General features: G+C 45.4%; 2 protein-coding genes across 4 annotated transcripts; one reads left to right on the top strand and one right to left on the bottom strand.

The window, feature by feature from the left end:
- The first annotated feature begins 10,574 nt into the window (after positions 1-10,574).
- On the top strand, positions 10,575-41,143 carry CHFR (checkpoint with forkhead and ring finger domains). 2 transcript variants are annotated; one of them, XM_032229221.1, is made up of 18 exons: positions 10,575-10,768; positions 14,001-14,155; positions 15,092-15,191; positions 17,378-17,487; positions 19,616-19,675; positions 19,794-19,997; positions 20,784-20,993; positions 22,048-22,204; positions 24,416-24,570; positions 26,420-26,582; positions 28,792-28,934; positions 30,037-30,156; positions 31,812-31,895; positions 32,539-32,609; positions 33,193-33,280; positions 34,984-35,091; positions 36,410-36,482; positions 37,899-41,143. In XM_032229221.1, exons 2-18 carry the CDS (start codon positions 14,014-14,016, stop codon positions 37,939-37,941), a joined length of 2,031 nt encoding a protein of 676 aa, XP_032085112.1. In that variant the 5' UTR covers positions 10,575-10,768; positions 14,001-14,013; the 3' UTR covers positions 37,942-41,143. The 2 variants fall into 2 exon arrangements, with proteins under 2 accessions (XP_032085112.1, XP_032085113.1); XM_032229222.1 differs by lacking the exon at positions 10,575-10,768 and having other exon boundaries at positions 13,465-14,155.
- Positions 41,144-46,480: 5,337 nt separating this feature from the next.
- LOC116516420 lies at positions 46,481-62,179 on the bottom strand. Of its 2 annotated transcripts, XR_004256349.1 has the most exons (5): positions 61,151-62,179; positions 50,496-50,546; positions 49,954-50,397; positions 48,759-49,005; positions 46,481-47,805 (listed from the first exon to the last, which is right to left on the bottom strand). XR_004256349.1 is itself a non-coding variant. In XM_032228884.1 (2 exons), the coding sequence occupies exon 1, from the start codon at positions 62,010-62,012 to the stop codon at positions 61,386-61,388; it is 627 nt and encodes a 208-aa protein (XP_032084775.1). In that variant the 5' UTR covers positions 62,013-62,179; the 3' UTR covers positions 49,888-50,546; positions 61,151-61,385. The 2 variants fall into 2 exon arrangements, 1 of the variants encoding a protein (XP_032084775.1); XM_032228884.1 differs by lacking the exons at positions 46,481-47,805; positions 48,759-49,005 and having other exon boundaries at positions 49,888-50,546.
- Between the last annotated feature and the right edge of the window lie 8,806 nt (positions 62,180-70,985).

Genomic DNA, 70,985 nt, shown 5'->3' with positions numbered 1-70,985 from the left:
GGCTCTTGATGATACCTAAGTCAGTGCAGACTTTCTGCCTTGCTCTCCACCGCTGAATGGAAATTTAGCGGAGAGAAAAACATTATTATTTTTTTTGCTAGAGCTTTGCAATTCTCGGTTCACAAAACCTGGCTTTCGGTAGAGCGGGGTTGAATGCTTGATGGACACCTTCAGTGCCTGCTCTTTTCACAGCTTTGCTAAACCAGAGGCAGAAAATTGGCTGTTGGTGACAGGGGGAGAAAACCCCAGCTGGGTTCAAAACTGCAGCAGCAAAATGGCGCATATTACACCTCTTGGGTCATGAGCTGCTGTTCTGACCGAGGCTTCCCCAGAGCCTGAAGCAAACTCTTTGTCTGGACAAAAAAAACCCTTTTATTAATTTACTGTGAATTCTGCTCATTCACATCCAGCAAAGTCTTTCAAGGGAGGATTTCCAGTCACAGACCTTATCTGGCTTGGAGAGCTGCCAGGCCGAGATCTGCAAAACTTGGCCAGGAGTCTCGGAGAGTCATGAACCAATGAAGCGAACTAATTGTCTCCTGCAAACTCCACTCCCCTTTCACTCCTCTTTTATTCCCTCTGGGAGGGGCCATTCACCATCCACCTGTGGCCTTATTCCCAAGTCAACCCCTGTTCTTTAACTGTTCCCCTCGTCTGGCAACTCTGCACATGCGCACACTGGGAAGAGGTACCAGCTGTTTGTCTGCCTCACTGATCTCTGCCTCTGAAGGCAGCTGATAACTGGTATAGGGCTTTGGTCCCCTCTCTGCTTCTGACACAGAGCCCTCATCCAAGCCTTCCCCGGACTCCAGGACTGGCCCAGGTTCCTCCCCAACCTCCTCACTGTCCCAATCTGCTCCCAGCTCCGCTGGCCACTGGTGGGCCACAACAGCTGCATTAGTTAACAGTTTGCTTCTGAGCCCAGGTTAGGCCACCAAAGGAACCACCAAGATCAGGCTATTTTTCACTTTGCGCCAAGTGGGAGGTTAAGTCTTTGGGGACACTGAGTGAGCTCCTGTTACTTGTCCCAGCTTCTGCCATCCTAGCCATTCGAAAGCACGTGAAAAATGCAAGTAGAAAAATAGGAACCACCTTTGGTGGGAAGGGAACAGCATTTCGTGCGCCTTCGGCATTGAGTCATGCCGGCCACATGACCACGGAGACGTCTTCGGACAGCACTGGCTCTTTGGCTTTGAAATGGAGATGAGCATCGCCCCCTAGAGTCAGGAACAAATAGCATATATGTGCGAGGGGAACCTTTCCCTTTACCTAATGGGCTGAGGCCATTAGAAAGACCCACAAACACAGGGCAGGCCATTCTCCCCCTCCCCCCCAAAAAACCCGGTTCCTTCTAAAAAGGCTGTAATTGCCCACTTTCATCTTTTGCCAGCTGTAAATAAGAAATGTGGCAGGTCCCCTCCCTCTTGCTTTTCACCACCACATTATTAAAGACAATAAAGCAATTTCGAAGGTGTGGGTATTGGAGCAAAAAAAAGAGAGAGAGAGAGAGAGAGAGAGAGAAAACCATCCAGGAGATTGCTGCTGGCCCCAGAGACATTTTAATCGTGCTGGGTTTTTCTTGTTATTGAGGAAGGTTTTGTCTGTGTATGTGGTTTCCCCCACCACCACCTTCCCACAGTCATTCCCCATTATCTAATTTTGGAAAACATGTGCAGAAGGCTCCTTCTCAGCACGAGCGAGCCCCAGGCAAGTTAAATGACAGCAAACTTGAGACAACTCCTGAAAACAAGGTCTCCCTTCTGGGTGGACACAAAGCAAGAGGCCTGGGAATGGAAGCGGACAGAAGCGGGGGGGGGGGGTTCTTCTGAAGAAAAGTCTCTGAAAAGGGATTCTCTTTCAGATGCCATGTGGAGGGAGGAGGAAAGAGGGAGGGGGAGGAAGAGGAGGGGGAAAGAGGAGGAGGAAGAGGAGGGGGAGAGGGGGAAAAGAGGGGAGAAGGAGGAGAAAAGGAGGAGGAGGAAAAAGGGGAAGAAGAGAAGAAGGAAAAGGAGGAGGAAGAGGATGAAAAGAAGAAGAAAGAGGGGAGGAGAAAGGATGAGGAGGAAAAGAAGAGGAGGAGAGGGAGAAACAGGGGAGGAGGAAAAAGGGGGAGGAGGAAGAGAAGGAAAGAACGAGGAGGAAGAGGAGGAAAAGGAAAAGAGGAGGCAGAGGAGGGGAGGGGAGGAGGGGGAGGAGGAGGAAAAGAGGAGGCAGAGGAGGGGGAGGGGCAGGGGAGAAAAGGGAGGAGAAAGAGGGGAGAAGGAGGGGAAAAGGGAGGAGGAAGAGGAGAAGGAAAAGAAGAGGAGGAGAAAGGGAAGGAGAAGGAAAAGAAAAGGGAGAAAGGGAAGGAGGAGGGAGGGGAGGAAAAGGAGAAGGAAGAGAAGAGGAGGAGATGGAGAAAGGAGAGGAGGAGAAAGTTGATGAAAAGGAAAAGGAGAAGGAGAAAGAGGGGAGGAGGAGAAGGAGGGGAGAAGGAGGATAAAGGAGAGAAAGAGAAGGAAAAGAGGAGGAGGAGGAGAAGCAGGAAGACGAAGATGTTTTGATCTTGCTGTCATCTTAAAAAACAACAATGAAACCCTTGGGAACACTAGTCTATGATCACTATGGTGCCTGCCCACTTCTCAGGGGTCCTCTTGACCCAGAACCAGAGAGCCTGCTGGGAACAGGACCATGCCAATTCCACCCCCCCTGGCCTTGGGCAGTGCCAAAGGAGCCCTTCCTCTCGAAACGCCCTCCATCGCCTTCGAAGTGGCGGTGAAGAGAGGCCAAGTCCTTTTCCGAGACAGGAAAGTGACTTTGAGAGAGTCCGTCAGCCTGACTGCGAGCATCGCAGCCCTGAGATGCTTAAATTCATGCTGACAGCCGAGCTGCGTGCAGCCAGCGACTGTCTTTGCCTGCCAGGATGAATAACAGCGCATCTTCTTCTCCCTCGTGTCTCTCCCCTCCCCACCCCGGGTGTCCCCCTCCCCTCTGCCTGACATTCTCCATCACCTTCCTGTACCGTCACCAGAAATTATATTTGTTTTAGCACCTGCTGGGGTGTGAAAGCCACAGCTACTTAGCACCGTCAAAACACAAATGCACCGTCTTTCAAGAGCAGGGCTGAACCGCAAGGAATCCTGCAAGACACCGCTCAGAGGACTGTAATTAAAGCTCTCCTCTGGGTCAGGGCTTCCACCAGCCCACCCAGGTGCTACCCATCCTTCCAGACCTTTGCCCTTTTCAGGGCAAGGACAGACAATGGACCCTCCATCTCCAGAGGTTCAGGGAAGAGAAGGAGGAGATGATTCCTGGGCCCCGTTTCAAGACGACAAGTGTGAGCGGCTTGCAGTCACCAAGCAAAATTAGGTGCCAGGCCCATCATCATTTTCTCTCTTACCACTTGTCTTCCTTCAAGCTGGGGTGTGAATGGGGTCCCTTTCCTGGTTGGGAATATTCTGGCGGGTGATTCACACGCCGTGCAGACTCACCCAGCCTGAGTATGGTAGGTTGGGATTCTGGGAGGTGGAGTCCACAGATCTTAAATTTGCTGAGGTTGACAAACACTGCTCTAGACTGTGTGATTGATTGATCCTTCCTTTCCTCCCTTCCCTCCCTCCCTCCCTTCCTTTCCTCCCTTCCCTCCCTCCTTCTCTCCCTTCCTTCCTTCCTTCCATCCAAATCCCTTTTTCCTGCCTCCCTCCCTTTCTCCTTCCTTCCTTTTCTTCCTTCCTTCCACCCAAATCCCTTCTTCCCTTCCTCCGACCTTTTCTCCTTTCTTCCTTTTCTTCCTTCCTTCCCTCCCTCCCTCCATTCCTTCCTTCCACTCAAATCCATTTTTCCTTCTTCCCTCCCTTTCTGCTTCTTTCCTTTTCTTCCTTCCTTCTACTTGCCTTCCTTTGTCCTTCCCTCCTTCTTTTCTTCTCTCCATCCAATCCCCCTCCCTTCCTCCTCTTTCTCATTCCTTCCCTCTCTTTCTCATCCTTCTTTTTCTTCTCTCCTTCCTTCCCTCTTCCTTTCTTGCTTCACCCAACTCCCTTCAATACTCCAAATTTCATTATACCACTCATTTCTTTGAATATCCCAATTCCGTCCCCAATATTTAGCCATCACTAGTTTAGCTGCCATCATCAAATTTACAATCAATTCCTTTTTTGTTTCATTTATATCCTGTTTTTCCACCGGCAACAGTAATGCAATTCTTGGTGGCTGCGTTTCTGTTGACCTCTTTTATATACATAATTAACAGACATCTGAGCAATCTCAACTCTCTTAAATAGCTTTGTTTACTTCTAGATCTATAGTGTTTGCAACGCAGAGGGAAATTACCTAGCTTTTATGCTGGCACACCCAGACACATCTTATTTAAATAGGAAAAAGATGTGTATTGGTTATGTCCATGATGTAGAAAGAGAGCGTGGTTGGGTTGCAATGCCCCAAAATAATCAAGGTATCTTGGTTAGAGCTTTGTATCACACTAAGTTATGACCTGCCTTAACCTCTTGATGCGGGTGAAGAAGGAGAGTGCAAAAGTTGGCTTGAAACTCAACATTAAGAAAACTAAGATCAGGGCATCTGACCCTCTCAATTCCTGGCGAATAGATGGGGAAGAAATGGAGGTAGTGACAGATTTTACTTTCCTGTGTTCCAAGATCACCGCAGACGGGGACTGCAGCCAAGGAATTAAAAGAGGCTTGCTCCTGGGGGGAAAGTGATGGCAAATCTAGACAGCATACTAAAAAGCAGAGGCATCACCCTGCCAACACAAGTGTGTCTAGTCAAGGCTGTGGTTTTCCCAGTTGCAACGGATGGCTGTGAAAGTGGTACCATAAGGAAGGCTGAGCACCAAAGAATGGAGGCCTTTGAACTCTGGTGCTTGAGAAGACTCCTGAGAGTCCATTGGCCAGCAAGGCGATCCAACCGGTCAGTCCTAGAGGAGATCCAACCTGACTGCTCTTTAGAAGGCCAGATCCTGAAGAGGAAACTCAAGTACTTTGGCCACCTAATGAGAAGGAAGGACTCCCTGGAGAAGAGCCTCATGCTGGGAACGATGGAGGGCAAAAGAAGAAGGGATGGCAGAGAATGAGGTGGCTGGATGGAGTCACCAAAGCAGTTGGCGTGAGCTTCAGTGGATTCCAGAGGATGGGAGAGGACAGGAAGGCCTGGAGGAACATGGTCCATGGGGTTGCGATGGGTCGGACATGACATGATATCAACTAACAACCTTGGTTTATTGCATGAACCACAATTGGCTTTAAATCTTTAAATATCTTTGTGCCCTTGTATCTGTCTTGATTCCTGTCTGAAAACTGTTTTCTTGGCAACATTTCTGGAAAGGATTTGGCCTTCCTATCTTCTTCATAGAGTTGATAGAGAGGAACTGGCCCACCATCTTCCACCTGGTTTTTGGTCTAAGGCAGGACTAGAACTCCCAGACTCCTAGTTTCTAACCCAGAGAGCAAACCAGCATTCTGTGGCGACAGGCAGTCCTCGACTTACGACCGCAATTGAGCTCAACATTTCTGCTGCTAAGCGAGACCATTGTTAAGTGAGTTTTGCTCCCATTTTACGACCTTTCTTGTTGTTAGGCTAACCTCTGCAGTTGTCAAGACACACGGTTGTTAAGTGAATCTGGATTCCCCCGTTGACTTTGCTTGTCAGAAGGTCACAAAAGGGGACCCACATGGGACACCGCAGCCATCATAAATACGAATCAGTTGCCAAGTGTCTGAATTTCGATCACGTGATTCTGGGGATGCTGGAACAGTTGCGGGGAAAATGGTCGTAAGTCATTTTTTTCAGTGCAGCTGCAACTTCAAGCAGTCACTAAATGGATCATTGTAAGTTAAGGCTTTGGGTTGCTTTGTTACTACAGCAAGATCCTCAACATCAACATATGCTTACTGTGTTTCCCTGAAAATAAGACAAGGTCTTATTTTCTTTTGACCCCCGAAATAAGTGTTTGGCCTCATTTTTGGGGAGGTCTTATTATTTTTGAGGTGCAGGAGGCGGCGAGTGTGGTCACCTCATGGCTGCTGCTGTGTTGCAATATTTCCAGGGAGGGTTTATTTTTTGGGGGGGCTTATTTTAGTGCATGCGCTCAAAAGCCCAATTGGGCTTATTATCTTATTTTGGGGGGAACAGGGTAGGATCCCACCAACTCCTTTGTTCCCCTTTGTGCTCAGCCAAAGCAGAGCTATTAAGCCAGGTTGAAGGAATCCAGAGGTTGCAGCTACTTTCAGAAAAGTAGGGAGGGTGTTGAAATCTGTAGTTGTTACAGAGGTTGCAGATAATGAAGGCGGTTGAGCAATCCAGCCTGGGGCTTCCTTTCCCCCTCCCCTCTTCTCATTTTATCTGTAAAACTGCCAGAGGGCTTACAAAGAGTTTACAAGAAGAAGAAGGGGAGGGAAGGGCGAAGATAACAGAGCCAAGCCCGAAAGGGCTAAATTGAAATCTTTAGAAAGAAAGGAAGGATTTTCTGTTTTGTAAAACAGGACGGGTGAGAGTTTCCAAAGACCCACAGTGCCATCTAGTGGCCAAGGTGCTGCATTAAGCCTTATCTTAACTTGGTGCAGGCTGTGGATTTCGCACCAAGAGCCTTTACAAACAGAGTAAACGGCGCTTGTCGAAAGGTTTGCTGGGAAGACGTTTGTCGGTTGTCAGACACCTGGATTTTGATCACATGGCCATGGGGACGCTACAACAGTCATAAGTGCAAGGACGGGTTATAAATCATGTTTTTTTAGTGCTGTTGTAATTTCAAACAGTCAATAAGCACATTGTTATAAGACGAGGACTCTCTGTACTGCCTCTTGGGAGAATATAACATCCAGTATTGGTCAAACCAACTGGAGACACGAGTTGTAATTCACCTCTGGAAGACTGGCTGTTCCCCCCTTATGTATGGCCTTCCATACTTGGTTAAAAAGCTAATGCAGGTAAAAACCAGAATAACCTCTGACATGGGACTTTTAAGAAAAGGAAAGAAAACAACAAACCTAGATAAACTCTGTTTCGTGATGGGGACTGGAGACTAAAACATACGAAGAATGGTTGCAGGAACTGGACATGGCTAGTCTAGTGAAGAGAAGGACCAGGGGAGACAGGATAGCAGTCTTCCAATATTTGAGGAGCTGCCATAAAGAGGAGGGAGGGGGTCAAGCTATTTTCTAGGGCACCCAAAGGCCAGACAAGGAATAATGGTTGGAAACTAACCAAGGAGAGATTCAACCTGGAAATAAGGAGACATTTTCTGACAGTGAGAACAATCAACCGATGGGACAGAAGTTGCCTTTGGAAGTTGTGGGAGCTTCATTGCTGGAATCTTTCAAGAAGAGACTGGGCGGCCACCTGTCAAAAATGGTGTAGGGTCTCCTGCTTGGGCAGGGGGTGAGACTAGATGACCTACAAGACGCCTTCCAACTCTGTTATCTGTAAAGGAAAAATACGTAGCAAAGCAGAGTGTTCCCAAAGAGAGCCATTTCCCTTTTGTGGGTCTTGATCTCTTTATGCTGCTCTTCAGACAACCAATGCAGAAGAGAATGAGAAAAAACAGACAAACCAGGTTAAAAAGGGAAGAAGGCTGGCTGGGGGGGAGGGGGGGAATCTCCTGTTTTAACCGAAGCTGACTTTTTATCTCTCAGCCTCTTTCGACTGACACTACATTAGGGAAGCTGACATCCCAGATCCCTGGAGGTCCAAATCCAATTTGAAATCAAATGGAAAAGACCAGCCAAGGTTGGAAAAAGAACAAATTGATTCTGTCAGGAGAAAAATTAGCACCGAAACAGGTTTATCTCTTTTCTGGCCAGACCCTTAAAGTAACCAAGTGCCTGGAGGTTTTAATCAAAGGGAGGGAAGGGTCAGCCCTGACCTATTTTTCAAAAGAACACAGAGTTTCAAAGCCTGTGTTTGACCAGGCTGGAGGTCACAATCCACGGTGTGAAAAGTTGCCTGCTTCAAGAGAAGAGAGGTTAACTCTGAACTATATTTAGAAGAATGAGAGGCTGTCTCTTAATGCTGTGATTTGTATTCAGCAGACAGTTTTGGCTCTGATTAATAAGCCATCATTGGCAACCATCTTCTCCATCCATCAAAAACCTTCACACAGTTCAACCATTCATCAAAGCACCTCAACCAGCAATGTTGGACTCTGTCCCACAGCCATTCCTGGCTCTGGAAAGCCACGGATTAGGTATAATAAAAGGAGAAACTGTGATCTCTCCAGGATCATCCTGAATATATATTTTTAAAGGATAAGTTAACGGCTTGCCGGTCCCCCAAAATACAAGCCCTTGCTGAGTTTAGAATACCCGAAGGGTGGATGGAATTGGACTCAATCCCAATATAAAATCAGCAGCTTATGCTTTAGAATTTACTAGGATGTTATTTATTTTTCTTCCGTTTTATTTTTTTTAAACACAAATAATACAAACAGTACACATTCAACTAAATACAAAAAAGACAAAAGGGAAAAAACATATTACAGTGTACCCCCAACTCTGGAGATCTCCCCCCCTTTTTCTCCTCTTATATTTCTTAGATATACAATATATTCCAATTGTGCCCTTGTTCCCTTCAAAAAAAACATATATTCTTGAGTTGGTTTATTCCCTTTGCCTTCCACCAACACTGATTTTATAAATTTTATTTTTCTTCCTTAAGAAGCAGCTTAATAAAATTTGGAGAGGGGTCTGATTTTGGATTGTCCTTCAAGGTCTACATCCTGTATTTTCCAAAGAGAAATCTGCCCCATTTTATAATCTTAAAAATTGTGGATTATTTTTGTGTGTCATCAAGTTGTTGACTCTTAGCAACCAGATACATCCCCCCCCCCAATAATATCAACTTTTACGTTTTTGATTCCTGTGGTTTTCTTGGTTTGAAAAGGAGTTTATTTCTGCTACCTCTTGCAAAAGTTAGAATCGATGGCATGAGATCCTTGGTGCATTTTGGGTTGAGGTGCTTTTCTTGCAAACATCTCATGGCCCAACTAGGAGACATCATCAGTGCTAGAAGGGAGTGGGGTTTGCTCTCCGTTCCAGTGGCACCAGTGTGGGTGGGATGGTTTCTTGATGAGGGTGTTGTTTACTGAGACCCCCATGAACTCTCCTACCAACACTGATATGGGCAAGCCACTGGAACAGAACAAACCCTCCCACCCCCTTCTAACACTGATGATATCACCTAGTTGGGTCATGACACGTCAACCGTCAATTGCCTGGCTTCTGCAATGCATTCCTTTTTTGGCCCCCAATAATTAACTTGGCAATAGCCAACAGCTGTTTTCATTTCAAGTCCCTCCTTTTAATTTTCACAGCCAATGAGGGAGCAGGGAGAATGGGACTCTTTACTTTATACTTATATAAGAAGCCTGCCTTGCTAAACCTAGCCGGGATTAGTGAATGGTGGCTTCCTGTCTCTATGCTTGAGAGCTGGAAGCGTTGAGCTAAAGAGGCATATTGAATAGGTGAGTGCATGTGTGCCTAGAGCTGTATTTCATTTGATTATGTTGTTAGAAGATGCAATTATGGTACACACCTGATTTCTAATACTTGGGGATTGATATAGTTGTATTATCTAAATGCTATGTGATTATATTCTCAACTTGTAGTGTGCTGTATAAGATATGTATTTCATCCTTTCACCCATTTGAATATATAATACAATATATGGATGTTTGTATTTGCATTGTGTAATCATACTTTGTGTGTATTATATTACAATGGTTTATGAATTCATATATATGTATACATATATACATTATATATATATTTATTTATTTTAGTTTGTCAAATGTGTAAAAAATAACAGGTATAAGTATAAAAATAAATATGAACACAGTAAATCAGTACGAATAAATTGAGACAGCAGAACAGGGAACGTAGGCATTCTCTCTCTCTCTCTCTCCCTCCCCCTCCCTCTCATATAAATATAAGAAGTCTGTAAGGGGCTTGCATAAGCAATTGATTTACTGTGTTCATATTTATTTTTATACTTATACCTGTTATCTTTTACACGTTTGACAAACTAAATAAATAAACATATATAATGGAGAGATGTAATATATACTGTATATGTAATATTATATACATAAAATCCACACGTGTATAAGATATGAGATAGGAAGTTAGATAGATACTGTAGATAGAGATGGATAGATGGATAGATATAGAAGATACAGATACTGTAGATAGAGATGGATGGATGATAAGAAATATAGATATCTATATAGATATTTAACGTGTGTGTGTTTGTGTGTAGGTATATATGTAGGTATATATGTAGGTATATATGGGTGGGTATCTATATGGGTATATCTATGTCTATATAAAATATATAGATATAATTGCCTATATAGATGTGTATGTATAATCGAAAGGCAGACTAGAGTGGCGACTCCACCACCACGTGTCTTTGGCCAAAGAACGCCGCTCTAGCGTTCCCCTCTATGGCACTCGCAGGACGCTCTAGCCACCGCCGCCACCTCGCGCACGTCCGCCGCCGCTTCCTTTTCCCGCCCCCCCTCCAGCGGCGTCACGCAGCCCCGCCGACCAATGTGCGCCGAGTCCCCGCCCCTGGCCCCGCCCCTCCGGATCAGCTGAGGGCTGGCCGGGTCTGTTGACAGCGGCGGCGGAGCTTCCTCCCGGGCGGCCGGAGCGGGGCGTGAGCGGCGGGGCCCGGCGCGGCTCCTTCGGGCTGCTCTTCGGCCGCGCGTTCCAAGGCAGAGGACGCCGGAGGGAGGCTCGTACCGGGCGCCTCCCTCCTTCCCTGTGGGGGAGGACTACAGGTCCCAGCATCCACTGCCAGCAGGGAATTGCGGGGCAGGGAGGCCCGGCTGGGGGGGAGGGGAGGAGCAGAGCCCCCTGGAAGGTGCAGGGGGTGGGGAGACCAGCCCACTCAGAGGGGCCCCTGCCTGGAAAGAGGGAAGAGGAGCTGGGGTTGCAAAAGGCGGCTGGGAGGGCGTGCAACGCGTGCAAAGGGACGAGGGTGCAAATGTGCAAAGAGATATGGAAGAGCCAATGCAACTGAGGAATATGGAGACGGGGCTTCCTTGTCATTTCTTTTCCCAAGCATGTTTGTATGTGTGCATACGAGCATGCACACTTGTGCAAAGGGAGGGGGAGGAGTATGTAAGTGTGCAAAGGGATGTAGAAGAGCCAGTGCAGCTGAGGAATATGGGAACATGCTTCCTTAGCAAAGTCATTTCTTTTCCCAAGCATGTTTGTGTCTCTGCGTACATGCATGTGCATGCACACAGGTGCAAAGGGAGGCGGACAAGTATGCAAGTGGGCAAAGGGATGTGGAAGAGCCAGTGCAGCTGAGGAATTTGGGGAGGGGGCTTCCTTAGAGCCATTTCTTTTCCCAAGCATGTTTGTTTGTGCGTGCATGCACACACGTGTAAAGGAAAGAGGCAAGTGTGCAAAGGGATGTGGAAGAGCCAATGCAACTGAGGAATTTGGGGACGGTGCTTCCTTAGCAAAGTCATTTCTTTTCCCAAGCATGTTGGTTGGTTTGTTTGTGCGTCCATGCACACACGTGCAAAGGGAAGGAGACTAGTGTGCAACTGTGTAAAGGAATGTGGAAGAGCCAAGGGAACTGAGGAATATGGGGACGGGCTTCCTTAGTTGGATCTGTGCAGTCATTTCTTTTCCCAGACGAACATGGGTTGTGTAAGTGTCAGTGGTGGGTTTCAAATTTTTTTAGAACCTCTTCTGTAGGTGTGGCCTGCTTTGTGGGAGTGGCTTGATGGCCATGTTACAGAGTGGGAGTAGTTTGGCAGTCATGTGACTGAGTGGGCATGGCCAACTTGTAAAATGTGGTGAAACTCACTTAACAATGCTCATGCTTAGCAACCAAAACGTTGTCTCAGAAACTCTGGCATTTGAAGCACGCAAGTCTTAAAGCTATCAAGTTACAAGACCCTTGCACCCCTAACCCTTTAGGAAAAAAAACCCCAGGGGTGTTCAAACCTGACAGCTTTAAGACTTGTGGACTTCAACTCCCAGAATTCTTCCTCCAGTCATGTTGGCTCAGGAACTCTGGCATTGAAGTGTGCATGTCTTAAAGCTGTCAAGTTACAAGACCCTTGCACTCCTAACCCTTTAGGAAAAAAGCCCCCAGGGATGTGCAAACTTAACAGCTTTAAGACTTGTGGACTTCAGCTCCCAAAATTCCTCCTCTCGCTCTTCATCTTAATGATGTGCGCGGGGAGGGAGCTGGAACTGGTTCTAAACGGCACGGTAGATTTGTGGCACCTCTTCTATAGAAGAGGTTAGAACTGGCAGGAACCCACCCCTGGCGTGGGTGAGTGTTGTGTGCATGTATAAATATTTAAAAAGCTGGGCCCTCTTTCAGTGTTGCAGTGGAGAAAATGGACCGATAATTTTGGGCGTGTTTGCTACCTTGAGTGAACCACATATCTCTGTCTTTGCATAAAAGGCAGGATAAAAATGCAGTGTGAGATAATTTTATCCTATATTATAATATCACATAAGTGTAATTATGAGATACTATTGTGGAAAGTTATCGCCCAGCCCTCTCCCAGAAAAAATGAAATATCCTAGGAAATATTGAAATGGCAGAATATTATATTTCCCTGGATGTGAAAAAGAAAGAAACATGTTTTTAAAAGTCAGAGTAGCTCCCTGCAGCTTCCTGCCCATCCACCTTTGTCAACGGGCCATTAACATGCCCAAGCCTGTCCCTTTACATAATAAAGAGTTCTCCCCTTCAGCTCCAAGGTGATGGGGTGAAGGCATTAGCCTTTAGCCACTCGCCACATGGCATCTGAGAACTCAACCAAACCTGGATTCAAAATACAGCCTAGAGAGTTGCCCCTGCATGGCCCCATGGGAGTCTGACAACCAATCAGAATACAAGCTCAAGATCAAAGGCCAGAGAGAGCATAAAACCAGGGACTTTCAGCATCTCAGCTTTTTTCCTTCTCTTCTTCTCCATCAACATTGAAGCATCTGATCCCCCTTTTCTGTTCAGGACTCAAACCATGGGGTCCTGTCCACCATTAAACCATCTTTCCGAGCAGCCTCCATGTCTCCAGTGTCTTTTTCCCCACTTGGAGCCGAACCCAAAAGGACATTTCTTTCAACGCTACAATTCTTTTATGTTCGAAAGTGTGCAAGGTTAGGATCTGGTAAGATCCTCTGCAGGCCCCTCAAAACTCCCAAGACCACCCAAAGTGGTCTAAGAAGGGATATATGTGTAATGCATATATCTCAAATGTATATACAGTAATGGCCAAAATTGTGGAAACCTTTTGGGAAAAGTGCACAGTATTTTTGAGGTTTGATGGCTAGTAACACCACTTTTATTTTGGGAGAACCACCATAAAATTATATATCAGTGGAAAGATAATTTAATCAAGAATGTAATGCAATGTCTTTTATGGAGGATTTGCTATTAGAATATCAATTATAAAGAAGAAAAGTGAAAGACATAGAAAAAACGAGATATACAAAAATTATCACCATAGGAAAAACGAGATATACAAAAATTATCACCATGTCAGTTAATACTTAGTTAGGTAACCTTTAGCATGAACTATGGCCTTACAACGTCTTCCCATGGAGTTAGCCAAGTCTTTTAGTTCTGCAGCTGTTATAAAGTGAAACCAAGATTGAATGATTGCTTCTATTAACTGGCTTTTATTGCTAGCTATATTTGTCTGTATCTTTACATAGAATACAGATAATTGAACAAACCATGCTGCATTACATTCTTGATTGAATTATCTTTCCATAGATATCTAATTTTATGGTACTCCAATAAAAAGGGGTGTTATTAGCCATCAAACTTCAAAAATACACTTTTCCCAAAAGGTTTCCACAATTTTGGCCACTACTGTATGCCCCTCCCATATATATTCTTCTGGGCTTCTTGCAAAAACAGTTGAGCCCCCCCCCCTCCACCAAAAGCTCAACTTGTCAACCCCGTTTAGAGCTGTTGTTAACACACACACACACCCTGTCCTGCATCAATGTATTTCTCCCCTCCCTTCGCAGATGTGAAGTCCCAATGGAGCACATAGAACTCGGAGGGCAGATACAACCCATCGGAATGCCACAACCTTGGGGGAAACTGATCCGGTTGGGGGTGGAACAAGCGGAGCCCCACGTCTTGCTGCTGAAAAACGAGTGGACCATTGGCAGGAAAAAAGGTACGGGGTTCAAAACTCTAGTCTTGCATTCGTAAAAGTAACATACTGTGTTTTTCGGAGTATAAGACACACCTTTTCCCCCCTAAAAGAGGGTGAAAATTTGGGTGCGTCTTATACACTGAATGTAAGCCCACCCACCCACCGTCCCCCACCCTTTGGCCTCTGCCTCCCAGCAATTTTCCTCCTTGCAGCAAACGGGGAAAATGGGTTTTGTGGAGGCTGCAATAGGCCATAGCAATCCCTGCAGCCTGAAACAGCTGATGATGGGGAGGTTCACTTAAACTGAAAGTGAAATTTGTTGTTTGCTGCATAAGGCAAATTGCTGGGAGGCAGAGGCAGATTTTTTTTCTTGTGCTAATCAGGCTGTTTTGTGTTTGCTGCAAGGAGGTAAGTCAATAACTATAAATGCCTTTAGAATGTTCAAATTATTAGACTTATTTTTAAAGACTGCTTTATTATTGTTCTAGGCAGCTTAACAAAATGAAGAAGCTTTTTAGAATAAATGCTTGATCTAAAGAGGCCCGGTGCTATTGTATCTTCTTTGAAATAGCAGAGAATAACTATACTTCCAGAAAATCACACCAATTTTAACAGCATCTGTACAAGTATAATCTGAAATGTAACACTACAAACAGTGTATATAGTCTGTATATTGCTGTGTATATTGCTGTTTTCTGCAAGGAGGCAAATTGCTGAGAGGCAGAAGCAGATTTTTTCCCCTTGTTTTCCTCCCCAAAAGCTAGATGTGTCTTATACTTCGGAGCATCTTATGCTCCAAAAAATACGGTAACTGCCCTTCAGTTATGAAATTATGTGCAAAATTGGGGGTGTTGGGGAGAAACAGCAGGAGACTTTGTTTAAAGTTCAGGCGAAATTACCAAATTTAGCAATGCTTTTTTTCTCCCTTCTCTCTCTTTATCTCTCTCTCTGTCCAAGGTTGCGACTTATCGTTCCCTGGCAATAAATTGGTGTCTGGCTATCACTGTAAAATAACAGTGGATGAAAAATCCGGTCAGGTTTTGCTACAAGATACCAGGTCAGCGCTGTTCTTATCCTTCTGTGGTTTTGTGGGTGAAAACGAATATTTCTTGTGTGTCTCTTTTGTTGTTCTGAGCTAGGTTTCCCCAGCAGCATGAAGCCGAGTCCTTGTCCCAATAAACCCCTTTAATTTACAGTGAATTCCTCTCCAGCAAAGTCGTTCCTCTTCCAGTCTTTCAAGATAGTTCACAATTTCCGAGATCTTTCAGACACCACCGCAATTCTTGGCAAGAATGCAGGAATGAACTAATTGTCTCCTGCAAACTCCACTCCCCTTTCGCTCCTCTTTTATTTCCTCTGGGAGGGGCCATTCATCGTCCACCTGTGATCTTACTCCCTAGTCGACCTCTGTTCCTTAGCTGTTCCCTTCGTCTGGCAACTCTGCGCATGTGCACACTGGGAACAGGCTCCAGCTGTTCTTCTGCCCTGCTGATCTTCGACTCCGAAGGCAGCTGATAACTGGCATACAGCCCTATCCCCCTCTCTGCCTCCAACACAGAGCCCTCCTCAGAGCCTTCTCTAGTCTCCAGGACTGGCCCATGTTCCTCCCCAGCCTCCTCACTGTCCGAATCTGCTGCCAGCTCTGCTGCCCGCTGGTGGGCCACAACATTTGTAAGACTTGATTTTTCTTTGGAAATCAGCTGGCTGGATGAGCTTCCTTGTATTAATACAGGTAGTCCTCGACTTAACGGCCACGATTGAACCCAACATTTCTGCCGCTAAGTGAAACAAGTAGAGCTTTGCCCCATTTTAATGACCTCCCGCTACAGTGGTTAAGTGAGTCCCTACAGTTAGCAAGTGAATCTGTCTTCCCCATGGACTTGGCTTGTCAGAAGGTCGCAAAAGGGAATCAGGACGGACGGACGGACGGACGGACACACACACACACACACACACACACACTTTCAAGCCTGCAGCCAGTTCCTTTTGGGATCTGCCACACTAATATTCTGTTCTACTATGCTATTTAATTAGTGAAGAATCGGGAGTGGGGGTGTTGTATGGAGTTGGATGCTATGTAGCCATAACAAAATTATTTCTAGAAAGCCAAGGTCATCCTTTGTCTCTGCACCTGGCCGGAATTGGATGGATGGAACTGCCAGCATGGCAGTGGGAGATTGGACCATGTGATGGGCTTGTGGGTGTTGGGGAAAGATCTTGAACTTTCATCGGGGTGGGGAAAATCGGGAAGCTTTCAGATTCGGGGTTTCCCAGATGTGCCAGTGTGGCTCTCTTCATCAATTGGAACTTTGAGCAATACTTTGCCTTGGACTCTGATTTAACTTTGGATGTTATTTGTAACCCTGACACACAGAGGACACTGCCACCGTCATAAATATGAGTCTAATTTTCAATCTTTTGAATTTTGATCACATGATCTTAGGGTGTGAAAAACATCACATGACTGTCAAACATGGCATCTGTCAAAAATGTGAGCCAGTTGCCAAGCGTCTGAATTTTGTTTATGTGACCATGATCGTAAGGGTGAAAATTGGCCCCAAGTCACTTTTTCCCAGTGCCATCGTAACTTGAAATGGTCACTAAATGAACTGTAGTGGCATTAACCTAGGTCAGCAGTGGTAGAAAGGAGACGGGTGGGCATCTTATAATGATGATCATTATCCTCTTTACGACGGCTACGGTCATGATTGATCACTTAGAGCTTTTATGTACAGTGAGAGCTTATGCACCGAAGACCAATTCCTTGTGCGTCTCATCACACAAGGGCCAATCCAGAATCCTGTCTTGGGATTTATTTTACCAATGGTTAGATTAAAAAAAAAAATGGAAATGAAATATGACTGTGAATTTTACAACACAAGGACAATGGAATGACACAGAATACAATATAGAGATGTACTATTATAGGAAGGGTTTAGGAGGATGTAATGAATTGTTATAATGTAAATTAATTCAAAAATTAGAATATCTCGTATAAAATGAAGGAATAATAGTTATAGTCAAATAAAAGATTAATAATCTATGCATATATATTAGATTGATAATATGAGACTTTATATGAGACTATGGAAAGGATGCACAAAAGTTTTGTAGCCAACCGACACACTGGATGTAACTAGAAGATGATTTATGTTTTGTTTTGTAAGTTTATCTTTAAAAAAATTCTTTTAAAAAAAAGAATTCTGTCTTAATCCCACCTGTATTTCCTACCTCCCTCTGCAGCACTAACGGAACAGTGATCAATAAACAGAAGGTGGTGAAGAGACAGACCTGCCCTTTGCAAACCGGGGACGTGATCTATGTTGTTTACAGGAAATACGATCCAGAAAACAGTAAGTTTTATTTCATTCCCTTAAACGGCTTAATTAATACAACTAGTCTAATTTGGTATTTGGTATTTATTGTCACTTATAGGCCGCCCTTTTCCCTGAGGGGACTCAGGGCGGCTTACAACTCAAGGGAAGGGAGTGCAAAACAAGACGTAAAACAATATGTGAATACAAATACAAATAATAATAAAACACAACATTCATTCAACATTCGGGTGGGGTGTATAAAATCCTATCCCCAGGCCTGACGGGGTAGCCAGGTCTTAAGGGCTATGCGGAAGCTCTGGACTGTGGTGAGGGTGCGAATTTCTACGGGGAGGTCGTTCCAAAGGGTCGGAGCTGCTACTGAGAAGGCTCTCCTCCGCGTAGTCGCCAGTCGGCACTGACTGGCGGATGGAATTCGGAGGAGGCCCACTCTGTGCGATCTGATGGGACGAAGGGAGGTAATGAAGAGAAGGACCAGGGGAGACATGATAGCAGTCTTCCAATATTTGAGGGGCTGCCACAGAGAGGAGGGGCTCAAGCTATTCTCCAAAGCACCTGAAGGCCAGACCAGGAATAATGGATGGAAACTGACCAAGGAGAGATTCAACCTAGAAGTAAGGAGGGATTTTCTGACAGTGAGAACAATCAACCCATGGAACAGAAGTTGCCTTCAGAAGTTGTGGGAGCTTCATCCCTGGAGGCTTTCATGAAGAGACTGGACTGCCATTTGTCATAAATAGTATAAGGTCTCCTGCTTGGGTGGGGTGGGGGGGGGTTGGACTAGATCAGTGGTTCCCAAACTTGGCAACTTTAAGACTTGTGGACTTCAACTCCCAGAATTCTCCAGCTAGCTCTTCTGGCTGGAGAACTCTGGAAGTTGAAGTCCACAAGTCTTAAAGTTGCCAAGTTTGGGAACCACTGGACTAGATGACCTACAAGATCCCTTCCAACTCTCTTAATCTGAATCTATCTAAGATGATCAAAGGCCTGGAGACTAAAACATGATGAATGGTTGCAGGAACTGGACATGGCTAGGCTAGTGAAGAGAAGGACTAAGGAAGACACAGTAGCAGTCTTCCAATACTTGAGGGGCTGCCACAGAGGGGAGGGGGTCAAGCTATTTTCCAAGGCACCCGAAGGCCAGAAAAGGAATAATGGATAGAAACTGAACAAGGAGAGATTCAACCTGGAAATAAAGAGGAATTTTCTGACAGTGAGAGCAATCAACCCATGGAACAGAAGCTGTGGTAGCTTCATCACTTTCAAGGCTTTCAAGAAGAGACTGGACTGCCATCTGTCAAAAATGGTGTAGGGTCTCCTGCTTTGGGGGGGTTGGACTAGATGACCTACAAGGCCCCTTCCAACTCTGTTAATCTAATCTAACCATATGATTGTAGGAAATGTTAAGGCAGGACAGCTGTGATTGGGGATAGAAGAGCATTACTTGTAAATCAAACTAAAAGAAATGACCTTCCAGTTATCCAGACATCATACTCTCTACAACTGGGAGTTGTCTTTGAATGCGATGGAATGTGTGGGTGTAAGATTGATCCTTTCCTAATGGTACTAAGCTGTCAGAAATAGACCTCAAGGTCATCCTAAGAATCAGGTTAAACATTCACAGGAAGTTGATATTCACAGCTTAAGGGCTATAGCAAGGTTAAAGGTTCCCCTCGCACTTATGTGCTAGTCGTTCCCAACTCTGGGGGGCAGTGCTCATCTCCATTTCAAAGCCAAAGAGCCAGTGCTGTCCAAAGATGTCTCCGTGGTCATGAGGCCGGCATGACTCAATGCCAAAGGCACATGGAACGCTGTTACCTTCCCACCAAAGGTGGTCCCTATTTTTCTACTTGCATATTTTTAACGTGCTTTCGAACTTCTAGGTTGGCAGAAGCTGGGACAGGTAATGGGAGCTCCCTCTGTTATGCGGCGCTAGGGATTCGAACCGCCGAACTGCCGACCTTTCTGATCGACAGGCTCAGCGTCTTAGCCACTAAAGGCCCAGAGATGTTAGTGTTTCATTTCAGACAAATGATTGTCCAATCTCTTGTTTAAAAAAAAAAACCTCGTGATGGAGCAGCCACAACCTCTAAGGAGAGCCACCTCGCTTTGCTCTGTTGAGTTCAATCATCTTCTCTCCTTTCAGACGTGGCGTACCTGTACGAATCTTTGCACCCCGAAAAGGATGGAGCTAATGATCCAGGAGGTGAGTAGAGTAGCATGGAGGAATTGAAGCCCATGGACCTACTAAGGAGACATTTCAGCTCTTTGCGGCTCTCCTGGCCGTGTTGAGGTCACACTCTCCCCCTCTTCTCCATCTCTAGATGGCGCATGCCGCACAACCAAATATACCTCAAGCACCAGAGAAAGCAATGATGGGACCTCAACAACAGCATCGCCGCCGCCAGCTTCTCGGACGAGCTACGAGGAACCGCAGCCATCCACTTCGACGTCAAACCTCTTTCAAATCGTTGCTACCTCTCCCGCCGAGTCCACCTCCACTGAGAAGGCGAACCCTTCAATAGCTGGTAAAGGTTGAGCCTCTTTGGCCCAAGGTTGAGTCGTCCTTTGAAGGGTGACCAAGGTATTGCGGGAAGTGGAAGGGAATGAGCAGGGAAAGAATTGGCTCAGAAAGTCTGTGGAGATTCTCAGTCCTCCACATCATGGTTCTTTTTTTCAGGAGGCAACTGGGCTTTCTTGGAGGTTTTTTTGAAGGCATTTCACTTCTCATCCAAGAAGCTTCTTCAGCTCTGACTGGATGGTGGGGAATTGAAGGATTTATACTCCTTGCAGACAGCTGGTCGTTTGCATCCTTTTAGAGAGTCCTTGAGGCCACTTGGAGGTTTATCTGCGTCCTCAGGGTCACCTGAGTGGTGCAAATGGTTCCTGTAGTCTGCAATTTTTTCCTCTGGAAATCCATTCCTGTTCCCACACCATTCAAAGGGGGTTCCATCCTTCCATTCCCCACTCTCCTGTCAGAACTGAAGAAGCTTCCTGGATGAGAAGCAAAACGTCTTCAAAAGAAAAAAAGAACAAAGTCCAGTTGCCTCCTGAAAAAAGCACCTTTCGGATGGGCTGAGGAAGTAGAGAGAGGGAACTGTTCCTCCGGAGCAGGAGTTCTCCAAACTTGAGAACTTCAAGGCTTGTAGACTTCAACTCCCAGGATTCCTCAGCCAGCTGTGCTTGACTGGGGAATTCTGGGAGTTGAAGTCCACAAGCCTTAATGTGGCCAAGCTTGCGGAACCCTGCTCCTGAGTCATTTGGTTGCATCCAAAGATCCTTCACCGTGATCATCATTCTTTCCTTGATTACAGGATCCCAACATCATACCTTAATTTTTGCACCCGCTTTGCTCAAATTGGTACCATCTGGACCAGAGACATTGCTTCAACTCAGGCAGCCTGTTGTAAATTCAGAAACTTCTGGTGCTTCTATGAGGGATGCAGAGAAAACAGCCATGTTCCAGCTTTCCGGAAGGGAAGGAAAAGATTCACCCTACCCCGTTAGGAAGAAAATCAGAAGAGGTGGGTATATATGACAATGTATATTTTTGTGTTCTGCAGGGAGAGATTTGATACCTTCTTAGCAGAAGCTAAGATCACAATGTTCTGACCCAGCCTTGGCACAAGCAAGAAACAGACTCCTTGTCCCGAACACCTCCTCTTTATTTATCTCCTGTGAATTAATTGGCATTCACACACCAAAAAGTCCAGGCAGTAATCCCAATAACAAAGAGTTAACTGGAGTAACAGACCTTATCAGTTCCTTGAGATAATTGCCAGGCCAGGAGCTCCCAGCCCCGAAGCTATAAATTAAGTTCTGGCAAGCAGTCTTTGTGGCATGAAACACAATGAGCAAAATCTTCAGAAATATGAACTGTTGTCTCCTACGACAATCACTCCCCTTTCCTTCTATTTATTTCTCAGCCAGGAAAGGGCCATTCAGCGTCCATGTGTGCTTTGCTTCCCGGGTCGACTCCTTGTCCTCAGTTGTTCTCCGCTCCTAACAACTCTGCACATATGTGCATCTGGAACAGGCCTCAGCTGTTCTTCCTCCCCACTTATCTCAGCCTCCACAGACAGCTGCCTCCCTGGTGGCTGGGAAATGTCTGACAGCCCTGGCTCCATCTCTGCGTCCAACTCAGAGCATCCATCGGAGTCTTCCCCAGACTCCAGAACTGGCCCAAGTTCTTCCCCAACCTCCTCTTCGTCCAAGTCTATCACCAGCTCCGCTGGCAGCTGGTGGGCCACAACACACAGCCCTTAGAATATGGAACATAGAATCATAGGGATTTTGGAGGTCTTCCAGCCCAACCTCCTGCTCAAAGCAGTAGACCTTATACTATCTCAGTCAAATGGTCATCTACTCTATTTTGGACAACCTCCAGTGATGAGTACCCACACATCTGAAAGACAAGCTATTCCACTAATTAATCCAGGGTTGTGAACATTAAAGAGCTGCTCTTATTTCTGTGGCCAACAGTCAACCTCTTGATTGTTGAGCAACAATGTGTTGGGTTCCATGCTGTTTTTTCCTTTACATGCCTTCCCCAATGTGACATAAGAACCTCTCTTGCAGATGGTGAAGCCAGCTCTGCCCTTCAGGTGGTCACCCCAGACGGACATGAAATGAGACCTGACCCTGGAGATGTCAAATCGGCAACCATGAAGCCCGACAAAATGGGAGAAAGCCTGAGCTGCATCATCTGCCAGGAACTGCTTCATGACTGTGTCAGGTATAGGTGGATGATCATAGGTTGACTAAGAAAGAAAGGAGTAATCCAGATGAGCTGGAGAAAGGATGTCTGATGGAAAAAATGAAGTGAAGAAGGTTGGATGGAGGGTAAGGGCTGAACTAGCTCATTTGCTCCGCAGTAGATCTTCAAAGAGAAGTAGTCTTTGTCAGGAGGACAGTTGAAAGGTCATACATCACCTTTGTAGTCATTGAATGGGATTGAGAATAAAGTTGCCCTGTTGCCTCTATTTTGTCTTAAAGCCCAAGAGCCAAATGTTGACTCAGCTCAAGAACTGTTGATTCCTGAAGTATTGATTCAAGAAGCGTTGAGTTGATTCAACTCAAGCAGCGTTGAGTTGATACGACTCAAGCAGCGTTGAGTTGATATGACTCAAGCAGCGTTGAGTTGATACGACTCAAGCAGCGTTGAGTTGCATTGAGTTAATTCATCTCACGTGGCATTGGGTTGATTCATCTCAGCAGTCGTTGAATTGATTCAACTCAGCAGTCGTTGGGTTGATTCAACTCAAGACGCGTTGAGTTGATTCCATTCAAGAAGCGTTGAGCTGACTCAAGAAGGAGAACTCATGTTTCTTGAGAGGGACCAGTCAGGATTCTTGAGTCCCCTGGTGACCATAGAGCTTAGGAAGTCAAATGCTGCTTGCTGAGGTCTAAATCAAAACAATCTGGGACTTCTGAATGTTGCTGAACCACAACTCACAGAGTCTGGAAGAAGCAGGCCGAATGGAAAAGACTGCTAGGGGTAGTAGGCCAGGCATATTTTGAATGCCACATGTTCTCAACTTCTAATCAAGGCTTAAAATTTGCACACAGAGGTTGTTTTGACTCCTTTTCCTCCTTGAAAACTTTCATCCTATCAGCAGTTACCCCACTCTTTCTTCACTTGGGCTATATGTCCAGTTTAGGTTTTTGAACCTCCTGCTTTTAGCTCCCTTAGGTTCCTCACCTCATTTTCTGTAGGATCTTTTTTTCCCAAGCTCCACTTTTCCACCCAAATGTTCCAATGCTCTTTTGCTCTGTGGCTACTTCATAGCCCTTCTCCCTTGTTGCATCAGTTCCATGGAACCTTCTGAAACAGGCCTTCTGGCTCAGCCAATCAGTTTCCTATTTCAGTGTACAATGGAGTGGGCGTTCCTGGTGTACCACCAAGTTATATATCAGCCATGTCAGGAGAGAGCCAACGAGGTGTAGTGGTTAACGTGTTAGACCAAGATGCCTCCAGTTGAAATGGGTAGGGACAAGACGAGAAAGAAAGCTCCGGGCCTTCTCAACCATATTTGTATTTTGGTTGTGAGAATTAGAAGAGAGAAGAGAGAGAAGAAAGAGAAGGAGCTAGAAGGGTTAAATTAAATACACAGTCCATTATACATGGCCATGAGATGAACCTTGATTAACATGTGAGTCAGCAGTGAGTACCAACTTCCCAGATTTGTTTTATTTTAAAAAGATGTTGATTTTTGAATTTTGGAATACGGGTGATTTGCTTTAATGGTGTATGGGGATGACCTTGGGAGACAAAAGGAAGACTTCCACCCGAGGCAGCAAATTTTCTGTTCTGACCTAGGCTTCCCCAGCAGTACAAAGCTGAGTCCTCGTCCCGATAAACCCCTTTTATTTAATTTACAGTGAATTCCTCTCCAGCAAAGTCTTTTCTCTCCCACAGTCTTTCAAGATAGGTCACAATTACCAACCTTTATCAGGCTTGGAGAGTGGCCAGGCCGAGATCTTTCAGACTCCACTGCAATACTTGGCAAGAATGCAGGAATGAACTAATTGTCTCCTGCAAACTCCTTTCCCCTTTCACTCCTCTTTATTCCCTATGGGAGGGGCCATTCACCATCCACCTGTGGCCTTACTCCCAAGTCAAGCCCTGTCTTTAGCTGTTCCCTTTGTCTGGCAACTCTGCACATGCGCACACTGGGAACAGGCTCCGGCTGTTTGTCTGCCTCACTGAAATCTGACTCTGAAGGCAGCCCTGGCCCCCTCTCTGCCTCCAATGCCGAGCTTCCGTCAGAGCCTTCCCCAGACTCCAGGACTCGCCCATGTTCCTCCCCAACCTCCTCACCATCTGAATTTGCTGCCAGGCTCTGCGGGCCACTGGTGGGCCACAACATTTTCTTCCTGTCTCCCAAGGTTTAGACTATATTAACCAATCAGGTCCTACTTCAATTCATTCATCTCCTGTCTTTAGTTTGCAGCCCTGTATGCATACTTTCTGCGCCGCTTGCTACTCAGGATGGATGGAGCGATCTTCTCTCTGTCCAACATGCCGTTGTCCCGTGGAACGGATCTGTAAAAATCACATTTTGAACAATTTGGTCGAAGCATATCTCATCCAACACCCAGGTACGAGAGGAACATGGAATATTTCCAAGCGTTCTTGTCATTAAAAATACTCTTCTTCCGCCATATTCATCATTGAACGTTGGCGATCATGTCAGCAATCCTATTTTTGTCAACAGCCCCTTGAAAAAGTGCTGCTGAGTTTTGTCCAAATGGGTCCCTTAGATTTTGAAGCCATGAGGCTCTTCTTCTGCCTGGACCTCATTTGCCTTCCATCTTTCCCTAGATGATTAAGGGAAGGATGCCGTATTTTCCGTGTTCATGTCCAAAATAATCTAACTTTAGCTTTTTAATGGCTTTGATGATTTCCCTTGGCTTTCCCTGGCGTCTTATCACCACTTCAGTTGTGATTTGGTCAAAGCAGTTTGTATGTAACAGCCATTTAAAAATACTTATGTTGTTTTTTTCATTGTTAACAATTCAACATTGCATGGACGTATGGGTGATGCACAGACGAACAAATGGACCCCAATGATTTGTGCTCTGAGACAGTTGAAAAATATTTTGGGAATGGACTACAGGCAGTCCTCGACTTAGGACCACATATGAGCCCCCAAAATTTATGTTCCTAAGAGAGAAATTTGTTCAGTTAGCTTTGCCCCATTTTATTGACTTTTCTTGCTTCTTCATTATAAATATGAACCAGTTGTCATTTACATACAAATGTAAATCGCATGACCGTGGGGATGCTGCAAAGGTCATGAGTCACTTTTTTCAGCGTTTTTTGTAACTTTCATTGCTCACCAAATGAACTGTCGTAAGTTGAGGAACTGTCTGTCTTAAGCTATTGACAGCTTCCTGAACGAAAAGTAATTTTTCCCAGTATACATTCTCTGAGTTTTCTTTAACAAGATTTGTTAAGATGAAAGCAGGAACAATTTGCAAGGATTCCAGCAAATGAATCTCGGATAGTCCTCAAATCTATGACAATTGGGTAAAGAATTTCTTTTACTAAAAAAGGCACTTGTACCCAAATTTAAGACCCAGGGTTGTTAAGCAAATCTGGCTTTCTTAGGAAGGGCCCAAATGTCCTCCATTGCAACCGTCATAAATACAGGCGGGTTGCCAAGCACCCAAAGTTTGATCACATGACCACAAGGACATTGCGATCGTCATAGGTGCGAGGACCAGCCATGAATCAGGAGGGTTTTTTTTGCTCCTTTTCAAACATTATTGAAATGTTTATTGAAAAGCTTTGGGATTTAATCCCGAGGAAGTGCCATTGAGATTCAAAGCACACCTGTCTATGGAGATTCTCAGTCATCCAGGTTGTCCCAAAGGTGCTTTTTTTTTTCAAGAGACACCTGGACTTTCTTGTTTTTCTTTGGAGATTTTTCACTTCTCATCCAAACAGCTTCTCCAGCTCTGACCGGATGGTGGGGAACAGAAGGATTGATATCCCTTGCAGACAGCTGGTCATTTGCATCCTTTTAGAGAGTTGTTGATTCTACTTGGAGATTTGTCTGTGTCCTCAGAGTTACCTAAGTAATGCAAACGGGCGTGGAGACTTCTGTATTTACAACACAAATCTTTTCAGCAAGAAGTTTCCACACCCATTTGCACCATTCAGGTGACTATCAGGGCACAGAAAATCCTCCAAGTGGCCTCAACGACTCTCAGAAAGAGCACTAACAACCTGATGACTGCAAGGAATATAAATCCTTCCATCCTCCACCATCTTCAGAAACTGAAGAAGCTTCTTGGATGAGAAGCAAAACTTCTTCGTGAGGAAAAACCAAAATTCCAGTTGCCTTTTGAAAATAAAAAAAAAAACCATCTTTGGAACAAAGCAACAGTTCTATGACTCGCATCTCGACCTTAACAGAAGTCTGGGTTTTTTTCATCTTTCTAGATAAGTGTCGTAGTGAAGAAGATATTAGAAGTATGGATGCCCGGAACAAAATCACTCAGGACATGTTACAGCCGAAGGTTCGAAGGTCCTTTTCAGATGAAGAAGGGAGTTCAGAAGACCTGCTGGATCTGTCAGATGTAGACAGTGAATCCTCTGATATTAGGTGAAAAACTCATTTATTTATTTACTTTATGTTTGTCAAACATATACAAGATAAACAGGTATGCAGTAGTGGCCAAAATTGTGGAAACCTTTTGGGGAAAGCGTACAGAACTTTTGAGATTTGATGACAAATAACACCACTTTGTTTTGGAGTAGTACCATAAAATTATATATCCATGGAAAGATAATTTAATCAAGAATGTAACTTTTATGAAAGATTTGCTATTAGAATAGCAGTTGTAAAGAAAAGTGAAAGGCGTAGAAAAAAACGAGGCATACCAAAATTATCACTATGTCAGTTAATACTTAGTTGGGTAACATTTAGCATGAATTACAGCCTTACAACAGCTTCCCATGGAATGAACCAAGTCTTTTAATTCTGCAGCTGTTCTAATGTGAAACCAAGATGGAACCAACACAAATCTTCATTCTCTAATAATAATGTAATTCCAAGTGCAATTTACTAAGGAGTCACAGACTGACCCCCTTCTTGAAAATCTTCTCTTGAGTGAGGAATTTGAACCTAAGGCTAGGGTGTTGGCTTAATAATGAGGAGCAGGCCTGATTCAAAATATTGCACGTTTAGGATGGCAAACCTTTTTAACCCACCGCATCTCTTCCCCAGATTGTATCATTGTGCGATCCCAGAAAAGATGCAGCTGCTTTAAAGGGCTATATACTGTAGTGGCCAAAATTGTGGAAACCTTTTGAGAAAAGTGTATTTTTGAGGTTTGGTGGCTAATAACACCACTTTCTTTGTAGTAGTAGTACCATAAAATGGTATATCAATGGAAAGATAATTTAATCAAGAATGTAATGCAATAACTTTTATGAAGGATTTGCTATTAGAATAGCAGTTATAAAAAAGAAAAGTGAAACATATAGAAAAAACAAGATATACAAAAATGATCACCATGTCAGTTAATACTTAGTTCAGTAACCTTTAGCATGAATTATGGCCTTACAACCTCTTCTCATGGAGTGAACCAAGTCTTTTAGTTCTGCAGCTGTTATAATGTGAACCCAAGATGGAATGACTGCTTCTATTAACAGGGTTTTATTGCTGGCTATATTTGGCTATAACTTTTCATAGAATACAAATAATTAAACATACTGTGTTGCATTACATTCTTGATTAAATTCTCTTTACATCGATATATAATTTTATGGTAGTACTCCAAAAAAAGTGGTGTTATTAGCTATCAAATCTCAAAAGTACACTTTTCCCAAAAAGGTTTCCACAATTTTGGCCACTACTGTAAATCTAAACATAAACGCACACAAAGGAATTAAATACAGATAAATGGGGACAGTAGGACAGGGACGGCAGGCACGCTGGTGCGCTTATGCATGCCCCCTTTATGGACCTCTTAGGAATGGGGTAAGGTCCACGCTAGACAGTTTGAGGTTGAAGCTGTGGGAGTTTGAGGATGTAACAACGGAGTCGGGTAGAGCATTCCTGGCGTTGACCACTCTGTTGCTGAAGTCCTATTTTCTGCAATCGAGTTTGGATCTATTGTTTGCCCGTGTATTATTGTGGTTGAAGCTTTGTTTGGGTGGGTTGTATAATAACCCAGATGTCAGCATTCCAAGTAATACACCCATAGCAAACAGAACTCTGAATCAGGTAGATTCATCAAAAAACAGTTTTATTTGTAAATATCATATTGGCAAGGACTGGTGAAAAACAACTCTGAGAGTTCCCGCAGTAAAGTCAAGTTACCCCTTCCCCCAAACAAGTCACATTGTCCAAACTAGGTGCTGGCTGGTTACTTCCCCCCCCCTCCTCCTCCTGTTCATAACTTTGAATGGTCTCTTAACAACCGATTGTAAGTCAAGGACTATCTTGTAGTGTTTCCAGACAAGGAGACCCACAATGACAATTTGAAGCTGTTGTTAACAGAATGGCAGAATTGGAAGGGACCTTGGAGGTCTTCTAGTCCAACCCCCTGCTCAAGCAGGAGAACCTATAATATTTCAGACAATTGGTTGTTCAGTCTCTTCTTAAAATCCTCCAGTGATGGATCGCCCACAACATCTGGAGGGAAGCCTTTCAGCTGGTTAACTGTCCCATTAAATTACAACATTACAACATGCCGTAATGAACCAGTTAGGCTTCCAGGTGACTGGAGGATAGTTGGGCTGGATCAGAACTCAGTTTGTGGCAATTACCATGTCAGTTTCATGAACATGACTCTTCTTCTTTGCAGTCAGCCATATGTCTTATGCCGGCAATGTCCTGGTTTTTGTCGCCAAACTGTCCCACCCCTCACATTTCCCGAGCAGGAAGGAAAAACAGAACCTGGGCAGATTCCTGGAGATTCCCCATCAACTTCTTCCAACTTCCCAACAGGTGAGCACATCCAGGTGTTGTTATCTTCTGGGGTTGGAAAGGCGAGGTGTACCTTTCTCACAAGCATATCAAGATCTTGGCTTCCCTGGTTTTTCTACTGCGTGCCCCAGTGAAATGTGGGTTGATGGGGCCCCATGCTGTTTATTCTGCCTCTGTGCAATATTTCTGATATTGCTGGCATGCATTTGTGTTGCTCCAATGCGGCATGCAATCCTTCCTGGAAAGAACCTTTGGAAGTGGAGAATGGAGATGAGTAACTGTGGGGCAAGTTGTTTAACGTGGGAGCTTCATCACTGAGGGACCCGGTGGCTCAGTGGCTAAGATGTGGAGCTTGTCAATAAGAAAAGTCGGCAGTTCGGCGGTTTGAATCCCTAGCGCCGTGTAACAGAGGGAGCTCCTGTGACTTGTCCCAGCTTCTGCCAAGCTAGCAATTCAAAAACAGGTAAAAAATGCAAGTAGAAAAATAGTGACCCCCTTTGGTGGGTAGGTAACAGCGTTCAGTGCGTCTTCAGCGTTGAGTCATGCCAGCCACATGACCACGGAGACGTTTTCGGACAGCGTTGGCTCTTCAGCTTTGAAACAGAGATGAGCACCACCCCCTGGAGTCGGGAATGACTATGTGTGAGGGGAACCTTGACCTTTACCTTTTTATCATCACTGTTGAGGCATTGAAGGGGAGGTTGGACTGTCATTTGTCAGGGTTGGTGTAGAGTCTCCTGCTTGGGTGGGTGGGTGAGGACTAGATCAGGGGTGTCAAACGCAAGGCTCACAATACAGTCCACAAAGTGGTAGGATCCTGCCTACAGGACTATCCTGTTCTACCCAATGCGAAGAAGAAACAGCCAGCAGTTTGGGGAGGGGTGTCATGTTGGCTATACCCCCAGGTTGGCCACACCCACCCAGTCAGCCACGCCCAACCCCCTCCCCCCAATGAGGTCAACCACAGCAGGACTGATGCATCACTCAATGAAATTGAGTTTGACACCCCCTGGACTAGATGACCCACAAGGTCCCTTCCAACTCTTTTAATCTATTTGACGTTAAAACGTTCATCTGAAACTTGTTCGGCGCCAACTGTTGGTGGTGATTTCTCCTCCCACAGCACTCCAGGAATATGTCTGTCCCGCTCAAGGAAGCCACATCTTCTGCACTTGCTGTTTCCAGCCCATGCCGGACCGTAGAGCGGACCGGGAGCATAACCAGAACGTCGCTCCACAGCAGTGTAAGCAAGAGAAGCTTCCCCCTGGGGAACCCCTGGGCCTTTCAGCTTGACCAAAGATGGAGTTGAAGGAGAGGCAGATGTCAGGAACACCATTGTGGCTGGTCAGCCCAACTTCATAGAAGCCTTTTCTTCTGCTACTTAGTCCCCAAAGTTTTTTTTTTTTTAATTCTCTTACATACCCTTTTAAGTATACATTCACATCATTGTTATTCTTCTTTACATTTATCATTCTGATGCATTTATTATTTCATTTAATAAGTTATAAGGTACATTTTGAGTTGCTTTATTTACCATCCCTTCCTTCTTTTGTAACACCTCCTTGTTTTCCCTTTCTTTTCTCCCTCCCTCCCTTCTCTACATTCTTCCTCCTCTCCTTCCCCTTCCTTCTTCCCTTACCTCTCCCCTACTCCTACTCTTACTCTTCCCCTTCCTACCGTTTCTCCTTCTCTTTCTCTCCCTTACCTCTTTCTTCTTCCCTTACCTCTCCTCTACTCTTCCCCTTCCTACCCTTTCTCCTTCTCTTTCTCTCCCTTACCTCTTTCTTCTTCCCTTACCTCTCCTCTACTCTTCCTCTTCCCCTTCCTGCCCTCTCTCCTCCTCTTTCTCTCCCTTCCATCCTCCTCTCCTCTCCTTCTTTCTTCTTTCCCCCATCTTCCTTCCTTTCTCTCCTCCTCTCTCCCTTTCTTTTTCTATTATTGTTGGTGTATATTTCCTTGGGATGGTATTTCTGCCAACCCAAATATAATTTAGTATCATTTCTTATTCCCTTACCTTCGCTAGTCTACCCTAGTCATGTTTCCCCCCTTTATATCCCGTTCTTGAATATATATATATTTAATATTTTCTTTTCTGTTTCCCCTTCTTTCTCCCCCTTTTCCATTTAATAGTACATCGTCTGAGTACTTTATCTTCTCCCTACTTGCTTTCCCTAGCCAATCATACCCCCCCCCCCCCAGTCTTGAAGTACTCCGATTCCTCTTTATCCTTTATATTCTGCTGCTTACTCCATCTGTGGTCAGATCTTTAGCTAGAGCCAGGTCTAGTGGTTAAGGCACCAAGCTAGAAAGCCAGGGATGGTGAGTGTCAACTCGCAAAGCATCCCTGGCCTGCTCTCAAGTTGTCATAGGCAAGGGGGACGGGAAACTGACAAAGCAGCACAGCAGCCACAAACAAACGGAAGCACATTCCATTCATGCCTTTTTCAAGGCTGTATCCAGGGTTACCCACAGCAGGCTGAAGGGAGTGATCTCTACAACTCTCGAAATTGCTCCTTTGACAAATGTGATTTATGACACACCCTGGGGGGAGCGGGGGGAACAGGGTCATAGTTGGGCCGTAAATTATGTGGGGTCAGAGTTGGCTTCACTTGGGTACCTGCCGACATGAAGCCCCTAATAAATGGCTCGAGGCTCATGATTTAATTACGGCATCCGGTTGGAACCATGACAGTGAGTTCTAGTTCCTTAGCCATAATAAAAAGCCAGCTGGGTGACTCTGGGCCAATCACCAGGAGACTGGGAGTTCTAGTCCCACCTAAAAATTTTGATGACTGAAGGGTTTTTTTCAGTCTCCTGTTATTTCCATGGCAAAACAAAAAACAAAAAACCATGAGCCAGTGGCATATCTATATTTTTTTTCCTTTCCGTCTTTCCTAGGTACCATTTGCCAGCAGTCCTTCTGTCATCTCTACTGGGGATGTGCCCGTGTGTCCTGCTTGGGCTGTTTAGCCCCATTCTGCGGTATGATTTTATTTGCAATTGTTTCCCCTTGCAAAAAAACAAACTCTGTTGTAATTTATTGGCAGGCTGGAGGCCTGTTCCTTGGGCCTCCAGCCTGCCTTCTGCAGGAGGCAGTTGGCTTCCATGAGTAAGTCTTTTCTGTAAATAAAGCTAGCTAAATGAAATAATAAACAGAATCCCTGTTCCTTAATCAATCAATCTCCCTCTCTCTCTCTCTCTCTCTCTCTCTCTCTCTGTCTGTCTGTCTGTCTGTCTCTCTCTCTCTCTCTCTCTCACCCCTAACAACTGTTTTGTTAAGATACAGCCCGTTGTGCCTTAAAATGGCTTCTACCGTACTGCCGTAAAATGAATTCTACTGTACAGCACAAAGGAGTTGCCATGGTAACGGCTTCACAGTACTCCACAAAGGGGCTCCCTCTGATAAGGGGGAAAATCCAACATTAGACATTACGTTTGGTCCGGATATATTCCCCCTATAAATAAACACCTGGGCAGCGGCAAGGTATCAGCTAGTCTAGGCTAATATTCCGCTGGCATCTGCTGCAGCTCAATTCTAAGAGATCCTGCCTAATCCAGTAAATACCTTGCAGCCTCTCCAGGGCACTAATAATGTTCTTTCTTTTCTTTTCTTTTTTTAAAACAGAACTCAATCTTGGTGACAAATGTTTAGACGGCGTTCTTAATGGCAATAATTACGAATCAGATATTCTAAAGGTACGGACAGTTTGCAAAAGGTTGAGGGTTTGTTATTGTTGTTTTTTTGATGGGGTGGGTGTTTTTTTTTGAGAAGCATTTTGCAAGAACGTCTGGGCTGCGCGGTAGCTCAGTGGCTAAGGCGCTGAGCTTGTCGATCAGAAAGGTCAGCAGTTCGGCAGTTCAAATCCCTAGCACTGGGTAAAAGAGTGAGCTCCCGTGACTTGTCCCAGCTTCTGCCAACCTAGCAGTTTGAAAGCATGTAAAAATGCATGTAGAAAAATAGGGACCACCTTTGGTGGGAAGGGCACAGCATTCTGTGCACCTTCGGTGTTTAGACATTCTGGCCACATGACCACAGAGACGTCTTCGGACAGCGCTGGCTCTTCGGCTTTGAAACAGAGATGAGCACCGCCCCCTAGAGTCAGGAACGACTAGCACATAATGTGCGAGGGAAACCTTCACCTTTACCTAAGAGCATCTGATCTCCACTCTGGTGTTTTTAGGGACTGTCATTTTCATTCTTGCGCTTTCCCAAGGAATTTCAAATCTCCGCTTGAAGTTGTCCTGAAGTTTTTTTCATTTCACCTGTCTTCCATTCTAGGATTACTTGCAGTCTAGGGGGTTGACATGGAAAGACATGCTGAACGAAAGCCTCTTAGCTCTTCAAAAAGGAACTTTTATTTTACCAGGTAAATCTTCATTCCCTCCGGCCACTTATTCCTGAGACATTTTTCTGGATTCTGCTTCTTATTTAGTCCAAGTGTTAATGCCACTTTGCAAGACTTATTGCATATTGCATCCAGTTTTGCTCGCCACGATATTCGGTAGTGGCCAAAATTGTGGAAACCTTTTGGGAAAAGTGTATTTTTGAGGTTTGATGGCTAATAAAACCACTTTTTCTTTGGAGTTGTACCATAAAATTATAATGGAAAGAAAATGTAATCAAGGATGTAATGCAGCACAGTTTGTTCAATGATCTGTATTCTATGAAAAATTATAGCCAAATATAGCCAGCGATAAAACGCAGTTAAGAGAAGCAATCATTCAATCTTGGTTTCACATTATGACAGCTGCAGAACTAAAAGATTTGGTCCACTCTATGGTAGGACATTATAAGGCCATAATTTATGCTAAAAGTTACCCAACTAAGTATTAACTGACGTGATCATTTTTGTATCTCTCATTTATCCCATGCAGATAATTTTTGTATATCTCATTTTTTTTCTATGTGTTTCACTTTTCTTCTTTATAACTGCTGTTCTAATAACCCTTCATAAAAGTTATTGCATTGCATTCTTGATTCAATTATCTTTCCATGGATATATAATTTTATGGTACTACTCCAAAAGAAAGTGGCGTTATTAGCCATCAAACCTCAACAATTCTGTACACTTTTCCCAAAGGACCTTCAAAACCCTTCATACCTGGGGACCAGGTGATCTGCCGGTCACATCTACCCGACCCACCAGAGCAGGGAGGCAGGGAATGCTGCAGGTCCCATCCCCGAGGGAGATACACCTGGTGGGACTCAGAAGAAGGGCCTTCTCCGTGGTGGCTCCCTCTCTCTGTAACATCACCCCCAGAGATTAGAACGGCCCCCACTCTAGCACTCTTCCAGAAGGCGCTGAAGACTTGGTTCTGCCAGCGGGACTGGGGAACCCAGAGCGGGATGGAGCCCATTAAATAGCTTGTGTGATCCACTGGGGGTGGGAGGGTGATTTTATTATATTAATTTATTGGAGTCTTTTTATTGGTTTTACTGTTTTAAATGGAGTTTTATACTTCATTAGCTGCCTTGAGCCACCACAGGCGAATAGGCGGCAATATAAATTCAGTTATAAATAAAATAAAGATAATTAGGGGGCTGGAGCTAAAACGTGAAGGTTGCAGGAGTTGGGTATCTCTAGTGAAAAGAAGGACTAGGGGGGACAGGATGGCAGTGTTGCGATATTTGAGGGGCTGCCCCAAAGAAGAGGGAGTCAAGCTATTCTCCAAACCACCAGAGGGCAGGACAAGAAGCAATGGGTGGAAACTAAAAAAGGAGAGAAACAACCTAGAACTAAGGAGAAATTTCCTCACAGTAAGGACAATTGACCAATGGAATTGCTTGCCTTCAGAAGCTCCATCACTGGACGTTTTTAAGAAGAGATTGGACAACCATTATTTGACTTGGTATAAGATCTTCTGGTTGAGCAGGGGGTTGGACTAGAAGACCTCCAAGGTCCCTTCCAACTCTGTTATTCTGTATTCAAATATTTGCAGACTCACAAGGACACTTCCTAAGCCCAGTTCACCAGAGGGTGATTGACTACCTACAGAATTCCTTCTTGAGGGATTTATTCTTCCAAAGAATATTCTCTTCATAACCCGGGACCCCAATTTCCTCTTTCAGATTACCGAATCACAGGGGAAACGGTGCTCTGTTATTTTTGCGGCCTACGGACCTTCCGAGAACTCGCTTACCAGTACAGGCAGATTATTCCTGCTGCGGATTTGCCAGGTACGAGGAGAACGAGACGAGAGAGAGCAGTGGCATCTTTTCCTTTTAACCATTTTTATTGGTTTATGATATAACGTAACCCCACCCCCACCCCCCAAAAATGCAAAAGCGAATAGTAGGAAAAACAAGAAAGGGGAAAGGCGAAGGGGAAAGTGTGGAAAAGAAGGGGAAGATAGAAAGAAAGAGTCCGTGGATGATTCTCAGTCCTCCAGGTCACAGTTACCCCAAAGGTCCTTTTTTCATGAGGCAAATTTCTTGTTGTTTTTTTTTCCTTTGAAGATGTTTCACTTCTTCTGCTCTTACTGAATGGTGAGGAATAGAAGGATTTCTACTCCTTGAAAACAGCTGGTCATTTGCATCCTTTTAGAGAGTCATTGAGGCTGCTTGGAGGTTTTATCTGTGTCCTCAAGGTCACCTGAATTCCTGTAGTCTGTGCCATTTTTTTCTCTGGAAATTCATTCTTCCTCCCACACGATTCAAAGGGTGTCCATCCCAAATTGTATGGCTAAAAGTCTGTAGAGATTCTCAGTTATCCAGGCCATGATTGTCCCAAAGGTGCTTTTTTCAGGAGGCAACTGGACTTTCTTGTTTTTTTCTTTTGAAGAGGTTTCACTTCTCATCCAAGAAACTTCTTCTGCTCTCACTGAATGGTGGGGAATAGAAGGATTGATACTCCTTGCAGACAGCTGGTCATTTTCAACCTTTTAGAGGGTCCTTGAAGCCACTTGGAGGTTTATCTTGTGTTCGGGGTCACCTGAATGTTGCAAATGGTTCCTGCAGTCTGCAGTTTTTTCCTCTCTGGAAATCCATTCCTGCTCCCACACCATTCCAAGGGCGTCCATCCCAAATTGTATGGCTAAAAGTCTGTAGAAATTCTCAGTCCTCCAGGTCATGGTTGTCCCAAAGGGGTTTTTTTTTCTCAGGAGGCAACTGGAGTTTCTATCCTGTCAGAGTTGAAGAAGCTTCTTGGATGAGAAGGAAAAAACAAAAAGCCAGAAAGTCCAGTTGCCTTCTGAAAAAAGGAAGCCCCTTTGGGACAAAGACAAGACAAGACACTGACTTCCCTTTGGTGCAGTAAAATAAGGCATGAACATCAAACCTCAACATACAGTAGTAGTTTAAAGTAGCCGTTTCTCAAACCACAAACCTAAGGCTCTGGTTTCAGTTTTGATATTATCCCTTTCATGAATCTTCTGCATTGAAATCTGGCCCCGATATTGTTTTGCTTCATCAGAGGTTCACCAAAGGTCAAAACGCCCCTGGGCTTTTGGTCAGTCTGGGCCATGCCTATGAACTCTGCGCCGGTTTTGTCTTGCAGCTGCCGTCACATCTCGTCCCGACTGTTACTGGGGTCGCAACTGTCGCACTCAGGTGAAAGCGCACCATGCTATGTGAGTGAGCCCTCTTTGCAAGCTGAGGGGTTTGCAGGCCAGAGTGGGTAGACAGCGGGCGCAAAAAGAGAGAGATGTTCTCTTCTGGGGCAAATAGAGTTCTGTGGCTAATCTGTTTGTCCAGCTCAAATCAATAGGTTTTATTTATCAAACGTATTAAATTGATGAGCATGGAGTGAAGCTCATCTGTCTGCTGTCTGTCTGTCTATCTAAATTCAAATTATCTATCATCTATCATCTCTATCTATCTTCTATATCAGCTAGCTAGCTGTCATTTATCTAATCTCTATCATCTAACTATCATCTGTCTTCGATCTATATCATCTCTCTGTCATCTCTATTCTACCATTCTATCATCTATATATCATGTATATATCAACTGTCTATATCTACCTCAATCATCTATCTCTCTGTTCTGTTCTATCTATCTATCTATCTATCTATCTATCTATCTATCTATCTATCTATCTATCTATCTATCTATTCTATTCTATTCTATTCTATTCTATTCTATCTATTCTATATATCATCTATATCTCTCTATCTATATCTACCTGTCCTATCATCTATCTCTAGCTCTCTATTATATCTATCTCTCTGTCATCTATCTCTCTATTCTATCTATCTCTATCTATTCTATCTCTCTGTTCTATCTATCTCTATCTACCTGTCATCTATCATCCTCTATATCTCTCTATCTCGCTGTCATCTATCTCCCTATTCTATCTATCTCTACTCTAGTCTATCTCTCTGTTCTATCTATAGATCATATATCTCCCTATATTCATTCATTCATTCTATCTGTCTGTCTATCTATCTATCTATCTATCTATCTATCTATCTATCTATCTATCTATCTATCTACCTGTCGTCTATCATCTATCTTTATCTCTCTATTCTATCTCTCTATTCTATCTATATATCATCTATCTATATCTCTTCTATTCTATTCATCTATCTATCTATATCTACCTGTCATCTATCTCTAACTGTCTTTTCTATCTATATATCATCTATCTATCTCTCCTATTATATTCTATTTATCTGTCTGTCTGTCTGTCTGTCCCCTCCCCCTCTCTATCATCTATCCATCAAATTTAGAGGCAGTTCTTGGCAGACTGTCCTGCTATTTCATTTTGCAGGCTTTCGATATTAAAGCTCAGAATCGCTAGCAGTGCTATGCGAAGTATTTTCAGCTGTTCCAGTCTTAGCCGAAATATTCTGAGCTCAGAATTTGGGTCTAAAATTGGAGAAATGAATTAAGAGGTGCCAAATATTTGGAGGGCCCCAAGGGTATTATTAATCAGGAAGCCAAGCTGCTCTCCTTTGTTGAAAATCTCTTTCATGTGATGTTCAAAAAAACAAACAAACCCAAAACTAACTTTTCTCTTCTTGGTTTTTTTTTTTTAATTTCAGGAAGTTCAATCACATCTGCGAACAAACACGGTTCAAAAACTGAGCAGGATTCCCGGGGCGTTTAACCTCCGTGCTTGTAGAGGATGGGAAAATTAAACCCAGAAACACCAACTTTACAGGTTTTTTTGCCTGGTTGTTCCCGCAAAAAAAAAAGGGGGGGGGGGATTGGCAATTTTTTTACATCAGGTACTCTGATGTGCTAGCGTGCTGGTTTTTTCTTTCCTTACGGTTATTATTTTGTCGTTTTCCTGCATTCTCCTTGCCTTTTTTTTAAAAAAAATTGCTTTGTTTTGAAAGCCAGAAGGGTGCGGCTGCCCCTGTTTTTCTTCCTGAATTTGAGCTACTGTAGGAATCTAAGGACTTGCCGAACGAGGCTGAATGGTAGAAATGGAACAATTCTCAGTGAACGTCAATGGTGGAAGGAGGCAAGGTCTTAACTGAGAAGGCAACGTGTAGAGCCAAGTACAAGAAGAAAGAAGTGCATTCTTGGCTCCTTGTTGGGCCAATTTCTTGGACCAACACAACATCTTGTGGAATTTGATGGGCCTAGACTTCTTGGCTCCTGGGTCAAAAGGTCACAGCTGGATTGGCCAAAGTTTGTCCAACACTGGCCACTTAAGGACGTATTTCTCAGCCTGTTGACATAAGGACTTCAGCTCCCAGACTTCCCCAGCCAGTCATGTTGGCTGAGGAACTGTGGGAGTTGGGAATCCACCTGTCTAAAAAATAGCCAAGGTTTAGAAACACCAACTTTAGGCTGCCTTGTTGTTTCTTGACACACTCCAGGTGTATTTCTTAAATGCTGCAGCTGTCCAGCTGTTGCAATTGACCCAGCCTCCTCAGATAGGAAAGCTTCGTCCTCGTTTCATTTTTTTTTCTTCTTCTTCAGTCTTTATTTTCCTCCTTCCTTAGATCCTGTCGTTTTCTTTTCCCCCCATGCTCAATTCTAGGATTTACACCGGTGCTCTCTTAAACCGAATTTCAATTCAGCCATTTTTCTTTGGGCTCCACGAGAAAGTTTCCCCCCCTCCCCAGGAAATCCCTTTTTCTTAGCAGTTGAGAGTTATGCTTCAAAAACAACTATGCATTTTCCCCTTCTTCGTGGTCCAATTCCACTAGAAATGCTTTTTTTTTTTTTTTTAATCCCCTGATGATAAAGAAGTCTTCACGATGGGAATTTGGCATAATCCAACTTGAAGATTTTTCAGTACAGTTGCTGGGTGGAGGTCATTAATATTGCCAGCTTTTATCCTGATCTCCCAAGGGCTATTCCTAAATTGGGCTTTTTTGGTCTCCCTAAAATGGAGCCGCACCATTCATTTTGCAGGAGGTTAGGCAGGGAAGTTTGTCTCTGCATAATATCCTTTTAAAAAAAAATATGTCAGAGCGACCTCTCTCCTAACTTAATGTTTTTTTTAAAAAAGCTATCCTCTGACCCATCAACAAGACCAACTAGGAATAACGGATAATTTGCATAAACAGAATGGCTTTTGAAATAATTTAGTGCTGGCATAACATTTCTGTTGATTCCACAGTTGGGCACATTTTAAGACGAGACAGAGGCCAACGTAGCCCCTTAGGAAGACTGGATAAAGATAGCTGAGCCTTCCCCCCCCTCCTCTTCTTACAACTTGCAAAGTTGCTTAAATTCAGCCATAACTGTATCCCAAATGGATCTTTTCCAACTAAAGCTTTCAGATGTGTTGGAATTCGCACCTACCGGAATCCTGATGGCTAATTGATTTGTTAGCTGCAATCTCAAAAACTTACCGAAGGCATCCGATTGGGGGAGGCTACACCGAAGCCCGTTTTGGGGCAGTCTTCCCATGGTTTAAAACATTTTGGCATTTCTGTGCTAGTTCTGTAGCCAGGATTTCTTGTCTTCCTTTATAGCTATGTTTCTCAACCGTGGCCACTTTTAAGATGGGTGGACTTCAACTCCCAGAGTTGGAGCTCCCAAGCTGGCTGGGGGATTCTGGGAATCGAAGTCCACTGAATCTTAACAGTTGCAGGAGAAACACAACTTTATAGTCATAGTGGCCTCATTCCAATCCACTTAAATGATGGGCCTTTTTTCCCCCTCCCTCTGTTCTCAAATTCAAGGGGACTTAACAGAATAACGTGCTGGACACAATGATTGAACGTTGACCTTATATTTTTATGCACTGAAACAGTTGATCTTTTCAGACCTGGGTCTTGAAGAGCTAAGGTGGGGGGTGGTCTGAAGAGAAAGCCACAGGCCCTCCAGAATTCAATGCCCTTTATGTTAAAAAGATGGTAAGGATTGGTTCGTTTTCTATCTGCAGACTTCTTTCACTCCACTTTTAAAAATATAGAGAGAGAGCTTTCAAGATTATCCTGTACAAACAGGGCTCTCCAAAATTGGAAACTTTTAAGACTTGGTGGCTTTTGACTTTTCCCCATGCTGGGGGATTCTGGACATTTGAAGTCCACAATTCTTAAAAAGTTGCCACGTTTTGGAGACCTTTGTTGTCTTATCACGAGCCTGTTTCACTAAAAAGCCACGTGAAGGCTTCAAGGAGCCGTGGCTCCTTGAATTTGCAAACCCAGGTTAAGTGGACGGCTGGACATGCTGCGTGGCTTCCACGCCCGGCTGCAGGAAAATTATAAAGAATTGAGGGACCTTTGCATGTCACTCTTGCTGCAACAGGTGTGTTTTCCCGTCTCAGGGAATGGAGAAAACAAAGGGGACTGCAAAACCGCACAGAGCCAAGTCAGTTTCTCCCCAGGTTAGCTTCTGGCTAGTCCAGGTGAGGTTCCCGGGGGAGGGGGGGAGACTTCTCCTCTTCCAAAATTGAAAGAAAAGGAGAGAGAAGAAAATTTGGTTGTCTTCTCTCCATGGACGTGACCCCTCCACTGCCATGGCTCTTCGTAGCCAACCAAAATGTAAATAAGAATTAAAAACAGCAGTTTGCTTTCCACCCCTCCTCCCCCCCCCCCCCCCCGCTAAATTTACCCCTTTCCTCCTTCATTCCAATCATACAAGTGTCTTCCAGGGGATTTAGAGGATTCACCCCCCCACACTTAAGATGGGCGGCTGGGACTTTAAAAAAAAGTTTTGTTATCTGCTCTTAAGAAGAAATGTTTTCAGCTTTTGTTTCCTTTGTACGTGAGCTGGTGGCTGGGAAACTGCGGGGGGGGGGGGAGAAAAGAATTCCGATAACTGTTGGGCTTTGGGGTTTATGATTTATCTTTGGAAAAATATTAAAATGCACAATGTTGGACTTTTTTGCTTTGCTTGTCTTCGGGCGTCAGTCATCTCAGCCTGGCACGCAAGCCAAAGTTGGGCGAATTGGGGAGGCCTTAAATATGGGCGCTGGCACTTGCGTTCCAGACCAATTTGCCATCACGGGGCTAGTCCAAATAAATATTAGCCAACGGGGGAAGAGCTTTCTTGCTCTGCAGATAAGGCGGCCACCTTATTGAGTACAGGTAGTCCTCAACCTATGACCACAATCGAGCGCAACATTTCTGTTGCTAAACAAGACAGTTCTTAAGTCAGTTTGGACCCCCACGTTAGAACTTTCCTGGCCAAAATTGTGATGGGAATCTGGTTTTCCGTGGACTTGACTTGTCAGAAATTCAGGTGAACAGAGTTGGAAGGGACCTTGTAGGTCATCTAGTCCAACCCACCCTCCGCCCACGCAGGTTCACAAAAGGGGATCATGGGGATGACCCCGGGACAATTGCAACCATCACAAATACGAGTTAGTCGCCAGACGTCTGAATTTTGATCACATGACCACAGGGTTGCTGCAGAGGCAATGTGAAAATCGGCTACGTCACTTATTTTCGGTGCTGTTGTAACTCCGAATAGTCACTAAACAAACTCTTGTAAGTTGAGTACAACCTGTAATAAGACAGAGGGAATGGTTGGCTGTCCCATTCACCACAACCTACCTATCTGTGGACGCTGAAATTTATTTCTCTAGATGTTGAGCCTCCCTTTTACAAAAGGGTAAATAAGAGGTAGGCACTTCCAGATGTTTTGAAAAAAACTTCCATCCTTATCAAGAATGAAACTTAGCATCTTTTGCTTTGCAAAAGGCAAGAACATTCAACTTGCATCCATTCATCCAGCTGTTTGAAGTTATAACAGCCCTGAAAAAAAAACCAACGACAAGTCCTCTTGTGATGACTATCAATCAATCAGAATAAGAGCTAGAAGGGACCTTGGAGGTCTTCTAGTCCGACTCCCTGCTCAAGCAGGAGACCCTCTACAATTTTGGACGGGTGATTGTCCAGGCTCCTGTTAAAAACCTCCAGTGTTAGAGCACCCACAACTTCTGGAGGCAACTTCTGTTCCACTGGTTAATTCTCCTCACTGTTAGGAAGTTTCTCCTCAATTTCAGGTTGCTTCTCTCCTTGGTTAGTTTCCATCCGTTGGTTCTTGTCCTGCCTTCGGGTGCTTTGGAGAATAAGACTCCCTCTTCTTTGAGGCAGCCCCTCAAATACTGGAATACTGCTATCATATCACCCCTTGTCCTTCACAACATCCCCGCCTCCACGTGATCAAACCTGGGTGTTTGGCAACTGGCATTTATTGATCACAGTTGCCATATCCCAGGGTCATGTGATCACCACTTGCGACAACTTTCCTAGCCAGCTGCCGATAAAGTCAAGATTTGTTTTAACCACGGCATAATTCATTTAGCCACAGCTTTAACAACCGTGGCAACAAAAACAAATGTCATAAAATCATGCCCGATCCTCTTAACAACTGCCTTACTTAGCAACTGAACAACTGATCCCATCTGTTAGTCCTTTGTCGAGAACTACCTGTGGTAATGTGATGACCCGGGGCGTGGCACAAAGGCAACACAGCCAGAGAACCGGTATGAGTCCCTTTATTAACACCAACTGTGCCCCTCAATGTCCCTTTCAACTCTCAGGCCTGGAGAAAGGCTCTTCCACAAACCTATAACAGCCTTTGGCTGAAAATACTCCAGTCCAAATGTTGTAAGCAGAAAACTTCCAACTATAAATCCAACAAGGCAAGAGAAGGTAATTAGCAATAGCAGTTAGACTTATATACTGCTTCATAGGGCTTTCAACCCTCTCTAAATGGTTTACAGAGTCAGCATATTGCCCCCAACAACAATCCGGGTCCTCATTTTACCCACCTCGGAAGGATGGAAGGCTGAGTTAACCTTGAGCCGGCGAGATTTGAACAGCTGAACTGCAGAACTGCAGTCAGCTGAAGTAGCCTGCAGTGCTGCATTTAACCACTGTGCCACCTCGGCTCTAATTAATCCGGCAGGGCAAGCAAGATAAGGAGTTCCAGGAGTGAAGTGGCACGGCAGTAAATCAAACCAGTTGGGAGGATGCTAGGAACTCAGATAAGCAGTTAAACTCAGTGTTTGTTCCCGACCGCCCCTCCCATTTGCCTCTCCTTTAAACTCCATCCCCAGGTGTGCCCTATGAAAGGAAGGGAGGCCGTTTCCTCCCTCGTAAGCCACGCCAACATTGCTCTCTTCTCTGTTCTTCCCTGCGCTCCCTAGGATGAGGAGGGGGTGGGCCTTGGTCTTCATCTGAACCCCCTCTTCCCTGTTCTACCTCTGCCCTGCTCTGCCCAGCCTGACTTTGCCCTTCCCCAGTTTCCTCCACAGCCAATGGAGCCACTCTCCCGCTCTCTGCTCATCTTCCATGTCACAGTCAGACTCCAAGGCGGGCATGGCAGGCAACCTGTGGGAGAGATGGCACACAAGGGACACAATTCTTGCCACGTGTGTGGTTCAGAATTCAGACGCAAAACTTCGGAGCTACCAGCCACAAAATTGAGGCGGTTTTACAAATGTGGACTCCACATCAGCCTGCCTTCTACCCAAACCAGTAACATACAAAAAGCTGGAAAGTATTTTAAGAATTTTGTATTTATTTAGTTTTTGACACGTAGACACATCTCCTGCACTGATCACGTAGCTATAAGGTGTGAAAATGTAATGGGGGGGGGGGGAACCATACAAATTTAAAAAAAAAAAAACCACACACACACACACACACAACCCCAACTTTTTGGAGAGATAAGAAAACTCAAACAAGCTTCTTATAAAAAAAATTATTTCCCCCAAAACAACAGGAAGCAGCAGGCTAGGGGAAGGGAGAATCCTTCAATTTGATTGTCCTGCTTGGAACAAAAATAGAACTCCTAGCAATCTTAAATCATTAAAGTTGGAGAGGAAAAACAGGTTTCAGTTCAAAGGCAGTATAAATTCTGCTTGTATTTCCCCATTAAGGTAAAGGTTCCCCTCGCACATATGTGCTAGTCGTTCCTGACTCTAGGGGGCGGTGCTCATCTCCGTTTCAAAGAGCCAGCGCTGTCCGAAGACGTCTCCGTGGTCACGTGGCCGGCATGACTCAATGCCAAAGGCGTACAGAACGCTGTTCCCTTCCCACCAAAGGTGGTTCTTATTTTTCTACTTGCATTTTTACGTGCTTTCGAACTGCTAGGTTGGCAGAAGCTGGGACAAGTAACGGGAGCTCACTCTGTTACGCGGCGCTAGGGATTCGAACTGCCAAACTGCCGACCTTTCTGATCGACAAGCTCAGCGTCTTAACCACTGAGCTATTATTATGATCAAATCTACTGCTCCTATAGGGGAGAAAATACTTCATTTCAAAGTGCAAATGTGCACAAAACACACACACACAAACACACACAGAGAAATCTTAAACCCTTCCACAACTGTGCAGGGTACTCTAAGCTAGCGCAGATGGAAGCTTAAAACAGCAGGTGAAAACGAGGAATTAATCTGAGTTAAGCAATTTAGGAGCCAGTTTTAAAGCTCTCTCAGACAGCGCCCGAAAAATGCTAACCAAAAAATAAAATAAATCTATTTTTAATAAGAGCTGGATTTTTCCCATTCCTTCCCTTGGCCCTGTTTTCCAGAGAGATATTTCAGGGACTTTCTCCAACAGCTGCCTGAACCAAATGCAGGACTTGGATAACATTCCCTTCTATTCCAGCCTCAAAAGTGTCTGAAAAATCACATTCCAGGACAAGGCCATTAAAATACAGCAGCTGGGTTAAAAGAAAAATTGTTTTGATTCAGGTATGAAGTTGTGCGATTAAAACCCAGCGGTGCCCTGTTTTAGTGGCCACAGGGAAGCATTACAGGTAGTCCTCAACGTACGATCCCCCAAATTTATGTCGTTAAGTGAGAAGTGTGTTAAGTGTCCCCGTTTTACAACTTCCCTTGCCATGTTTATGAAGTGAATCGCTACCGTTGTTAAATTAGTAACACAGCCGCCAAGTGAATCTGTTCTCCTCCATGGACTTTGTTTATCAAGAAGGTCGCATGACCATCCGTCATAGGGGTGAGTCAGTTGCCAAATGTCTGAATTTTAAACAGGGACGCCGCAACGTCTATGTATGTGGGGAAAGCAGTCGTAAGTCACTTTTTTTGGCGCCTTTTTAACTTTGAACCGTCACTAAATTAACTGTTATAAGTCGAGGACTACCTGTAAGTCGCTAATAGTCATGGACTTTGCAAATAAATCACGCATCTTCTGCAAAAACCATAACAAAGTTTGCTTAACATCTTATCACCTCCCGTTCAGTTCAAAAACCCTCAAGCAACACAAATCTTCATTCTCTAATAATACTGTAATTCCAAGTGCAATTTACTAAGGGGTCACAGACTGACCCCCTTCTTGAAAATCTTCTCTTGAGGGAGGAATTTGAACCCAAGGCTGGGCTATTGGCTTAACAATGTGGAGCAGAGCCGATTCAAAATATTGTGCGTTTAGGACGGCAAACCTTTTAAACCCACCACATCTCTTCCCCAGATTCTGTCATTGTGCGATCTCAGAAATGATGCAGCTGCTTTCAAGAGCTGTATAAGTAATGGCCAAAATTGTGGAAACCTTTTGGGAAAAGTATTTTGAGGTTTGATGGCTAATAACACCACTTTTTGTTGTAGTAGTACCATAAAATTATATATCAATTTTTTCTTGAGCACATGCAACCCAACTTTTTCTTGAGTGCATACGGCGCGCCAACCCATCCAAACTGGGTGTGATGTGTTGTGCGAGTTGCAAGGCCTGTTGTTGTATGGTGGTGGTATTTCGTTGACCTGACTTTGGAATAGCTATCCTGAACCTCAGCTGTAGTCACTATAGGGGAGAGAGATAGGATTCACAAAAGCCAGTGACTCCTTTGAATAAAATGTGTTAATCTAAATGTTTGCACCTCTAATCGCCTTTTCACATGCGTTGCTTGTATTTTTAGCTATCCCAGTTCTGTTTATAAAAGTAAAGCTTCCCCTTACACATACGTGCTAGTCGTTCCCGACTCTAGGGGGTGGTGCTCATCTCCGTTTCAAAGCCAAAGAATCAGGGCTGTCTGAAGACGTCTCCGTGGTCATGTGGCCGGCATGACTCAACACCAAAGGCACACGGAACACTGTTCCCTTCCCACCAGAGGTGGTCCCTATTTTTCTACTTGCATTTTTAAGTGCTTTCAAACTGCTAGGTTGGCAGAAGCTGGGGCAAGTCACGGGAGCTTGCTCTGTTATGCGGCACTAGGGATTCGAACTGCTGAACTGCCGACCTTTCTGATCGACAAGCTCAGCGTCTTAGCCACTGAGCTACCCATATTTTGGGGGGGGAAGGAATTATAATCCAACATCAGTAGAACTTTCTTCATCATGGCCAGAATTTGGTTGATTTCTTGCTAAGGATTATATCCAGAACAGTCCTTTTATCCAGTGAGGGGATTCAAATAATTTAACAACCGGTTTTCTTCCCTAATGATTTCTTCCAAAGACCAGTTCACCAAACTGCTCAGAAAATTAACAACCAGTTCTCCAGAAGTGGTGCGAACTGGCTGAATCCCACCACTGCTTTTACCTAAAACCTGATAGGCTTTAGATTTGATCACACCTCCCAAGTCAAACACAACTTGGAAAAAAAAAACACAAGCTTATTTCAGAAGGGAAAACGTCAGCTGGGTCTCCATGCGTCAAGACCAAGAATTGTGCTTCCACAGCAATATCCATAATAATTGCATTAACACTTAAGACAAAAGTTTGGGGCGAGCGTTGTTGAGTGCCGGATCGTGCCCCTGCCTAAGCAGATCAAAGGCTGCTTCTGAACGTCTGCCTCTTCCATCTCCAAAGATATCGCAGTCTTCACCACTTCCAGGACCGTCATGGACGATCAAAAGAGCACGTTTGGAGATGTCGTTGAATTGAGACGGGCCAGCGACTCTGGCTTTGGGCCAGGAGTGTAGGTTTCATCATCCCTGTCACCCTGAAAGGCATCTTGATAAGAACTGGAGGGCTCCCCCCACAGTTCCATGCCCAACCTGCTTCTGGTGGCCTCCTCCAAGTCATCTTCAAGCGATAGGTCCACCATCTGCTCCTTCCTCGTGGCTGTTCCTCCTTCACAGAGGACAGCGTTTGTCTGGGCAAAACATCAATGTATTGATTGGTGTGCTCCGCCAAAACCAACGGCTGTTGGTCATCCCCTTCTTCAGAGATCATAAAGACTGCTTTGGGCCCTTCTATGTCTACCGGACCCTCCTTGGGCTTGGCACAGTTGATGGCATTGCTTTTCAATCTGAGGGCAGCCTCCGGAGCATCCTTCCCTCCCCGACGGGGACTTTGGACAAGGGACAGAGAGCTCTCAACTTGGGAGGGCTCGGAAAGCCTCGGGTGGGCCGCAATCAGGAGAACCGGTCAAGAAATCAAAAGATGGGTTTTGCAAATTCGGACCTTCTCAAGGTAGAACCACCGGTCGCCTTCTGTGGTTTCTGGGCCGAAGGTGTCCACGGGTTACTGGCCAGATCTTCCAATGGGACCCTTCAGATGTCCCTTCCGTTTCCTCCGGCAGAGCGAACATTTTGAATCCTGGTGGGCTGGTTTGGGGTGGAGGTTGAAAAACCCTGGCAGGGAAGAGAAGATCCGTGTCAAGGACTTTGAGAGAAAATAGAGAAGAAGCGTTTCTTTAAGGCTCTTGCGTATGGAAGAGATAGTGACAGATATAAGAGAGAGAGAGAGAGGGAGAGGGAGAGGAAGAAATAAAAATGAAATAGAGAAAGTGTTGATAATGGATGCTTGATGGATGATAGATGATAAGACATAGGGATGATAGATAGATAGATAGATAGATAGATAGATAGATAGATAGATAGATAGATAGATAGATAGAAGATGATAGATATGGATTGATAGGATAGAGAGAGATAAATATGATAGAATGATTGATAAATAGATACGATATGATAGATAAGGGATAGATAGATAGATAGATAGATAGATAGATAGATAGATGATAGATAGATAGATAGATAGATAGATAGATGATAGATAGATAGATAGATAGATAGATAGATAGATAGATAGATGATAGACAGACAGACAGACAGATAGGATGATTGTATGTATATGTGTATGTGTGTGTGTGTATGTATGTGTGTGTGTGTATGTATGTACACACACAACATCTACCTATCTATGAGGTGATGGAATATATATGTGTGTGTGTGTTGTGGTGTGGTATATATATGTATATATGTATATGTGTGTGTGTATATATATATGTATGTATGTATGTATCACACACACACACACACACAAACTGGAACATAAAGTGCCAGTTTGGTTCAGCACAGATTCTGTTACAGTCTCATGTACAAGCAGTACTTGATGTACGGCCATAATTGGGTTCAGAACTTCTACCCTGGAGTGGTGCCTGATTGTACCACCATTTTGCTACGGTCATTGAAGCGAGCCTTGCCCAGACTCCAGCACTGGCCCATCTTCCTCCCCAACCTCCTCCCTGTCCGACTCTGCTGCCAGTTCCGCTGGCCACCGGTGGGCCGCAACAAATACTCACTCCGCTTTTGGCCCCTTTGGAGAAAGAACTGTTGTTGGCCCAGTGGCTCCATTGCTCCTGCAGCTGTGGGAAGGGAGCCAAGAGGTCATGGAAGGTACGTGCGCGCCACGCCTGTGGCTTCAGACAAGCGCCCTTGGGGGGTTCTTCTCCCTGGGAATTGGACCCTGGATGCTGGGCTCTGTTGGCTTGGGAATTAGCCATTCCGACACGGACGTCGGCTAGTGACGCTTCTCGTCAACCTCTTGTCCTAAGGAAAGAGAAAACCCCGTGGGAAGATGGCGTGGGATTTTCACGTGGCTGGTTTGAACACCCTCTCTTGAGCCACGGTGGGCTTTGTGGGGAAATGATGATCCCTTCAGCGAGCCCATCCCCAGACAGCCCCTCTATTGGGCTGGAGCAGGAATCCATGCAGGAAAAAATGCATGGTGTTTATTGATGAAATGCAAGCAAAGCCAAAAGAGCCGAGGTGGCTCAGTGGTTAGAGTGCTGTACTGCAGCCACTTCAGCTGACTGTTATCTGCAGTTCAGTGGTTCAAATCTCACCGGCTCAAGGTTGACCTCAGCCCTCCATCTTCCGAGGTGGGTAAAATGAGGACCCAGACTGTGGGGGGGCAATAGTCTGACTCTGTAAACCGCTTAAAGAGGGCTGAAAGCCCTATGAAGCGGTATATAAGTCTAACTGCTATGCTATTGTATACATTTGACTGGCAAAAACAAGATTAAAAGCAGGCAAAATCTGAACAAGAAAACGCACTCTCATTTTCTGTGTGTGTGTGTGTCTGTCTGTCTGTCTCTTTCCCTTCCTCTCTCTCCTTTCCTCGCGCTCTCATTCTCTCTTTTTCTGTCTCATTTTCTCTCTCTGTCTCTGTGTGTCTTTCTCTTTCTTTCTCTCTTTCTCTCTCTCTCTCCTATTTCTCTCTTCACCTTTTTATCTCTCTTTATATCTCCCCCTCTTTCTCCCTTCTCCCTTTCTCTCCTTCTATTTCTTTCTTTACCTTTTTATCTCTTTATCTCTACCTCTCTTTCTCCCTTCTCTCTTTCTCTCTCTTATTTCTCTCTCTTTTTTCTCTTCCCCTTCTTTCTGCCTTTCTTTCTCCTTTCTCTTTTTCTCTCTCTCACATGCTTTCTCTTTGTTTCCCTTTTTTCTTTTTCTTTCTTTTTTATTCTCTCTCTCTCTCCTCCCCCCCCCCCTTACCTGTATTTTACAAGAAGTAAAACTCAAGCGACCAGGTTCTGGATTGGCAGAAATAATGAACACCTCATCACCTCCCAGACAGCTGACATTGGAGGGGCTTCTAGATCGATGATGGGTTCCAGATTGCCAGGGCAGGAAGTGACTGGAGAAAATACCAAAATGTATTATTTGCACCAAAGAATGTTTTCAGAATCATTTGTAACCCACTCTGCATTCTTCTCAGATGCTCTATAACAGTGTAATACCTACAGTTGTGTGATATCACAGCAAAGATGAATGGAGTATTGGACCCTGAACAAAAACTTTCCAGAATTGGACAACGTAATCCTATTTCTGCTTACCGACGCCATTTCTCCCAAGAGAATGATTGTTGTTTTCATTTTCTTGATATGGGATCACCAGCTGGAGTTCACTGACGTCGACACCGGAGTTGTGGATCTGATTCTACAATTCCAACATTTCCAAGTTCAAGCAATGGATCAGCAACCAGTTTCAAAAGTGATAAACAAAGCTCACAAGGGACCTGAAATAATTATACTTACTTCTGATCACTGTGGACTTCCAGAGAATTTCTTTTGAGACATAACCTCCATCTAGAAAATAAAAAGAACAGAAAACATTTCAATCATTTAACACAATAACAAACAGAGTTGGAAGGGACCTTGTAGGTCATCTAGTCCAACCTCCCCCCACCCCCCACCAGTCCAGTTGTCATGCCTGCAAGCCATCTTTTATTTTTGGACTTCAGGCCTGCCAGGCTTACTCTGGGAAAATGGGAGGGGGGATTGTATGGAGTTGGGTGATATGTAGCCATAATAACATTCTTCTTAGAAATTCAAGGTCATCTTTGTCTTTGCACCTGGCCGGAACTGGATGGGAAGAATCTGTCTTCGTGGCAGTGGAAGATTGGACCATGTGATGAACTTATGGGTGTTGGGGCTGGGTCTTGAACTTTCAACTGGTAGGGAAAACCTGGAAGCTTTCAGATTCAGGTTTTCCCAGATGCGCCAACATGGTTCTTTTAATAAATTGGAAATTTGAGGAACCTCTTGCCTCAGATTCTTATTTTATTTTGGATGCTATTTGGAACCTCAACACTACTCTCTTCTTGAAAGCTTCCAGGGATGAAACTCCCGCAACTTCCGAAGGCAACTTCTGTTCCAGTGGTGGATTGTTCTCACTGTCAGAAAATGTCTCCTTGTTTCCAGGTTGAATCTCTCCTTGTTCAGTTTCCATCCATTATTCCTTGTCTGGCCTTCAGGTGCCTTGGAAAATAGCCTGACCCTCCTCCTCTCTGTGTCAGCCTCTCAAATATGTCTTAGAATGGGGCAAAGCCCTCTTAACCGACGTCTTGCTTAGCAACACAAATTCAGGGCGCAATAACTTGAGGACTCCCTGTAAGTTTGGCTGTTCAGATATTCCACAGTTTGCAAAGTTGGGAGACCTTCAGTGGCAAGCTCTTTTGTCTTCGCAAATGAGTCAAGGCAAACCCCCATCCTGCATTCGACAGGGCACGGTTCATAGTCACAAAGGTGGCCAGATGAATTCGGAGGCCAAAAGCAATTAGAAGTATTGGGCAACCAACAAGCAAAGCTTTCATTCCTTCTCCAGCCAGTACACAAAGGGAGCAGTGTGGCAAAATCTTGGAGAATCCCCAGAAAGTGGTGGAGGAGAATCCATCTTTGGACATTTCACTGAGGAACTGTCTTTTCCTTCCCCCACCCACTCCTCATTTACACGCACAAACACACACTATTAGAACAGCGTTAGGTGTCCTACAAAGCCAGAATTTGGAGAAATATGTCTGGGGTGGTTTGCTGATTGTGTCCAGGCTGCTACTTTTAGCCTCACTAATGAAAATGAGAAGGAGGAAAAATGTTTAAATACAAATCAACTAAATGTTGGAAATGTCACCTGACATTTTATCATATGTGGTGGACATGTACAGAAGTTTAAAAAAAAAATACTGGGCAGAAACCAAAGGTGTGAAGAGAAGAGAGGGAAGGAGAGGGAAAGAAGAAAGAGGAAGGAGAGGAAGATGGGGAGGGATAGGAGAGGAGGAGAGAGGGTATGAAGGGGAAGAGGTAGAGAGGAGTAGGGAGAGGAAGGGAAGAAGGAAAGGGGAAGGAGAGGAGGAAGGAAGAAAGTAGAGAAAGGAGGGAGGGAGAAAAGGAAAGTAGAGTGGCATCAAAACAAAATAGGTGTATGGGATGGTAAGCAAAGTAATCCCCATCATATATTTTAATTTTATATATGGAAAAATGAATGTTTAAAAGTATTAAAATGTGATAAGAATAATAACGAAGGGAATGTATACTTGTAAATGTGTGTATGAGACTAAAATAAAAATAAAAACTTTTTAAAAAATAAATCCAAATGTGGTTGGAGAAGATGACGCATTGATCTAAAACCTGAACTGTTCTTGTTGGGTATATTATCAGAAAAATATAGTAAAGAAAATGTATATTGATTATTCGCGTAATAACTGCAGCTAGAGTTGTGTTTGCACGAAATTGGAAGGGTGAAGAGATTCCCCACAGGTGAAAACGGGATTAAAAAAATATTAGAATGTGCAGAAATGAATAGATTAACACTTGCAATTAAAGGAAAGGAAGAATCTGACTATTATAATATGGGAGCTATTCTATCAATGGGTAGAGAATAAATATGAAAATGATGTATTATAAAGTTAAATAAATTAAGAGAAATGTTATAATAATAGATATGCGAAGTTTAAGTATTAGTATTAAAATAAGAATATATTTATATGTATATGTATGTGTGTATGTGTGTATGTGTATGTATGTGTATATATGTATATATATATGTATGTTGTATGTATGTATGTATGTATGTGTGTATATATATATATATATATATATATATATATATATATATATATATATATATATATATATATATATATATATATACACACACATAGCGCAGTGGTTAAATGCAGCACTGCAGGCTACTGCTAGATCAGCAGTTCAGCGGTTCAAATCCCACCGGCTCAGGATTGACTCAGCCTTCCATCCTTCCGAGGTGGGTAAAATGAGGACCCAGATTGTTGGGGGCAATATGCTGACTCTCTGTAAACCGCTTAGAGAGGGCTGAAAGCCCTATGAAGCGGTATATAAGTCTACTGCTATTGCTATTGCTATTGCTATGTATGTATGTAGGTATGTATGGCAGGCCCCTAAACCATCTAGACTCCTGGGACTTTTCAATCTTGCCAGAGAGAGGGGGGCACCATCCTCCCCCCTATATATACCTACAGTGGATTGGAACTGGGCTTTTAACCACCTTGCCAATTAATTGCCATAGGAAGGGAGAGGAGTAGAGTACCTCTCCCCCCCCTCCCCTCTCAGGGGAGGGTGGAAGATACCTTGGACTACCACAAGCTTAGTACGGACTTGCCAACTTGCGCAATTTAATTTTTTTAATTTTTTAATTGGTATGTTGAGTGCATGGGATTGTCTGGGATGGTGTGAATGACCTCACTTTTATTATTATTATCGTTGTAATTTGTGTTTTTTAATTATTCATGAGGACTGCTTGTGTGAGAGCTTGGGTATGATTGACTCGGAGGGCCTGCCGGGGTTTGCGGGGGTCACCGGGTGGTTGGGGGGACTATGGCCACGGGAGAGGGTCGGAGCATTGCGGTCATAACAGGGAGGGGCAGATATGGCGGGGACTTTAGGGCAAGCCATTACCGGGGAAGGAGGGTTTCGCTACATTACAGAGATCCCTCCTTCCGGCCCTATGAGTCCCACTCCAAGACCAGATGGCGCGAGTAGTCAGGACCCTGGTCTCAGGCTGCTGTTGCTAAATGCAGGTCTGTTGTTCACAAAGCTCCCCTCGTCCGGACTTAATTGTTGACGAGAGGGCAGACCTGGCATGTATTACTGAAACCTGGCTGGGCACAGAAGGAGGAGTCCCTTCCCTTACAGCACAGAAACCGCTTTGGTCGCATTGACCGATGATCTCTGGAGAGCTAGGGATGGAGGCTTTGCGTCCATCCTGTTCTCCTTGACCTCTCAGCGGCTTTCGATACCATCGACCATGGTATCCTTCTGCGACGACTGCAGAGGTGGGAGTGGGCGGCACTGTCTTGCAGTGGTTCTCCTCCTACCTCTCGACAGGTCGCAGTCGGTGTTGGTGGGTGGCAGAGATCGTCCCCGAGGCCCCTAACATATGGGGTGCCACAGGGGTCGGTCTTGTCCCCACTCCTATTTAACATATACATGAAACCGCTGGGCGAGATCATCCGGAGGCACGGGATAAAGTATCACCAATATGCGGACGATACACCAATTGTATCTGTCCGCCCCGTGCCAACTCAATGAAGCGGTGGACGTGATGAACCAGGGTCTGGAAGTTGTTTAAGACTGGATGAGAGCAAACAAACTGGTGCTCACCCAGACAAGACCCGAGTGGCTGTGTGTTTTCCTCCCAATATTTGACCACCGTACCATCAATCAGGCTGGGGGGACAAAACTTATACCCCTCAGATAGGGTCCGCAACTTGGGAGTCCTCCTGGATCCACAGCTGAGTTTTGATCACCATCTATCGGCTGTGACCAGGGGGGCATTTGCCCAGGTTCGCCTGGTGCGCCAGTTGCGGCCCTACCTGAATCGGGAGGCTCTCACGACAGTCACTCGAGCCCTTGTGATCTCTAAGCTGGAATACTGCAATGTGCTCTACATGGGGCCTGCCCTTGAAGAGCACCCGGAGACTTCAGCTAGTACAGAACGCGGCCCGCGCGAGTGATTGTGGGCGCATCTCGGTTCGCCCACATAACACCTATCCTCCGCGAGCTGCGCTGGCTGCCTGTAGATCTCAGGGTGCAATTCAAGGTCTTACTTACCACCCATAAAGCGCTCATGGTAGTGGATCTGACTATCTGAGAGACCGCCTCCTGCCAATAATCTCCCTGCGTCCCATCAGATTCGCATAGAGCGGGCCTCCTCCGTATTCCATCCGCCAGTCAGTGCCGACTGGCGACCACCCGGAGGAGAGCCTTCTCAGTTGCTGGTCCGACGCTATGGAACAATCTCCCCGTGGAGATTCGTACCCTGACCAACAGTCCAGGCCTTCCGTACAGCCCTCAAGATCTGGCTAGCCCGTCAGGCCTGGGGATAAACTCTTCTGCCCCTCCCGAATGCTGAGTGAATGTTGTGTTTTAGTACTTTTTAGTTATTTCACATTTTTTTTTTTGTATTTTGTCTTTCACTCCCCTTCCCTTACTATTGTAAGCCGACCCTGAGTCCCCTCAGGGAAAAGGGCGGCCTATAAATGCTAATAAAATCTAAAAAATCTAAACAGTCCCCCTTGTAGAGATGTGCCCAGAGGGTTTTCAGGTGCTTCATCAGCCGAGAGCCAGGGGAAGGGGTGGCGGTGTGGCTATTATTATCCGGGAGTCTCTGTTACCTCATAGGGTCCCTGCTCCGGAGCTTGCCGGGTGTGAGTCCCTGCTGATAAAGTTGGACCTCAAGGGTCAAGTGGGTTTGCTGCTAACGTACCTGCCTCCCAACTGCGTTGCAGCATCCCTCCCCTCCGCTCCTCGAGTCAGTAGCCGAGCTGGCAGTTGAGCTCCCCAGGCTTATAGTTCTGGGGGACTTTAATCTGCCATCGCTCGGTGAACGCTCTGATGGGGCGCAGGAGTTCATGGCTTCCATGACAGCCATGGGCTTGACCCAGGTATTCGGGGCCCAACTCATACAGCGGGTCACATGCTCGACCTCGTATTCCTCGCAGAGCAGTGGATGCGTGATCTTGGTCTGAGGGGTAATGAGATCATACCCCTGTCGTGGTCAGACCACTGCCTACTGAGGCTTGACTTCCGGAGGCCAAACCCCCACCGTAGGGAGGAGGAACCGACCAGGTGGTTCCGCCCCAGGCGACTGATGGACCCTCTGAGGTTCCAGACGGAGCTTGGGGTAATTCCCGACACCTCCGCCCACAGTTCGGCGGAGACTCGGGTTGCCGCCTGGCATTCGGCGGCGGCGGAGTCTCTTGACCGGATTGCGCCACTACGGCCCCTCCGGGTCAGCGGATCCCGGAGACCTCCTTGGTTCACCCGAGGAGCTCCGGAGAAGAAGCGCCGGAGGAGATGCCTAGAGCACCAGTGGAGGTCCGATAAGTCCGAGGAGACCGAGCACTTTTTGACTACCTGCACCAAGGATTACATCCGGGCACTAAGAGTTGCCCAAAAGAACGCATATCTCCGCCTTGGTTGCGTCCGCCGAGTCACGCCCAGCCGCCCTGTTTAGGATCACCCACTCCCTCCTCAATAGGAGGGACTGGGAGACCCCTTGCAGGGTAGGGCTGAGGACTATGCCCAGTTCTTGGCGGACAAAGTTGCTCGGTTTCGGTCGGACTTGGACTCCACCGCTGTAGATCCGGCCGAGACACAGGGGGATTACTTGGCAAACCATCTCTGGGTTGAGTTCCAGGATGTTGCCTCTGGGGATGTGGACAAGGCCATTCGAGCTGTAAGTGCCTCCACCTGTATTCTGGACCCGTGTCCCTCCTGGCTGGTTGCCAACAGCAGGGAGGTGACACATGGCTGGATCCAGGCGGTCGTGACCACCTCCCTTCGGGAGGGGCACTTCCCCCGTCGCACTTAAGACGGCGGTGGTGAGACCCCTCCTGAAGAAACCATCCTTGGATCCAGCCATTTAAACAACTATCGTCCTGTCTCCAACCTCCCCTTTATTGGGAAGGTTGTCGAGAAGGTGGTGGCCTTCCAGCTTCAACGGGCCTTGGAGGAAGCTAGCTATCTTGACCCCTTCCAGTCCGGCTTCAGACCTGGTTACAGCACTGAAAACCAGCTTTGGTCGCATTGATCGATGATCTCTGGAGGGCCAGAGATGGAGGCCATGCGTCCATCCTGGTTCTCCTTGACCTCTCAGCGGCTTTCGATACCATCGACCATGGTATCCTTCTGCGACGACTGCGGGAGGTGGGGTGGGAGGCACTGTTTGCAGTGGTTCTCCTCCTACCTCTCGGACAGGTCGCAGTCGGTGTTGGTCGGGGGGCAGATCGTCCCTGAGGCCCCTAACATATGGGGTGCCGCAGGGTTCGGTCTTATCCCCCCTACTATTTAACATATACATGAAACCACTGGGCGAGATCATCCGGAGGCACGGGATAAAATACCATCAATATGCGGACGATACACAACTGTATCTGTCCGCCCCGTGCCAACTCAATGAAGCGGTGGACGTGATGAACCAGGGCCTTGAGGCCGTTAAGAACTGGATGAGCGCTAACAAACTGGTACTCAAAACCGGACAAGACCGAGTGGCTGTTGTGTTTCCCTCCCAACAATTTGGCTGATATTCCAACACTCAGGCTGGGGGGGTCAAATTTTATACCCCTCAGATAGGGTCCGTAATCTGGGAGTCCTCCTGGATCCACAGCTGACCTTTGACCATCAGTTGTCGGCTGTGACCAGGGGGGCATTTGCCCAGGTTCGCCTGGTCCGTCAGTTACGGCCCTACCTGAACCTGGGGCTCTCGCAACAGTCACTCGAGCCCTTGTGATCTCTAGGCTGGAATACTGCAATGGGCTCTACATGGGGTTGCCCTTGAAGTGCATCCGGCGACTGCAGTTAGTCCAGAATGCAGCCGCGCGCGTGATAGTGGGCGCACACGCGATTCGCCCACATTACACCCCATCCTCCGCGAGCTGCACTGGCTACCTGTCGATCTCCGGGTGCGCTTCAGGGTATTGATGACCACCTTTAAAAGCACTCCATGGTAGTGGATCTGGGTACTTGAGAGACCGCCTACTGCGATACCTCCCTCCGACCGATTAGATCGCACAGACTGGGCCTCCTCCGGATTCCATCTGCCAGTCAGTGTCGACTGGCGACTACACGGAGGAGAGCCTTTTCTGTTGCAGCTCCGACCCTGTGGAACGATCTCCCAGTTGAGATCCGTACCCTCACCACCATCCAGACCTTCCGCACGGCCCTTAAGACCTGGCTCTCACCAGCAGGCCTGGGGATAAGTTCCTAAAGTACCCGCCCGAGTGTTGACTGTTGAATGCAAGTTGTGTTTTATTAATATTTAGTTTACTCACTGTTGTCTTTTATTATTGCACCCCCTTCCGATGGTTGTAAGCGCCCTGAGTCCCCTCAGGGAGAAGGGCGGCCTATAAATCTTAATAAAAGGAAAAAAAAAAAGATGTATGTATGTATGTATGTGTGTGTGTGTGTATATATATATATATATATATATAGTATATATATATATATATATATATATATATATATCACACATATACATCACACATACATACATACATACATACACATACATACATACATACATACATACATACACACACACAACCCCTGGTATGCCCAAATATGGGAGGGAGCATACTGCTTTCCTTTTCTGCCTTTCAGCTCACCCTAGGAATCATCCAGGCAGAAAGCCTTTTTATGTTGTCTTTGTTACATTTGTGTTGCATTTGTGCTGGTAAATAAATAAATAAATATGTGCTGATAAATAATATAAATTTATTAAAAAATAAATCCCTTTATTTATCAGCACAAATGCAATATATATATATATATGTAAGATTTAACTATTATGACACAAACATTTTGTACCCAGACAACACAATGTTTAATGAATGATGAAATGTTTGTATTAAAAGAAAAATAAAAAAATGAAAAAAAAGAGAAAATGAGAAGGAGGAGATGAAGAGAAGCACTGAGAGAAGTAACCACCACCATAGTAGCTACTTGCTGAAGCTTCAGGAAAGCACAGCAGAGCAACAGGGAAGGAGAAAATGTCCCATGCTCCCCAAAACAGCATGTGAATTTTTCCTTAATAACTGACCAATCAAGTTTGGGACTTTCGGATCAGCGTTGCCCCAAGGAAAGAGCTTGAAGCTTGAGGTTCCCAAGAATCAATCATGAATCAATCCATTAACTGGATTCGTGTATGGAAGATGGCAAGGTTGGACCAAAAGGTTTCAGGATGCCTATTCTTTTACTTCAGATAGTCAGATGAGGCCATTCTAATGGCAGAAAGTGAAGAGGAACTAAAGAGCCTCTTGATGCAGGGAAGGAGGAGAGTGCAAAAGTTGGCTTGAAACTCAACATTAAGAAAACTTAAGATCATGACATCCGGCCCCCTCCATTCCTGGCAAATAGATGCGGAAGAAATGGAGGTCGGGACAGATTTTATTTTCCTGGGCTCCAAGATCACCACAGATGGGGACTGCAGCCAAGGAATTAAAAGACGCTTGCTCCTAGGGAGGAAAGCGATGGCAAATCTAGACAGCAGACTTAAAGGCAGAGACATCACCTCACCAACAAAAGTGTGTCTAGTCAAGGCTATGGTTTTCCCAGTTGCAATGGATGGCTGTATCAGATTGTCAGCTTGCCAATAAATCCTGATGCTCTTTTAATACCATTCATCCCTCGGCGTCTTGGGGTGCTTAAAAACACTGCAGTGTGGATTCTCAAGCATCTAGGAAGGTAAAGCAGATGGTTTTCCCAGTTGTAATATATGGCTGTGAAGGTTGGACCATAAGGAAGGCTGAGCGCCAAAGAACGGAGGCCTTTGAACTCTGGTGCTGGAGAAAACTCCTGCGAGTCCCTTGGACTGCAAGGCCATCCAACTGGTCAGTCCTAGAGGAGATCAACCCTGACTGGACAACCCTTTAGAAGGCCAGATCCTGAAGAGGAAACTCAAAGACTTTGGCCACCTAATGAGAAGGAAGGACTCCCTGGAGAAGAGCCTCATGCTGGGAACGATGGAGGGCAAAAGAAGAACGGGACACAGAGAAGGAGGGGGCAGGATGGAGTCACCGAAGCAGTCAGCGTGAGCTTCAAAGGACTCCAAAGGATGGTAAAGGACAGGGAGGCCTGGAGGAACGTTGTCTGTGGGGTCACGATGGGTCGCTAGGGATTCAAACTGCTGACCTTCTGATTGACAAGCTCAGCGTCTTAGCCACTGAGCCACCGCATCCCTTCATACAAGGGCTGAAATGACTGCTGATCTAAGATTATGTGTTTTTGATGTATCAATCTGAGTAATTAATTTATTAATCTGTACTAAATGCGTCTGACTAAAACCTATTAAAACCACTAATAAGGCAGAAGCATTATCCAGCTGGTGATGCACCATGGTGTATGTAACCTATTTAGCTGTTTTATTAAAATTATCCATGTTTTAATTAAGCATTTAATTTCAGGTTGTCTTCGAATTATATTCACAATAGAGCCTAAAATTCCCGTTGCTAAGTGAGACTTTGTTAAGTGACTTTTGTCCCATTTTGCGACAAGGAAAGTCATCAAATGGGGGGCAAAATTCACTTAATGAATTTCTCTTTTAACCACTTACATTTTGGGCTCAGTTATGGTCATAACACAAGGACTCACTTTTTTCTAGTATTGGAGAAACATCGCTCCACGTCATTAAATCCATTAGTATTGCAGCTTAAAGTGACTTCAGAAACATGGGATTAAGGATTAAGGTCAAGGAGAGATTCAACCTGGAAATAAGGAGGAATTTTCCGACAGGGAGAGCAATCAACCCATGGAACAGAAGTTGCCTTCAGAAGTTGTGGGATCTTCATCCCTGGAGGCTTCCAAGAAGACACAGGACTGCCATCTCTCAGAAATGGTATAGGGTCTCCTGCTGTGGCAGTGGGTTGGACTAGATGACCTACAAGGTCCCTCCCATCCTCTGTTAATCTGAATCTATCTAAGATGATCAAAGGCCTGAAGACTAAACCTACGATGAACGGTTGCAGGAACTGGGCTTGGCTAGTCTAGTGAAGAGAAGGACCAAGGGAGACAGGAGAGCAGTCTTCCAATATTGGAGGGGCTGCCATGGAGAGGAGTGGGTCAAGCTATTTTCCAAAGCACCTGAAGATCAGACAAGGAATAATGGGTGGAAACTGAACAAGGAGAGGTTCAACCTGGAAATAAGGAGAAATTTCCTGACAGGGAGAGCAATCAACCCATGGAACAGAAGTTGCCACCAGAAGTTAATGGAAGCTTCATCACTGGAAGCCTTCAAAAAGAGATTGGACTGCCATCTGTCTGAAATGGGGTAGGGTCTCCTGCTTGGGTGGTGTGGTTGACCTACACAGTCCCTTCCAACTCTGCTAATCTGTTAAGACTGAAAACACAAAACAGTGAAGAATCCACCATCGCTCACTTACCTACATGCAATGCAGAGGGAGGACAGGAGGACCATCGCAAAGAACAGGATGCCAGTGATGACCACGAGCATCATGGTATTCTCTTCTCCATCTTTGATATCATTGGTGGGCATCATCTCTGTCCCGTTCTTGTACTCGAAGAGCATGGCGAAGCCTCGCCCACGGTCGGTGGTGGTGATGAGCTCCACAATAACTTCCACCATCTTCAGAGACGACCCAAAGGTCATGTTTTGGTTCAAGGGTGATTTTGTCCCACAGAAACGAGAAGAAAAAGCGATGAGGTCCGAGACGTATAAGACGTCGTCTGGACAAACATCAGCCGAGAACGATGGAGTAAAGAGATGTTCAGCGGCAAGATCACAGTTGAAATGGCAGCATCGTCTCCAAAAATCACCTTCCCTGAATGTTTCTGAGGACCTTCGGCCATCTCCTTAGCAGGATAATGAGCAAATACTATTTTGTCCACCAAGTCCTTCTTCTCTTGTTTTCCACCTTGACTCATCAAGGTGTTGTTGGTTCCTCCCTGGGTTGGAAATTTACTTGATTGTGTGACAGCTAAGTCTTTGGGTTCTCCACTTGGATGGGATTCTTTCCACTCAAGGTTTTGAGAAGTGGCTTCGAGAAGGCCCTCAACGGGATCCGTTGAGTCAAGATCAAGGTCCACTGAAGTCTTGGTTGGAAAGATGGAGCTGGAATATCCTGCAGTTTCTTCTCCAGATGACGACTCCTTGTTTGTATTTTTGGTCAAAGAAAAATAGCCATCCCAGGCATCTTCACTGAGGCTTTCAAAGACATCAAAGTCAAAGATCTCCAACAATAGGTAGGTCTTAGCAGGGATAAGAAATCGCCAGACGCAGTGCATCCCCGATGAATAATTGTTGGGGAATCCAGGAGATAAAATCAATCCTCTTTCCCAGGAACTGAACTGAGCCCCACAAGAATAATAGACCTGAAACAACAAAAAGGAGGAAAAGTCACACTCGTTTCCTTCAACAAAAGATTTCACTCTGTCAACTGACCACGTTCTCCCTCCATTTTGGACCCATCAGTTCTGAGTTAATTTTTTTTACAGATTAACAGAGTTGGAAGAGACCTTGTAGGTCATCTAGTCTAACCTAGTCTAACCCTGCGCCCTACACCATTTCTGACAGATGGCTGTCCAGTCTCTTCTTGAAAGCCTCCAGTGATGAAGCTGCCACAACGTCTGAAGGCAACTTTTCTTTCATTAGTTCATTGTTCTCACGGTCACAAAATTTCTCCCTATTTCCAGGTTGAATCTCTCCTTGTTCAGTTTCCATCCATCATTCCTTGTCTGCCTTCAGGTGGTTTGGAAAATAGCTTGACCCCCTCCTGTCTGTGGTAGCCCCTCAAATATTGGAACATTGCTATCCTGTCTCCCCTGGTCCTTCTCTTCACTAGACTAGCCATGCCTGGTTCCTGCACCCATTCATCTTATGTTTTAGCCTCCAATCCCTTCATCATCCTGGTTGCTCTTCTCTGCACTCTTTCTAGAATCTCCACATCCTTTTTATAGTGTGACCAAAACTGGATGCAGAATTCTTGGGGCGGTCTTACTAAGGCTTTATATACTTATTTGTTGCTCATGGATACAAAACAAAGTTTTTCCTGTCTTGAAAAAAATGTTGGGAGGAGAACAAAACTCATGCTGGTTCAGAGACTCGAGACCTCCACTCCAATCACAACTGATTGTGTTGAGGAAACCAGTGGAACGGCTTGCCTTCAGAAGCTGTGGGTGCCTCATCACTGGAGATTTTTGAAGAGATTGGATAGCCAATGCTGGCTGGGGAACTCTGGGAGTTGAAGTCCACAAGTCTTAAAGTTCCCAAGTTTGGACACCCCTGGCATAAAGCATCTATGGAATTTCAGCCTTGACCCACAAGATATAAATCCTCATATATTTTCTAATCCCGCTGGCAATTAAGCTTCGATAGAGCAAAGTTATACATTAACAAGACTTTCTCTTAAACGCCGTCCGTTCTCTGGCATTAATTGTGGAGGAAAGGAGGTTTTAAAAGGGAGGGGGGAAAGAAACTACAAAGGGATTAAGTCATTTTTAGTCTGTTTCAACAGAAATGGATCTTGGCAAGAGAACAGAGAAGTCACACAGAGTTTGTGTGGAAGCCCAGATGTGAAAATATTGCAGATTCTTTCCCCTTCGGCCCTCAGATTAAACTCGCTGGAGAATAATAAAAGACAGAATTGGAAGGGACCTTGGAGGTCTTCTAGTCCAACTTGCTCAGGCAAGAGCCCTATATCAGTGATGGCGAACTTTTTCGCCACCGAGTGCCCAAACCGGAACTCAGGTGCATGTACCTGCACCAGAGCGCTAGAAAACCCAAACACCAGCTAGTCGGCACATGCATGCCTGCTTTCTGGCTGTTTTCAGGCTGTTTTTCGGCCAAAAAACAGCCAGGAAAATGACCCGAAAATGAGCATGGTGTTTTAGGATTTAAATGTTTCTCCTAATTTTTCTGGCGGACCCAAACAATTTTGGTCTTAAGATTGATACCCATTTTATGCAATGAGATGCAAAAATCTAGATTATGTAAGTGTGCCGAAAAATCCAGGTGACCACAAGGTGGAGCTAAAGAATAATCACCCCCAACGTGTCTGTGCTGCCATCTTGTGGTCATGCCTATTTTTACAACTCAGATCTGGTACCCATAATCTATCTATCCCATCCAACTCTGTAGAGATTCACAGTCATCCAGGCCAGCAGTCACCAACTGGCAGATGGTGACCGCTGGCCTGGTCCAGGAGAAAAGTTTGGTGGTCCGCAGAAAAAATATTTGCTTGTTTTATATTGCACTAAATCCTATTTATCTTTTTTCTAAAAATTCATATTAGTGGTCCGCAGGATTTAAAATTAGTGGTCCTTACGGTTGGTGATCTCTGATCCAGGCCATGGTTTTCCCAAAGGTGCTTTTTCAGGAGGGAACTGAACCTTTCTTGTTTTTTCTTTCACTTCTCATTCAAGAAGCTTCTTCAGCTCTGACAGGACGGTGGGGAATGGAAGGATTTATTATCCTTGCAGACAGCTGGTCATTTGCATCCTTTTAGAGGGTCGTTGAGGCCACTTGGAAGTTTATCTGTGTCCTCAGGGTCACCTGAGTGGTGCAAATGGTTCCTGTAGAACCAAAGAAACTTCTGGGAAGAGAAGCAAAACATCTTCAAAGAAAAAAGAGAGCTCAGTTGCCTCTTGAAAAAGCACCTTGGGGTATCCCATCTGAGGTTGCTGGAGATCTATTCTCAAGGCCCTTTGCTTGAAGCCACACTAGCTGACGTTCAACAACATCTGGATGGACATCCATCTTCTCTTATCTTGAATCTTTTACACCGAAATAAACAGAGACGAGAAAGCATAGAAACCTCATTAAACCCCTGAGATTTACATTTAAAAAAAAATCCTAACCCAATAGAGTAAATTATCGTTGTGTTACTGCCTACTTTGCATCACCAGCTGAATTTTACAAAGTCAATGCAGCTGCCTCTTATTAGGAAAAAGATTCAGAATTTGTTTCTGGTCTTCGGGGCTTAGCCAGAAATTATTTTTCCATAGCGCCAAATTACTGGAGCTTAACTGACATGTTTTGCTCTTGTTGATTACAGCTTCAGATGCCAGGAAAGTCTGTCTGGTAATTGCATGGAAGGAGAAAATGTTTGTGACTCAACGGAGGCTGGCTTACTCATTCAGAGAAAGGTGTGGCTTTCTTTACAAACTTCTTGAATACGCAACAGCTTGTTGTTTCTATGTGAAATGTCTTTCTCTTTGTAGTAGACAGAGGTGGGTTTCACATAATTGTAATACCGGTTCGCTGTGCACCAAAACTGTGAGCGTGTGAGCCTTCTGCACATGTGAGCGGAATTCCGCACATGCGCTTTGTTCCCGCGCATGTGTGTGGCTTAAAAAATGTAGCTTAATAGGACAACATAGAGTGAAACGGAAAAAGCTGGGTTGCTGTATCACATTTATGGCTAACTTTTTTCTCCTTGCATGCCAAAATTGTGCATGTGTGCCCACACCCATAATACAATGTGCCCCGCCACCCTGCACATGAGAGCACAACCCCCCCCACTCCCTCCATCCCCACGCATGCACATGACCCCCTGTGCGCTCCCCCCCACATGTGTGCGACCCCTCGCGCCCCGTTTTGGGCCTGGCAGGCCTCCCAGAAATCTCTTGAAACAAAAAATGAGACAGGGGGGCAGTGCCCCCCACCTCCATACTCCCTTCTACCCACCCATGCACGCATGACTCCCCCGGCCCCCATGCATGTCTCCCGCAGAAGATCTGAAAATCAATGTGCTGGCGGGAGGCACATGCGCAGTGGAGCTGTGGCATGCCATAGGTTCGCCATCACAGTTATATCGAAATAACAGAGTTGGAGGGGGAACTTGGAGGTCTTCTAGTCCAACCCTCTGCTCAAGCAGGAGACCTTCCATCATCCCAAACAAATGGTTGTTCCCATCTCTTCTTAAAAACCTCCAGTGATGGAGCATTCACAACTTCTGGAGGCAAGTTGTTCCACTGATTAATTTTTCTAGCTGTCAACAAATTTCTCCTGAGTTCTAGGTGGCTTCTCTCCTTGATTGGTTTCTTCTAATTCATTTATAAATGTATAATTTAGTGGTCTTCTCTTCAGGAAACCTGGTCCTGTAGATTCCCCCCCCTCACAACAACAGTGCTCTGCTGAGAAAAATCCAAGCCATGTTCAAATCAAATCCTTGGAGGAAATTTTTAGGAGAGGTTGTGTTAGTTTTTCAAAGCTCAGTTCCTTCCCTTCTCTTCTCCTCTTTCCCATGCTGAGATGAAAGCATAAAGTCGACTTTGTTTTCCAACGCCCCGAAGTAGGCTCTCTTTCATGTGGGCCCCAGGACATTTCCACATGTTGAGCATGCTACAGAAGGCCATATGGATAAGAAAACAACCCACATGTGGGAAACGAAAGAGGCCAGGCTGTAGAAGATGATTTTGATTACTCCCTCTGGGTTTCAACCTCCCTGGATGCCTCAATAATTTTATTTCCCCTCCCGGCTTCCTCTTAAGAAAGTTACCGACCACCAAATTCCAGAGTTTTGGATTATACCTTGTTTTGATGAATATTACCGTAGTTTTCAATATGAAGAAAGCTAATATCACAGCATCCGGCCCTCTCAATTCTTGGCAGATAAATAGTGACAGTTTTTGTTTTCCTGGGCTCCAAGATCAGCGCAGATGGGGACTGCAGCCAAGAAATTAAGATGCTTGCTGCTGGGGAGGAAAGCTATGGCAAACCTAGACAGCATACTAAAAAGCAGAGACATCAACCTGTGTGCATAGTCAAGGTGATGGTTTTCCCAGTTGCAATGGATGGCTGTGAAGGTTGGACCATAAGGAAGGCTGAGCACCAAAGAATGAAGGCCTTTGAACTCTGGTGCTGGAGAAGACTAATGTGAGTCCCTTGGAGTGCAAGGCCATCCAACCGGTCAGTCCTAGAGGAGATCAACTCTGACTGCTCTTTAGAAGGCCAGATCGTGAAGAGGAAACTCAAAGACTTTGGCCACCTAATGAGAAGCAAGGACTCCCTGGAGAAGAGCCTCATGCTGGAATGATGGAGGGCAAAAGAAGAAGGGGACGGCAGAGAATGAGGTGGCTGGATGGAGTCATCGAAGCAGTCAGCGTGAGCTTCAATGGACTCCAGAGGATGGTAGAGGACAGGAAGGCCTGAAGGAACGTTGTCTGTAGTTTTGATGAACATTAGTTCCTTACATTAGTTTTAGGTACACCTCTACAAGTAGACCCACCTGCTCTTACAACAAGGACCAAAACGCTGGTTTGATTTTGGATGTCCCATCCTTTCAGCTCCACGTCTCCAAGTCTCCATATCACAAGCCTTTACTAACAAATCTGGGGTTCAATGTCTCCATATCTGGAAGGTCTCCAAATTGAGAAGAAAACGATCGGCTGTACGGAGATGAAAGTTAGGACACCGTGGAACTGGAGACCATCAACTGAGTGGATCCTGGACCTCAATACTTGCTGAAGGCATTATCAAAAGGGCAATTTTTTTCGATACAATGGGTCATTCTTGGTCATGACTGACCCAACCTTCCTCTTCCTCCCCCTCCCAATTTTTCCTCATTGTGGAGGTCTTTGTTGGCTGCAAACAACCCAACGTCTATTATAAGCCAAAGGGGCCCATTTTTTAAACACTTGGCCTTAGTTAGGCATAGATTTCTTGGCTTCTATTATTTGCTTGGTTGATCTGGCAAGGGAGCTAATACAGCAAGCTGTGATCCCAGCCGGGCTGCCAGATTTAATAGCTGAAATGTCATAGACTTTATTAATCAAACTGCATTCTTTGCTAATTGAGGGACATAGTTTCGGAGTGGAAGGATTTTTTCCCCCTCCCTAACCAAATACTTTACTGAGCTTAGGAGCAAGGCCGAGTGGAAGGGAGGAGGGGGGAAATCCATCTTTGTTCACAACGCGTTGTTATTAGGCTTGATCACACAGCCAGCCAGATGTTTAGACTGGAGTTGGTGTTTTGGTCCCCCACCCCCCCCACCCGTGGAATCTTTCCCCAGCATCTGGAAAGGGGAAGGTTTCATTGTAGGATGTCAGCTGTTGCAAGCCAAGCTGCCTTCTGCAATTGACTTATTTTGTCAATGCTGATGGGGTTCAAATGTTGCTCCAGAGATGTTTTGGGGTGCCTGTCCAGTGAGTTTCATTTTGGACTGAGGGGGAAAGAATCTGCAATATTTCCACATCTGGGCTTTCTTTGGCCATAGTTGTTCTCCTTCTATGCAAGTCTTTGTATTTTGTGATATTTTCCCCCCTCCAGTTCTTTCTCTTCTATTCTGCTGTCTCCAGCAAATGCCACATCCACTATCCATTTTTTTAAAATTTCTTATCAACAACTGTTGTGGTGTTGTGTGGCAGGTGCTTATTTGTCTGAATTCTAAAGTTGCTGAGTATTTTGTCTCCTCCTGCTCTCTCCTCCTCCTCCTTCTTTTCTTCTTCTTTTCTTCTTTTCTTCTTCTTCTCCTCCTCCTCTTCTTCTTTTCTTCATTTTCTTCCCCTCCTCCTTTTCTTCTTCTTTTCTTTTTTCTTCTTCTCCTCCTCCTCCTTTTCTCTTCTTCTTCTTCTCCTCTTTTCTTCTTTCTTCATTTTCTTCTTCTCCCCTCTTCTTCTCCTTCTCCCGCTCTTCTTCTTCTCCTCCTTCTTTCCTCCTCCTCCTCCTTTCCTCCTCCTCCTCCTCTTCCCCTCCTCCTCCAATTATTTTAATAATTATTTATTATTTTGTCTTTTATGATGTTGGATAACCATTTGTCTGAAGTGGTGTAGGGCTTCCTGCCTAAGCAGGGGGTTGGACTAGAAGACTAGAAGACCTCCAAGGTCCCTTCCCACTCTTGTTATTCTAATTGCTTCCATCCCTCCATCCAACCACCTCTGCTTCCTCTTCCTCTTTTCATCACTTCATTCAAGGTGACTAGTCCAGTGGCTTACAGTGTCATGGCCAAGGGAACTGACTGTTCAGCGAAGGCTTTCCGAGCGGGAAAGCGCGCTCCGACGCCCCCAGCAGTCCTCTCCCCCTCCCCAAATCCGCCTGGCTTCGTTTGGGGCGGAATTTGAAATCAAAGCGAGTCCTGGCCGGCTCTTTCCTTTTCTGCCAGCTCCGACGATCGTAAACAACGTCAATGGCTCTTTCCATCCACCTACCCACCCCACCCCCAATTTTCCTTTTCAATTAAATCCACATGGACCCTGTTTGGGAATCCCTCTCTTCCGGCTCTGCCTCTCCCCTTCTCTCCCGCCCGCAACTTTCCAACGAGTCCCAGGAAACGGAGGAAGGTGGGGAGGGGGGGAGAGAAGCCACCCCGACATGTCCGGATAAACTCCCCCTCCCCACCCCCACACAAACACTCCCCACTCCTTCCCTCCCTGCCCGCCCGCCCGAAGTCTGGGCACGGCGAAGCGCAATTACGCAGCCCGTCCGCCGCTTTGGAGAGGTGCCGGGCCATTCGCGTCGTCGGGAGAGGCTCTTTCCATGCAAAGTTGGGGGTGTGGGGAGGTGGCAGAGTTTGGGGGTGTTTTTTGGGGGAACTCGGGAGTCCCCAGCGTCGGAAAGTTTTTGCAAAGGAGTGAAAAGAAGCATTAGAGAAAGAGGAGAAGAGGAAGAGAAGCGAGAGACGGAAAGGAGAAAGAAGAAGAAAAAAGAGTCAGAGAGACACAGAGAGAATGAAAGAGAGAAGATGAGAATGAGAAAGAGACACACAGAGAGACAGAGAAGAGAAAATGAGACAGACAGACAGAGAAAGAGAGAATGAGAGCGAGAGAAAGAGAGAGGAAGGGAAAGAGGCAGAGACAGAGAGAGTAGAGAGAAAATGAGAGAGACAGAGTGACAGAGAAAGAGAATGAGAGAGAAAGACACACAGAGAGAGAGACAGAGAAAGAGAGAGACAGAGAGGGAAACACCACAGACACAGACAGACAGAGGAATCCCCCCCCTTGGCATAAACCTCCCCCCCATCCCAGGGTTTACCTGGCCTTGAGCCCCCAGGACCACACAGGGCGGCCGCTGTCAGCAGAGGCAAGCAGGCGGGACGGCCCATCCTGCCTTCTCCGGTTGGGACGCTTGCCTGCTGGGCGAAACAGCCAGCGGCAGCGGAGGCTCAGCCCCTATCCGCTCGGGGGGACGGGCCGGCTGGCGGGTGGGTGTGGGTGGCTGCCCCCGCCCGGCTCCCCTCTCCGTCCTCCCCCGACGCCGCCCGCCCGGTTCTCCGCTTCTTGGTCGCCTCCCCGGGGCGGGCGGATCACCTGCGACGGGAGGGGGGACTTTGAGATCTCTCCCCCTTCCTCCCTAGCCAGCCTTGTTTGAGGCGGGGGTCGCGGGGGAGACTTCGGCTAACGGGAGAGGGAAAGGAGGAGCCGTTGCGTTTGTCCCGGCCCGCTGGTTGGGGGTCCCCCCTTGGCTCTTGGGGTCCTCTTTCTTTTACACAGTCTAAGAAGGAAGGGAGGGGTCCCCCGGTGGCCCTTTTCTTCTCCTCCCTCTTCTTTTTTCTTCCCGTTTTTTTCTTCAGCTTCTTTTTACTTCCTTCTCTCCCTCTGTCCCTTTCATTCAACTTTTCCCTTTCCTTTCTTCCCTCCCTCCCTTCTTTCCTTTCTTCTCATTTTCCTTCCTCTTTTCTTTCCTCCTTCCTTCCCTCTCATTTTCTTTCCTTCCTTCCTTTCCTTCCTCCCTCCCTCCTCCCTCCCTTATCGTCCTTTTCTCCCTCTCCCTTCCCCTTTTTTCTATCCCTTCCTTCTTTCCTTTCATCCTTCTTCTTGTTTCCTTTTTCCATTCCCCCTTCCCTTCCCTGCCCCTCTTTCCCCTCTTCCTTCCTTCCCCTCTCAATTCCTTCCTTCTTTTCCTTCTTTTCTTCTCCCAATTATGCTATTTTCATGTGCAGCTGGGCCACCTTAAGAGGAACAAGAGAGGGAAGGCATACAGTTTTTAAAGACATCCCTGATGTCTGACATTTTAAACAGCACAAATAAACCAGAAACTGGAGGATTCCCCTCATGTCCTTAGCCATCGACCTAAGCGCTGAGGAAGCGGGAGAAAGAAACTCTAGCACATATTGAAGAACGAGCCCATCGTGTTATTTCGTCTTCCGCCCATAACAGGGGTGGGTTCCTGCCAGTTCTAACCTCTTTTATAGAAGAGGTTCCACAAATCTGCAGTGCCGTTTAGAACCGGTTCCAGCTCGCTCCCCCCGCCCATCCGCACATCATCAAGATGAAGAGCGAAAGGAGGAATTCTGGGAGATGAAGTCCACAAGTCTTAAAGCT

Source organism: Thamnophis elegans, chromosome 13, assembly GCF_009769535.1.
Source record: "Thamnophis elegans isolate rThaEle1 chromosome 13, rThaEle1.pri, whole genome shotgun sequence".
In the NCBI taxonomy this organism is placed as follows: domain Eukaryota; kingdom Metazoa; phylum Chordata; class Lepidosauria; order Squamata; family Colubridae; genus Thamnophis; species Thamnophis elegans.
Note: the sequence above shows the minus strand (reverse complement) of the source record. Positions and strands in the feature narration are given on the sequence as shown.

Coding starts and splice junctions, on each gene's coding strand:
- CHFR (XM_032229221.1), top strand. CDS start 14,014: ATGGAGCACATAGAACTCGGAGGGCAGATACAACCCATCGGAATGCCA. Junction 19,676..19,793: donor TGGAGCTAATGATCCAGGAG/GTGAGTAGAGTA, acceptor CTCCATCTCTAG/ATGGCGCATGCCGCACAACC. Junction 31,896..32,538: donor CTGTTTAGCCCCATTCTGCG/GTATGATTTTAT, acceptor TTTTTAAAACAG/AACTCAATCTTGGTGACAAA.
- LOC116516420 (XM_032228884.1), bottom strand. CDS start 62,012: ATGCACTGCGTCTGGCGATTTCTTATCCCTGCTAAGACCTACCTATTG.